At 49.0% G+C, this 72,089-nt stretch overlaps 1 protein-coding gene and 1 long non-coding RNA gene across 3 annotated transcripts; one reads left to right on the top strand and one right to left on the bottom strand.

Moving 5' to 3' along the window:
* Positions 1-34,845: 34,845 nt before the first annotated feature.
* On the top strand, positions 34,846-37,712 carry LOC149359609 (uncharacterized). Its single transcript, XM_089571754.1, has 2 exons — positions 34,846-35,277; positions 36,156-37,712. The coding sequence occupies exons 1-2, from the start codon at positions 35,266-35,268 to the stop codon at positions 37,350-37,352; spliced, it is 1,209 nt and encodes a 402-aa protein (XP_089427880.1). The 5' UTR covers positions 34,846-35,265; the 3' UTR covers positions 37,353-37,712.
* Positions 35,403-43,249, bottom strand: LOC149359608 (uncharacterized). Of its 2 annotated transcripts, none has more exons than XR_016288787.1 (3): positions 41,518-43,249; positions 36,684-37,262; positions 35,403-36,564 (listed from the first exon to the last, which is right to left on the bottom strand). It is a non-coding gene; the product is annotated as an uncharacterized LOC149359608 (long non-coding RNA). The 2 variants fall into 2 exon arrangements; XR_016288788.1 differs by lacking the exon at positions 41,518-43,249 and having other exon boundaries at positions 36,684-36,845; positions 36,957-41,500.
* Between the last annotated feature and the right edge of the window lie 28,840 nt (positions 43,250-72,089).

Raw genomic sequence — 72,089 nt, 5'->3', positions numbered from 1 at the left:
ACCTGGGGTTCTTCTCTAGATTAAGGGTGGCATGTTGATTAGTGAGAATGGGCATAATTACAGGCTCTCAACCAACTTGTCGAGTCCGCGCGCTTTCCTGCAGATGGGCTTAATTACTCTTTATTTATTTGAGGCAGTGTGTGCGTGTTTATTGTTCTTCAGCGTCCCGTCCTACCGTTTGTTGGGCAGCATATCTTGCGACAATCGCATGCGCTGTCAGCTGTCGGCGAGAGATTAGAGCCGCGCTCATCTGCCTGTCGATAGTACTCAGTTCTGTTACTGCTCTCGTACACGATTGATGTAACTAAAGTCGGATACAGCTCAAGGACGAAGCGGCTTTTCCCCGTCAAAGGATCTCCGTCAAGCCAATGGTGTCGGCTCATTCTCATGACCCTGCTGATGTGACAATGCAGGGAGTGCCACATGAAATGGGATAGTCCCGTCCCTGCATTGTCACGCTAGCAAGGTCATGAGAATCGGCCGACGCCATTGGCTTGAAGGGGGTCCTTTGAGCGGGAAAAGCTGTTTTGTTCTTGAGTATCCGACTACAGCTTCCTTGTGATGTTCAATATGTTCCGAATTTTTTCTTCATTTCTAGAACTCACATCCCACGTTGCTCTTGCTTATCTCAGCTGACAGAGAGAAAGGGGGGATTGATGAAACATGCCCGGTGACCGATCTCGCGACACCACAGTCAACCCTATGTATCGACCCGAGGAAGTGTGCTAGGCAAAACACTGGCGCCAGCTGTTTCGCGCATGCGCGAAAGCGAACCATGAATCAGGCTGGCTTCGAAACCCCGGAACAATCGGTAGACGGAGTGCAAATAAATAAAAGCGCATAAAAGGAGAGCGGCCGTGTTTGCCCAGTAATTGGCGCGTTTCTTGCTCCTCAGGGCTGCGCGCTCGCCGCCGCAACTATAAAGAACCCGCGAGGCAAGCAGTAATAATAATAACGCATCAGGCACAGAGCGCGGAATATGCAGGGGGGGGGGGGGGGGGGGGTGCGCCTTCCGTGCCTTCGGGACCGATTAAAATCTGGAACGGAGCAACGGCGGGCCCCGCGCTCTCCGCTGCTCGGGGACCGGCGCTGCGTCGGCAAGAGTGCGCGGAACGCTCTCGGGTTTCGTCGTGCCTCGGCCGGGGCTTATCGGAGGGTCCCATCGCGCGGAGCACACATTGCAGCAGGGGCTCCGGATGGTCTCCCTCGCATACTCGCACCGCGCAGTCCCTCCTCCTCTCTCCTCCACCTCTCTTCCCAATTGCTCGCTATTACCCGCGCTCGGCGGCGTCGACAGCGAGCTATTGCTTCGGACTTTGCTTCTTCCTTGACGGGCCGCCGCTGGTGACGGCATCCTCCCCCCTATGCGTTGTTGAGAAGATCGTCCTCGGATTCGCGCTGAGCGCGCGGTGATCAAACCTCGCAGGGCTGAGAGCGTGGCTCCGTCGGCACGCGGTTGTTTGCTTTGTAGACAACAAGGCTTCCAGAAGGGTGGCGATGGTGGCAGGAGGGGGGGTCACGAGAACAGGATGCACCGCTAGGGATGCTTCGATGTTGACCCGGCAAAGGATGTATTGTTTCTTGGCCGGCTACAACAGGCAACACGATGTGTTGAACTTGTTGGACAACGAGGTCGTCCATGGCAGAGTAACGGAATGGCGGATATTGTGTCGCTTGTTGGAAGGCTGACCTGGGGGTGTTCTCGATTTTTGGAGTAGTTGAACGCTGAAGAAGCAGAAATTCAGCCCTCAGCTTTTGCCCTATCTCACTGGCATAAATGACAGAGTAGTCGACTTGCTTATACCTATACCCGAATCAGACAACTTAAGAGACCCGGGAACGCCAAGCTCAATGACAGTGCTGCGGGGCGCGGTACTACGCAACAACAGGTTCCAGAGAAATTTCATTTACGCGTATATGCATACTGCGATATCGAGAGACAGATCTTAGACCTTAGGTCGATAAAAGTTTCATTTATTTTTCGTAATGCACATCATACGACTGCACTTTGCCAATGAAATACGTAATTTAGGTTGAATAAGCTACATTAAAATAAGGTGTACAGAGGAGAAAAAAAAACACCAAGAGAAATTAGGCACTCTGGGATGAAATTAGCTTACACCTCAGTGTAATGGTCACATTTCAATACAACGTAACCACCACATGTGAGGACGTATGTAATGGGGACCGGTGTTCCTATAACACGCGATTTTGGTCCGCCCAAGCTGCCTGCTCCCCTGGGCTTACCAATCCTCGGTCACACACACACACAAACGCCATTACCTATGCACTTACCGCTGCCTCCACCCTATTGTTCCCTACAGTCCTTTTAATGCGATAGCATTCGAGTTGTTGTCACACCAAAACCCCGATGATATCCGAGATGGAATTTCCTGATTGGTCGAGAGAGGTCACGTGACCATATTGTCATGTCCTCTATAAACATGGCCACGCTCTCATTGGACTGCTGTGACCTGGAGCGAAGGGCGATCTCAGCATTTTCCTTCCGTTGGCTCGAGCTGAATGTAGCGAGCAACTCGCGGCGAAAAGCTGCCCAGTTGGAGAAGGACGCCTCGTGGTTCTCGAACCACGTTTTCGCTGAGTCGAGCAGTGCAAAATACACATTCAACAGCTTCCGCTCGTCGTCCCACTGATTGAATGCGGCCACACGGTCAAAACTGGCCAACCAATCCTCTACATCCTCGAACCGGTCGCCGTGGAAGGATGGTGGCGACCGAGGTGCGAGTAGGACGAACGGCGTAGCACTGCCGGAGCACTGACCTGTCTGGCTGCTGCCAGTGGTGGATGTCATAGTTCGCACAGGCCTGGTCAGTGGCTCGAACTCGGGTTGCAGGCCTCGCAGGCGACGGCTCGCTTTGTGGACGGGTGTGGTGTCCGCGCGTTGGGGAGAAGCGTCACGGCTGTCGTCGGGGTCAGCGTACATGGGACGGTACCCCGCACCTCCACCAAATGTCACCAGGAAGCGGTAAAGCACAGCCGTATTCTCAGACGAGGCTTCGAACCGCCGAGCACAAGCTAGACGAAGACGACGCTCCGCCACGCGCTGGCAGCCAAGTTTTGGCCACCAGGTGGCGCCTGCAGAGTCAGCAGTGTGGCAATATGATCTCATCAGGACCTGCCCAGCGTGGCAGGTGACAACCTGGCAACCGGACTGTGAGCAACCTGCCTACCGGTTGCTCACAAATAATGGCTGATTGCGAGAGGCCGGTCGTGAAGAGCCCCTTGTGTCCCACAAGGCCCACCGGCGGCAGCACTTGACATCGTAGGGCCGTGGGGCATCCCTTAACCGCTGCACCACGGCGCCAGGAGTGGTATGAGAACACCTAGAGATATATGAAGTTAAAGTAGAGAATTGCCAATTCCGAATATATGGGCATTCACTCATTACGCTATCGAGTCATACATACCCTTAAGGCGGAGCTTAAATCTCCTCTCCAATTTTTTTCTTATTATTTCTTCGTCCCTCTATTATTCCCTTCGAGCGGCTGGCTGGGTACGTACCGAACAACGGTATGATTGTCAGAAAGAGCAACGTGCTTTTTTCGCAATAGGGCAGTCTCGTACGAACGTGTGGTTTCCTGTTTTTTTAACCTGAAGGGACGCGGATCTAAATTTTCCGATAAGGTGGATGAGAGCAAGTTTTCCCTCGCAGTCTCTCAGCGCGAGCACCGTTCCCATTTCTTACCGACTGTTCGATGTCACCGAGTGGACAATGGTAAGGCTCTTGGCGCACTCACACAACACAAGCTGCGAGTTCGTGTTCCAATCTCTTCACTTCTGACTGACGGGGTTATATCGGGCTGTCGTACGTAGTTGCGCCGCTGTGCCAAACAATGGACCATTTTGCGGTCATTCTAAGTGCCTTGCCGACGTGTTTGATCAGCACGACAACGTCTGGTTGGCGTGGCCCAGTTGAAAGAAAAAAAAACGCTTTTTTTTTCTTTCAATCGATAACAGCTGAGCGCTTTAGAAACTGGCCGCGCGGCCCATTGGCCCGAAACAACTACCACACCACTGCGGCGGCGAACGAAGTCGATGCAATCTCCGCTCGCCCCTGCACGACGCGACGGTGTTCTGCCGCCTTTCCATCGCTATGTATACGACCGAGACAGCGCTCACCGGTTACGAATCGTGCCCGCAATTTGCCTCGACCGTCCGCACGTCGTTTAGCGGCCCTGAATGTGTGTGTGTGTGCGCGCGATGCATATGCGATGCGCACCCCCGTACGTAGCGCCGAGCACCAGGGTGATTTCGACGACCAAGCTCACATATGAATGCGTGCTCGAGTGTATCATTGTAAGTATATACACTCCTGTCCGGGTGTTCGTCTGTGCTGCCGCGCGCGGCTTCGCAGCCGGGGTGGTCTCCTTAGCGTGTGCATGTGTATACGCTCGCGAAATGGCACTGCTATAGCCGCTCTCGAACACGGTCGTGGCGTCGATGGAAATGAAGATAGCGGTCGGTTAGGCGCTGAGATGCGCTGAAGAAGCGTGGCGCAGAGAACTGGATGTTTGATTTACGGGTGACCGGTGTCCAGTCTATGTGTTCTTCGCTGTGATAATCGGCAGGAAAAGTACCCCGCCGTATAACCTACGCGTGACCTGAAACGCGCGAGGTTTCAGAGCCTCTGGATTTCTTCTCATTTGCCGCTCTTCGCGTTTTATTAGCGCTTAATTGCGCGAGTCCTCAGCCTCACCGAAAAAAACGAGAGAACATTTGCATCGTTTGTGGGTATACTACACAGCCACCGTCGTAGCTCAGTTGGTATCGTTTGACACAAGAGCGGAGCGGCAGGTGGCCTCCAAAGAAGGTCTTCCAAGCAATGACATCGCCTTATTGTCATAATGCTGAGGCCATTCGTCTTGCCTCTGCTGGCGAACACTTATTAGCTGCCGTGGCAGATGCAAGTCGGTTATGTCATTGGGTGGAAGGCCCTCCTTTGAGGAGGGGGTATCTATTATTATTATTATAAAAATGGGGGGATGGGGGTAGGGAAACTGGGGGGGATGCCAGCTGCCAGTAACGGCGCCAGGAGACAAGGGGTGGCGGGCTCTTCGTTAATTCAGTCCCAGGCAAGGTAATTTTATTCGCAAACAAGCGACTCAAACGTCTTGGGGCGTTCAGTTATGGCTCTCTCTGATCCATAGAGGATCAGTGCCACGATGGTATCGACCAAAAATCTCACACCCCGCCGCCTGCATACCCTCCGCGCCACCCCAGTACGAATATCCTGGCTCCGTTCCTGCCATCTGTCAGTTCTCTCTCTTGAGTTGCATGAAACTGCAGAGCATCGTACGCGACTTGCACGGGGCATTAGTTTGGTCACCATTGGTGCCATGCTGAGTTCTGCTTTCTGTTAAACTTATCAACTGCGTAAATGGTTCAGCAGTAAAAAATTAGGGGATGATCAGACATCAGACGCGACAATTGTTCGACAGCAATTGGATTTACTCTTGATGACTACTTTGATGTCTTTACGCTAATGAAGCTTTTACTGTGAGCCGAGGCTTCACACACGCGACAGTGAAGGCGGGATGAGGTGGGTAGAGGATGCAAGGGCGAAACCCCCTAGCTGGCAGGTGGCTGGTAGGTGGAGATTCTGGAGGAAAGCTGGCTTTGCAACTCCGCCTTTGAATTGGAATGTCAACGCCAACGGCGTGGAACTTACGAAAGAGCTTAGTACGAGTAACGTTGTTCCCACTATAGGCCACCGCAGCGGAGGCAGCTGTGTATTTAGGGAATCTACCTCGTATGCGGAAGATGCTGAGTGGGAGTAGCTGGCTAGTAGATGGAAGGTGCATTATCACCGGCGGCTGCCCGGCAGTGGGCTGTGGGGACGTCACCGCCGACGCCACATTTTTGAGGAACGAGCTACAGCTAACGCTGTCAAACTCGACTGAACAGCTGGCCGCCTTCCATTGCTTCAAGAGAAAAACAATGACTGCTGAGGGGCAGCACCAGCGACCCTCGCTGTAATGATCCGTGGCCTCTCAACGACCGCGGTGGGGAGGGTGGTAGGAGAGAGTGAAGGACCGCGACGTAGGGAGCCCTTCTCACGGAGGCACATGTGGGCATGGTCGCACATTTTCGGTTCCTGAGACAAAAACCTCGAAAATGATCTAGCGGAAGGGGAGGGGGGGGGGGGGGGAGTGGAGAGTTAGAGAAAAGAAGAAGCCTTCCGGAGAGAACCCGAGTGCACCCGGCGGGAACCGCTGAGCTCGAAATGGTGGGCTGGGGGGGGGGACCAGTTGCAGGCTGCTGTCTTCGCCGGCGTCGCCGCCATCACGGCCGGGCGCCCCACCGACCTAATAGCAGGTTGGGGCTCCCGACGAGACTGCAGAAGAAACTACATGGAGCGAAATTTTGTATCTTTTCTTTGTTGTATCTTTGCACTCCTCTGAAGGCCCGTCGATGGGCCGACAGTATAAACAGTGAAACGAACAAACAATACACGCTGGATGCAAAGACAAGGAGGAACGCTCGCTCGCGAGCCTCGTTAAAGAGCAAAAACAAACAAAAACAAAGAACGGATTTTGAGAAGGAGCTTGCTTACTGCCCGCATTATTTCCCGGAGCACAGACGAGAATTCAGAAGAGCGCTATGCAATACCTGGGAAACGCAAAACAGCCAGAAAGAAAGTAAGAGGGATTCGAGACAGCCAACAATATACTGTATATGTTGTATATATACCCTCTTTAAGGTTGCAGCTGAGGGGTGATCGAGCTAGAGACGAAGCGTGTAGCTTGGGCGGTTTGCGAGACGAAGACGCGTATAATTACACGACATGAGAATGACAGAGCAGCACGCTGGTGAACACAAGGCACAGGTGACACGAGTGACAAACCTGAGCAATGTAAAAGAAAGGGCCGCTAAAAATAAACCACACACAAATAAAAAAAGGTTACTGCTGTCGGTCGTACTGAGTGCAGTTCTTCCCGAGTGGATGAGAATGTCGAAGAAAGCGAAACGACGACACGACGCTGAGTGTACAGCAAATAGGAGCAACAGAACCGCATTGCCAGCCCTCCTCTCCCGTTTCCCTCCTCTCTCACTCTCCCGTCTGCACCGCCCAATTTTGGGAGACCGACGCTGACCAAACTTTTCCTCCCACATTCTTGTTATCGCTGTCATTACGGCCATTACAGCCGGGCGACCTGTCCGTATCCCGAGGGCACAATTCTTCGCTTGCACTAGCAGCAGTTGATGCAGGGGAAGGCCCCCGAACATCCTCTCCCCGTCCAAGGCAGCTTTCGAGAGGAGCCGCAGTTTACAGGTTGGTTTGCTGCTCGCAGTTGAGCCTGCCCGCTAAGCTTCCTTACGACCCTGCTGCCGTTGCTGTATCTTTGCTTCGGCCGTCCCGTCCGTGTTTAGCCTTTTATGAGGTGTATGAGGAGGACCATTACACCGCCGAGCGAGCGCAAACTAGCTACGGAGGGCCTTTTCCTCCTTTACTCTCCCCCTCCGCACCCCGGCCGTCTCCCTTTGTCTTCGCGGCTTTCTTTTCCATCGTCCGTGTTTGCACTTCTTGTACTCTCCGTTCTCCGTAATGCCCTCGCGCTCTTTTTTTTTTTTACGAGCTTGTTCGCTGGCCGCTCGATTATGCATTGTCGACAGCCGGCACCGCGGTGGGCCTCAAGCTCGGGCGTCGTTACTTTCTTCCTGCATCTGTGATTGTTAAGTGTCTTTTTTTTTTTTTGCAGTCCCAGCGGTATATGAGGAAACGCATGTCGTTGTATGTCGCAGCCAAAAACTGCCGCTATCATGTGCTTGCCAATGAGGGGCCGTTAGCGAGGTTGGCCCGGGAGAAGCGCTAACGAGGAAGTACAGGGTCGATCAAAAGTTTCCAGGCCGCAGGGTTACTTTTGGTTTGGTTTATTGGTTTATTGGGGTTTAACGTACCAAAGCAACTCAGGATATATGAGGGACGCCGTAGTGAAGGGCTCCGGAAATTTCGACCACCTGGGGTTCTTTAACGTGAACTTACATCGTACAGTACACGGGCCTCTATAGAATATCGCCTTCATCGAAATTCGGCCGCCGTGGCCGGGATCGAACTTTTGAGCAGTATATTGAGGCAGTTACGACAACACCGAAGCTCGAAATATCTTTAGAGGGTAGAAGTATCGTTCTAACCTCTGGGAACCTTGATAACTTTATCTGCATCATAAGTGCCAGGTATAACGACGAAAAGCAGACCCGGTGGTCTGGAAACTTCTGACCAACGCTGTACCTTTGGTGATCATGCGAAGCATATGTTCTGATGGGCGTAATGGGGGTAGGCAGAGCTATCACTTTCTCTTCGCCCTACAATAAGAGAACGCAGTCAACCTCGCTATAACGAAACGGTTTATAGCGATATAATGGATATAACGAAGGACTGAGGATTCCCCTCGGAAGCTTGGTCAACATGGGCTATAACGAAGCTACGGCTATAACGAAGCAGTCCCCGGGGCCCCTTCAACTTCGTTATAACGAGATTCAACTGTAATTACTAGGTTATAAGGCGGTAAATAAACGAGTAAAGATGTGGTGTGTGGGGTTTAATGCCCCAGAGCTCCACGTGGGCCATGAGCTATGAGAGACACCGTTGTGGAGGTCTCCGGATTAATTTCGGACACCTGGGGTTTTTTAACATCCACTGACGTCGCACAGCACACGGACTTTTTTGCCTTTTTCCGCCGTTGAAAAGCGACCGCAGCGGCCGGGATTTGGCCCCGCATCCTTGGACTCAGCAGGTGAACGCCCCAGCCATTAAGCCACCTCGGCGGGACGGTGTGAAGATGCAAATAATAAATATGGGAGTAATTACTCGTCATATGCGAATAATCAAGAAAGTACAAGAGTAAATTGGGAGTAGGTATTTAATAAGGTAGTCAATATGGGTGTTTTAATTACTCCCTGAAAGAACGCGAAAGGTTTGTATTTTTGTTCTTTTTTTCTAGATTTTTGTTTTGTTTCTGGCAGGGCACTTTCAGCAAAACAGCGGACAGTAAAACTGGCGACGCGATGACCTGCTCGTCACTCCAGGCTTAAAAAATCGTTTTTCATTGGCTAAGGAAGCCACAAGTGGGCAGCACTATATCGGACAAACAAAAATTTACTGCCTCTCTCTCATTGGCCGCGTTAAATGCAAAAAGAGCGAGGTACGGAGAGCTCTTCCTTTTCCCACATCCTCCCGTAAAGTCATCAATGCGTATCGTTTCAAAACTACGGTGTGCCCAATGGACGCCGTGTTCTCTAACTGAAACTCAACCTGTGGTCGATAGACCGATAGTCGTTTCCAAAAAGAGGATGCGTACCGCAGAGCCAACTTGCAAATCGGGTGCTTGCTTTCCGTGCAAACTCGTTTCGAGGCTACGCGGCGTCTGATATCTCGCCGTACACGGACGCAATTTGGGCGCCAGGCAAAGACAGTCTATTAGGACGACGCGCTGAGTGGAAATTGGTCACGTGCGCGCAAGCGTGCTCGGGTGTGGGTCTCGCTTTTTCTCTATTCCTTTTCTTTTCTTTTTCGCTCTCTCCTCTTGGAGCTCCCAGAACGCGATAAGACGTCCCGAGGCCGCTTAGGCAATTAGTACTCTAGTGTCGATTACTTTCCTTCCTGACACCTACATGTCGTGCCGTCTTTTTCGTGTTTACTTGCATTTCGTTACAGCGCGAGTCCGGTGTGTCCCGAGCTGTTTGCGATCGGAGTCCACGATCGAAGCGGCCTGCGCTGTGCTGCGATATATACCTTGCTGATTAAATGCGTATTTCCTTCCAGTGTGGATGCAAGGGGAGAATGGCCTAAATCGATGTCAACGTCCGTATTTCTCTCTTTTTTTTTTGTTTGCTAATGAATTAGTATGGATTGTTTGGTAGTAAAAACCGCAGGAAGGGTGCTGAGGTTTGGATTTTTACGCACACGTATAGGTTTATCGTTTATGCGAGTTTAACTTCCCAAAACGACTCAGGCTATGAGGGACGCCGTAGTGAAGGGCTCCGGAAATTTCCATCACCTGGGGTTCTTTAATGTGCACTGACATCGCACAGTACACGGGCCTCTAGAATTTCGCCTCCACCGAAATTCGACCACCGCGGGCGGGATCGAACCCGCGTCTTTCGGGTCAGCAGCCGAGCGCCATAACCACTGAGCCACCGCGGCGGCCTTACGAACAGATATACGTTAGTCGGAGTCGAGTATACAGAACAGTGGTGGGATCAGTAATGCTGTAATTCTAAGGAAGATGCTGAGATGGATGTATGGAGTATCAAGTAAGAACGGAGTCCGGAACGACCACGTAGGAGGGACGGTCAAAGTGATAGATTTTGACAGAAAAACTAAGCAACGAAGGCGGCGATGGTTGGGTCACGTAATTATGATGCACGAGGAATGCATTATAAAGAAGGTGCTGAAACTTGAAGTTGGTGGTAAGAGGTCTAAAGGACGAAGCATGAAGAGCTGGGAAGTCGATGTGAAGGGATAGCTAAAGCTGAAAAAGCTAAAGAGGTAATGAATTAACGATAGGATGAAGTGTAGAAGGCTCAATAAAAACACCCGGTATAAAATTGGGAAAGGGCTGTTCCCCGCATTTTTGCTTTGGGACCTCCTGCTGAATATTATCTGTAAGAATGTGTGTATTCGTATATATTAATAAAGATTGATCGATGAAATTATTGACTTACTGACTGACTCACCGACTGATTGATTGATTGATTGGTTGATTGATTGATTGATTGATTGATTGATTCATTAATTAATTAATTAATTAATTAATTAATTAATTAATTAATTAATTAATTAATTAATTAATTAATTAATTAATTAATTCATTCATGGATGAGATGAACACGACGATAGGAAACGAAGAACATTTTTATTTGTTTTACGCCGATGCAGTGTAGAGCCGACAATACTCTAAACGTGAGAAAAAGGCTGTCAAATCAGCGGATCTTCAGAATGAGTAAGTAGGATTAACCACTGCCCTAATCATCGAAGGCGACTCCGAAGCGGAATTGCATTGACTCATTTTTCTCTGTTAACAAAGGATACTAATGAGCGCGATTCTCTCCATGTCCTTTTCAGTCGTCTTCGGGCCCTCCTCCGACAGCGCAGGACCGCTAGTTGCTTCAAGTAATTCTGCATTTTTCTACGTAAGCTACACACGCTCTAGACATTAAAAGCGTCGTGAGTGAGCGTGCTACCCGACTGCTGCAGGAACACAGGTATATGCGAAGTGATAGCGCGTATTCGAACAAGACGTCAGTGCCGCTGTACTCTTGTATGCTTTCCGAGTGAAAGGCCTCCAACGCGCGCCATCTGGCGAACGATCGGATCCGACGCCCTACGGTCCAACGCAATCAATGTTGAAAGGGTCGTAACGTTCCTTTCTCACCTATTCTTGACATCACGCGCCGAATGCATGTATTTCCCGCTCCCTTGCAGTTTATCATACACGGAGGCACATTCACCTTGTTCACTACATTGGACTTATTGGTCTACATCCTATGTATTTGGGAACACAACCTTTAGATTAGGTAGGCAGTTGCGTTCATATATGCTCATACATAGCACCATTTTGATACTGGCCACATGCACAGGCGCTCATGCAACATCACTTAGGTGGCCATGTGCGTACTTTTAGATTCAAAACCACCACCGCATCGTCATACAGCACCGCCTGAGCACTAATCTACGTGGTGTCGAGTGCAGGTACCACCTACTCCATACTGTACAACACCAAGACGTTAGCTCATGAGTAACAATATGGTGACCTAGTCAGTTCACATATTCAGACCAAACGAAAACACCCCAAGGACAAATATTAGCTCTCCTCGATGACAGAGAATGCCCTTCTAGCCTCTTGATACACTTATTCCCACTTCCGAAAACTACAGAGTATTTGCGTGGCTATCACCGAGGCTATCTATACCTGCTCGATCAACAACTTGCCAGCTGCGGACGTGCGTCTCTGCGGCGTAGTATGGATGCCACTCGCGCGCAGTCGACGCGAAAACGCCCCGCTTTTTTACAGCCGCGCAGCAGACAACAGCAGTCTCTCCCTTTGGACGAGGCGTCTGCAGTAGCGTTCTCGGCGGAATACGCGCGCTGGCTTCCTTTTTGCTTTTTGTAATTATTTTTGTGTCGCGGAGAGCTCGTAAAGATACAGGCCGCGCCACTGTGTGTGTGCAGCGGTAGTATATATGCACTCACATGCGCCCCCTTTCGGACGCTCGCTGTATAGCGGGACGCGCCGGCAATCGCGCGCCGTGACAGGGTCCCTCTGCAGTATTGCGTTTTTTTTTGCTTCTTCCTTGCTTTTTTTTTTTTGCCCGTCTACCCTTTCCGCCCTAGCGCAGCGGCGTGTATAAAAAGCACTTTTCGTTTCCTCGCTATATACCGACGTGTCGCGAACAGGCCGAACGGATACAACGTATCGCGCTCCAGACAGCGTGCATGCGACGTGTGTGTGTACAAGCGCGGTTCCTTTTCTTAAGAATTTTTTGAGTTTCTTTTGTTTAATTTTTGTTACTCGAGACATGTTCGTTCGAGGTTCTTCGAAGCGTGAAACGTTCGCTTCTATAGAGTGTGTGCGGCCTGAGTTCGGCGCCGTATAGTATACATATGTACAGAGGGACACGATGAAGTATTTGCACTTGTGTTCGTCGTTGCTGTAGGCTCGATCGATACTTTTCGCTTGACGAATACAGTTTTGGTCATTCTTTCTTTTTGTGTAGCTGTCGCTCGAGGATTGGATGGTGTTGGGCCCATTGTCGCCGACACCGATGTTCGCCGTCGTGGTTGCTTTGTCAAGCCGCCAAGCGGTGTTTCAAACGATCGTGAACGATTTTGATTTTTTGCTTTAGCTTGAACTGCTTTTTTTCCATTTGTGGGCATATAAATGCGCAAGAGTTATGATCGGTCGCCAGCGGAAAAATGTCGCGATCATGACCTTAGAAAAGCGGTGGAAACTGAGTACGTTCGAACACTTTGAGGCTTTTCAGTCAGCTTTCAGTCAGTTTTCAGTAGTCAGGCTGATGATGATGATGATGATGATGATGATGATGATGATGATGATGAATTTTTTGGACTCAAACAGAGTAGGCGTTGGAGCATAACGGGCCCGACTTAACCATCAGTGAGATAAAGTGGTTTGTGGATCGCTGACTTATGCCTCGATCGTGATAACGGGATCGATGACAAGGAACATTATAAAAAAAAAAGGAAGTCCAAAGACTTGAAAATCGAAGTACAGGGTCACGGCACAAGCCAGAGCACTGGGTGATATCCCCAAAAGATAACACCAACGCAAACGCAAGTTCAAAATATTACGATCTGAGAAAGTGGTGCTATCGAAGTAGGGTATCTTAGGTTTCAAGGAAGAATTCGATAAGCAACGGATACCAAATCCAGCATATCTTGCTGTCTTCCTAGTGACAATCGCTTTTTGTTGTTGTCTTCCTATTGTGCTTTTGGCGATAGAGTTGTCATGTTCTTAGTGGTTGTCTGCGCCAGGGGCAATTGGCACACTCCTACCATCGACGCCACACTCATTCTTTCGGGCCCTCACCACACTGCATGTTCATGGCCGGGATTTCAGTGATGTGCATGCTCAGGAAATCATTAGCGAAGCAGGTATGCAATGCCAGTTCTGTGTTAATGATAATTTACAACATTGGACTCTTCATCCTTCGGTTAAAATGGTTCTCGACACGGCAGCCCTTCTCCCATCAAGAGATCTGCGGCTTCGCCACTTATCATTACTTCACACCTCATGCAGCGAAAGTATCGTCAATTTCTGCTCTAATTTATCTTCGGTTACCTCAACGGCGAGGTGTATTGAGTTTTCTCTCCTGGAGTGCATCTCTCTCTCTCTTTTTTTTAGTAACTGACAAAATTGCAAGATATTAAACTTTAGCATCTCCTGATTTTCGAAACCAACGTCACTATTCGACGTAGTTCTCACGAGTAGAGAGCTATTTGCGCCATGGGTGCACTTATGTGCGCATGCCACTGTATAGGCGACCGAAGGTATAGCTGTGGACGACACCGACAGCACGCTGCACCTTACTGTCCGGACCTCTCACTATCGGACTTGTGGCTGTTCCACAAGATGAAGGAACATGCCCGAAGGCGATTGCGAAATAGTTCGATGCATCGATGATTCGATGCAAAAACATGGCAATTGATTAGCTTCTCTGTAATATAGAGGCAAGAATACACTGAACTCGCGCTATTGACCTGCTTCTTGCTGCGATATGCCGCTCGTTAGGCGGTGCAAGGCCTGACCAGTTTCGCATCCAAGCCGCAGCGAGCGGTGTTTTGGAATTAGATACTTCCTATCATAAGATATCTAATCCTGTTATCAGCACACTATAAAGAGAATACTCTCATTTAGACTATAAGGTACAGTTGGTTTCGGCAGCGCCTTCGGCAGCGAAGAACGCCAGGCAAGGGTTGCAGCTAGGATTTTCTTAGGTTGGCTTCACCGCAGGACAGTGGCGAAAATTTGCACAGAGAGACCGAAGGCCACCTTCAAACAAATTCCGCGTTCAATCAGTCACGTGGTTTCACGGCGCTAGCGTTGCCAGCAGGTGTCCAAGGCCGCGCAGCCCACCAAATCTCAGCGCGCGAAAAGTGTTTGAGAGCGCCATTAGGAGAAGCATCATTTGCAGGGGCGCGAAGCGCCGTACGATGTATCGTGTGTCCCCTTCAATGCGACTTCAATAAACGCGAACAGTATTGCTACACTTTTGCACTTGGCTTTCAAGTGGATGTTCTGACTCTTCGATGTAAACAACAATTCGATACATTCGGATTCGATACATCCATGCTTAAGAATTAACGCTCTCGGTGGATAAAGTGGACATTCAATGCGCTCATTTAAATGCAGCATCTTTGAATTCAATCACTTGGAAATGTTACACACCCTAGGAGCTGAAATTATTGAACCACCAACCCTCGCAGTTTCCCCGAATCACATACTTCTAAATTCAAAAGTTGCTAATTATCAGTACCTAAATGCTACACCTTCGTCACTGCTTGCTACAATTATGCACTTCGAATGATCTCATGGAAGTATCCTATGATAATTGATCATACAGGCAGACGTCCCAGTTAGCTATGATATAATTTCTATGATTTCTAACTATGATACGAACTATTTCTGCGAATGATGATGGTTCCCAATGGTCGCAGTATCGGTAGAATAATTAACTAGGCAATGTTTTATTTATTCATTTATTTATTTATTTATTTATTTATTTATTTATTTATTTATTTATTTATTTATTTATTTATTTATTTATTTATTTATTTATTTATTTATTTATTTATTTATTTCAGCATCAGACGAAACACAGAGCCTGATGCAGGGACAGAAGCTAAAGGCTAATGGTGCCTGACGAGGCCTCTGACCCTACACATCTCACAGCGGTTCAGATACATTACGCATCTTAGAAACAAAAGAATAAATTGTGCCTCCCAGCTGTAATCACAAAAGATTAAAAAAAAACGCAACATTTGGCACTTTTACATAAACGTATTGCATATACCGTTGCACACACAAACAACAAGTCACACATAATAGGACGTTACACAAATAACATGAATAAATCAGCACAAATAGCTGCTGTACAAAATCATACAAATCATATCGTTCACTCTCCTTGAATTTAAGTCATTTTAGTCATCTCGGTGTAGGCACCTTTTTACCCTGAGGCCACAAAACTTACAAATTAACCTTCTAAAGCCCTGTATCGGGAAATCGTACCATACCTTGTGCACACGGTTCACTCATTATTGCTTTGATCAGCTTGCGTAAAACGGTTGATGTCAACATGGACTCAGTACCCAGTGATTTTCGGACGGACGGACGAGAAAAGAAGCTTCCCCACTATGTATGATTAGGGGCAGTTGCCACCTGCTGCGTAATTGCAAAATCCCTTCTTCAAACCTCTGTGCCAATTATCTGTAGGACGCGGGTTCGATTCTGGCCGCTGCAGTCGAATTTCGATCGAGGCGAAATTCTAGAGGCCCGTGTACTGTGCGATGTCGGTGCACGTTCAAAAACCCCAGGTGGTAGAAATTTCCGGAGCCCTTCACTACGGCGTCCCTCAGCCTACCGCCATAAACCAACCCGAATATTTCGTCTAGCTAAATTATTCTTTCTTTCTTCACCCGTCTTCCATTCGCCTCTTGTTTCCACTTCTTGAAGAACCGACCTCACCCGAGCTGCTTTTGAACCGCAAAGCATCTCGGACTTCCGAGATAGTTGAGACAGAGCCTCCGCGCGGCCTTGCTACGTCAGTCAACAGGACACGCTTTCAACATACATAGATTTCTCTCGACGCGCACTTGGAATATCGCGGCGCACTATATGCTAACTTGAGCGTCCGCGTGTTTTCGTCATGGTCAGCCAGTTCCCATGCAAGTGCGCTGTAAACAGCCCGCACAGAGCCGAAGGCATGCCAGCCACGTAGCACGGCCGTCGATATGTCTGGTCGCTCCACCATCTGTGTACGCACCGGCGCCGGCGGGTGTCGAGTTCGCCCTTGGCTGTTCCGGTGTCTAATGTCCATCCGCCATCGTACGTGTCCGTCCGTCAAAACGGAAGAACTCGAGCACTGACCGCGCTGGCACGACGTGCGTGCGCAGTTAGGAGTCGCTCATCGTGCGTCATCCACCGCCGCCGTCAACGAGGTGTCATGCTACCGTAGTCGCCCTGTTTTATTATAGCTTTATTTTTATTTTCCCGCTCCCACCTGTCCGTTTGTTCGCTGCTCGATCGGGGCGATGCGCAGTTGAGTGGGCGGAAAATAGTGTCACACTATACTCTGGGCATGTACAACAATGATCGGCAGCTTGGCGCGTCACGCGCGCGCATCATCTTTTTTGTTCCTTGTTTGTTTTATTCGTTGCTCTCTTGCTGCCCATTCCACGCATCCATTCAAGGTCGGGACGACCCGGTGGGAAACATGCGCCGCATTGGTTCGGTGTCTTGTTTCCCCTTCTCGCGTACGTTTTCACCTGGAAGTCACGTGTACAAAGAGTGGATTCAGGTACGATGTTGTCCGTCACAGCAGACAGGCACTTCGGCAACTGATGTTGGCACGCTTATCAATCAATCAATCAATCAATCAATCAATCAATCAATCAATCAATCAATCAATCAATCAATCAATCAATCAATCAATCAATCAATCAATCAATCAATCAATCAATCAGGTGAGATCGTGCCGACGAAAACCCACCGTTGCTTGTGTTATGCACTACATTGATTGCTTACTATGTACTATAGGGGACAAAAGTGGTATACTCCACTTGGCGGGAGCTGGAGCAACGGAAAACTGCTGCATTTTGGCGAGCTAAAGCACAAAACATTGAAACGAGCCAAGCGACATGCCTGTTGATTATTAATAAAGGTCACGCATTGGCTGTCTCGATCTCAAATGCCGCCTGTAGATGGCGTTGCTACGCAGTTTTCCGTTGCTCCAGCTTCGGCCGCGTGGAGTGTACCACTTTTGCCTCCGATAGTACATTGTTTTTTAGTGATATGATGACAGTAAACTCGTACGGCCATCACGGTTCACTCAGGTCAACCATATGACCTATCTGTCGTGTTTTCATTTAAAAAATGCGCATGCAAGTTCGTTTATCACCAACTATAGCGGTGCTGTATTCTTCCGTTCTGCGAATGGTAGCCCCGGTGACACACATCACTGACGACTGAGATTAGGAAGGCACGATTTCTGTCCAACCGGTAAGTGTGGGGTCATCTGCAGTTGCCAGCCTGTTTAGACAAAGAGAAGTCGAGGGCTGGCCCTGGGGTCTCGGAACGCGCGGAGCCGCGGTCATATATTTCTCCGCGTATCTGCAACGCACCTGATAATGCAGCGCCTCCCCGCTACGCCTCCGCTGACAGCCGAGAAAAACTTAGCTTCGGGCGATGGACTCGCGAGTCTTCTAACGAGCTCGACTCACGAGGGGCCAGCCTCAGAATGTTAACGACTGGGCGTAGAGCGCGAGATAAAGGGAGGACACAGAAAGAGGCTCCACGGGTCGAATGATGGAGACCAGTGCACGGGACCCCCCGGTGCATACAACGCCATGGACTCTGCGCGACCAGGAAACTGCAGGTGCGCCTCGAGACAACAGAGAGAAAGGTTCGAGACGTTCTCAAAAGGACGACGCCTGCTGGCTTCCCAGTGGCTCGTCGTCGTCAGCGCCGTCTCTGGTTGTTTTCTCACGGCCGTCGCTGTGTGACATTTTCCAGAGGGGTCCAGCAGGAGGACGAAGTTTGTCTCCCCGAAGAGAAAATAAGAAAGATGACGCGTCTGGTGGCTTCAAGTGAGCAGCAGCGGTCGCAGAGGAAGGCCCCGTTGGCCCTGTGCAGAGCACTGGAGAGACGAATGGGCCACGCCACTGTGATGCTTCAAGCGCGCAGAGGGGGAGATTCCTATCTCCCCACTCCCTCGACAGCGGGGGAAGTGAAAGGACGGGGGCCTGCAGCGTAAACGGGACGTCCCGGGGGCCGTGGCCTGCTCGTCAGCGGACTCCCCGCCGAGATAGGAAAAGATGCCAAGGCAAGACCAGGGTGACCGTCTTTCCCGGACTGCCTCGCGAGACCTCTCCCTCCTGCCTGCCTTCTTCTCCCGGGCCACCTTTTTCTGTCGCTTTCCTGCTTTTCATTATTCTCTATTTTTACTTTTTCCTTTCCGCGGTTCCCTGCTCCTGTCTTCTTCGCGGGCGTTTCGTTGTTGTTTTGCTTGGGCGCTCTTCTCGCTTCAGTTCTTCACCCCGGCCACAGTGGAAGGGCGGGCAACCGAGAAAAATCGAACAGCACACACACAGAGGCGCGGCCACGCTAACCCAACAGGTCCCTTCGCTGACCCATGCGTCGCCGTCCGGGACACCGAAGTGCCACATTTTTCTCTTTTGAAGGGGCGTGGGTTTGCTGGCCGGAGCCGTCTCGGGCCGCCTCATCGTGTGCGCGGAACGCGCCTCTGATGGTGGCTTTTGTTTCAGGAGAAGATGTGTACCGAAGTGGCGACCGGTATTTCTCTTACATTCTAGGATTTCAGGCAGGCTTTTGCGCAGAACCACACCGAACGTCAGCATGAATGGACAAACTGAGTACGTGCAGCATGGCTCTGCTAACAAAGTATTCGTGTCAGATGTCTGCTGGATTGCTGTGGTTAGGTGACTACGCTCTTTCAAGTGTATAGCTTACTATTTTCAAGTATCGTTCTCCTTAGAAGGGATGACGCAAGTAACAGGGTGGCCAATGGTGGACATGAAATATTGAGACAGTGACTCTGATGGTGGGATCAGAAACGATAGGAGTATGCCTGCTACGGAGCGTTTCAGATATAACTTATAGGCTTGAAAAGTGTATACAGACTTTCGCTGAGGCTGGGTCGGGCTGGCTTCTACTGGTTGAGTTCTGTGGCGTGAAGAATGCTTGTGCGTCCGTTAGCTCCACCAACTAGCTAGAGAAGATTGAGAATAAAGAAAAGAAGGATGGATGGCTGGATACTGTGTATTATTTTTTTCCTTTTGTCCCAATGTTTCCGTTGCAATAAAAATTCCCCTCTCTTCGAGAAAACGTATACCCTATGTTCAAATTGTATTTTTATTGTGGCATTTAAGCGAGACAATAGTCAAGTAATAAGAGGTGTCGTGGGAACCTCCAGGAAGCTTCCAAACCATAAAATGCGGTACCTCTGAGCAACCTTGCACCGTGTACTGGCCGAGTAGCGGCGTCTCCCTGGCTCTCTCTTGCTGGTCGGCAGCGTTCGGGGGCCTGCGTGGACTCGATCCTTTCCACTTCCCTCAACTCCCCGTCTTCGCTCGAAAGTGAAGGGGGCGCTACGTCGCGGGGAAGAATAAGGTAGTACCGCGAGACACGCACGGCGGGAGGGGGTGGACAGTGACAGATTTACGTCTTGTGCAGCTGTCTAGGCTCTTTCCCATTCCATCCTGCCGAAGTACTTCCCCTTCTAGCCCTCTCAGTCTCTTCCCTACTCACGAACACCCGTTTTTCGTGAATTGCACAGGGGGAAAGAAGCCCTTCCTTGTTGTCCCTTCACAGCTTTTCTTCTTCACAACTTTGTATTTCCTTGTTGCCTTACCTCGCTCTGTGTTTTTTTTTCTTTTCACCTTTTCTTCTCGCCTTTCCTCCACAGGAGAGCTTTCTAGGAGGTAGGTCCAAATCTTCCGAACGCGCCAGAAAATGAGAAAGAGCGTCCCTGGCCCTTCGGGTGTTTTCACTTCCCCTTTCCAGTGGGCACCATTCATTCCTTGTTGAGACTCCGCTGCCGTCCCCTCACCTTTGGCCAGTTGTGGCGGACATTGTGTGACGGGGTGGACGAAAGGGTTTTGGGAGAGCAAATACAATGGCGAATATGTGGCGGCGCGAGAGCAAAGGTCCGAACACCCTCACTCGCGGAGCCCTGCCCCTGCGCTGCCCCCGGTCACCTCCTGTCCATCTCCCAATTTATTCCTCCCCTTCTATCACTATTTTTTCCTTTTTTCCCCTCATTTTCCCCTTCCCGTTACCGGCCACCGCCGCATGGGGGCAAAGGCGACTGCCTGCCTCGCGTGCAGTTCGAGCCAAATCTGCTTTTCGAGGCTTAGCAGCGCGCTTATTTACGCTCGTGCACCTCCGGAGCTATTGTGTTCTTTCGCACCATTTGGTGCGGGCCTTAGACTGTTTACAGTAGGACTCGGACTGTCCTTTTTTAACTTACTTTATCTTGCTTTCTTTCCCTGCTCACGGCTTCCGAAGCAGCAAAAGCAGCAGCTGCGCTCAAGTGACGCCCCTCCTGTGTTTGGACCCTCCGAAGTGTCCACTCTGGGTCAACAATGGAAGAGTAATGGCTTCCCCTGCGTGCCAAGAAAAGCGGAGCGTCCAGGACCAAAGCAAATAGAGACGTGAAGTGGTAATTTCGGAACAAATGAAAAGGGCGGGTGAGGCTCTCCACGCCGCGCCTGTTCTTGTGGGCGGGGCTCGGAATGCTGCTATAGCATGAGGCCCAGTTCGCCAATGCGCGCCAAAAGGCGCCATTTGTTGCGCAAGTATACTTAGGAGGGAAATGTGAGGCGTGAGTTTTGTTGAGGAAATTCTTACGATTTCGCCAGAATTCCCCCAACAGCGATTGAGCCCTGGGTCTCAAAAGTGTAACGATTGTGTTCCAGCTCTATGCCAGTTTGAGTCTCTAAAAAGCCCGACGCTACTTGATCGGGAGATACAGTGCAGCTGCTAGCGTCCATTCTGTCCAGTCGCAAGTCTGGGTGGTACGGATTGATTGATTGATTACAAACATCTTTATTTCTTCAATATTCTCAGAACATGTGGGTGGGCCGCCTAGTCCGGTAGTCCACTGGCTGCTGCTGCTGCGCTGGCCCTCCCCACCAGCCAGTGCTGACGGTCAGGATCATCGCTGAGCAGAATAGCCTCCCACTGCTCCTCCGAGGGGTTGGGAATGGGGTCAACTAAGGGATTATATTGGCATGCCCACACCATATGGTAGAGGTTAGCTACCGCTCCACAATGTGGACACTGCGGATGGTTTGTAGTCTCCTAAGGGTGTTTGTTCTCTTCTAACTTGTTGAGGGATTTGTGTGGTGTTGGGTACTCCTTTCTGGCTGTTCTGTATGGCGCAAGATTGTCAGCATACACTGCTAAACCTATTAGGTCGCGGCACCCTTCATGGTCATCAGGGGGAGACGCCCGGTATAGAAGAGCTCGGGAATGCCTGTGGGCGGCTTCGTTTCCTCCTGGTAGTTCCAGGTGACCGGGGAACCAGATGACTGAGACTTGGTTGGGTGGATGCTTAGTCAGCAATGACAACCCTGACTTGCGAATTAATCCGTTATTGAAGTTGCGACAGGCGTTCTGGGAATCTCGAAACAGAGATAGAAGCCATTTTGTTAGGAGCTTACGGTGTCGGTGGCTCTCCTTTCCTTCCTTCCGTCGGGAGCCGTCGGAGTCGCGAGGATTGTGAACAATGCCTGCGCGTCGCGCTGCGGATGCTGTACAAGGCCTTGGGGCCAAATGGGGAGTGATTCTTGAATAGCACCGTCACGATCGCAAAATGGTTGAAGACATTTTGCTGTTGAGAACCGACGAGCGCTCAAGTGAGGTAGTTATTAAAGCCGGCAGCGTCGTAAACGACCCGGCTGTCCAATTAAGGGATTTTTTAATTTTTTTTTACTATCAGCAGATACAGTAAAACCGACGCTGGGGCGCGTCGATGGGTTGTGCACTTATCGAACTGTATACTCGGCACCGTGCGCCCTGTACGTTCCCGGAGGTGCGGGGTCCACTGAGTCGGGCTCTGGCGAGCCCTGTGCCCCGCCCACTTGCATGTACCTGGTCAATGCACTGTTATAAGGGAGTAATTACTCATTGACATCCATCCAAGCGCAGCCTTACGGCTACTAAGATAAGCTATACAGCTTTCTCAGAAACTTCGCAGTTAAAGAAAAATTCGTCCTGGTCCAACCAGGACGAATTTTTCTTTAACTGCGAAGTTTCTGAGAAAGCTGTATATACCTTTCCTTAGTAGCCGTAAGGCTGCGCTTGGATGGATGTCAATGAGTAATTACTCCCTTATTACAAATCTACTCCACCTTGGGGGATTCCCCTAAAACATTTGACCAACATCGTTGCACTGTTACTGGCTGAAACTGGGCGAGAGCAGAAAAAGTAAAGTTCCTCCCAACTACCGAAGGTTTTAAAAGGAGCTGTTAACAAAGAAGTAGAGGGAGCGCCCAGTCTTGGTCTCGGCAGCTTTTAAATCACCTTTTCTTAAACTGCCTTGGACCTTGTCCCGTCCTTAATAAACCAGTTCTGTTTGTTAAGAATCAGGAGTGGCTGCCCCAACCAGCAACGTTTCGCCGAACGAGCGGACGAAGACTCAAAGTGCTCTTCGTACCGCTAACCGCCGTGTACGATCGCCGGCCAATGGGCCATCGTCATTCGTCGATCGCGATGAGCAACCTCCGAACAGACTAAAACCGGCCACCTGTAGAAAGTTAACTGAAGGATCGATATATATTATAACTATTTTTTTCGGAGAAACAAAACATTTTTACAATCTTGCTACACTGTCTTGCTTGTCCTCAGCTTTGACAAAACACCTTAGTGCTTGTCGGGCTTTTCAACTGGCTAGCTTTATCTATCATTGCAGAGGAAGCAACCAGGAAAACACGGCTTAATAAAGGATAAATGGACGAGTCACTGTTTAGTTACTTGGTGACAATCTCGTTATTGTTGAGAAGCTTCGCTGAGATATATACTACTTGCATAGTGCAAATCTCACTCACTCACCCGCTCACTCACCCGCTCACTCACTCACCCGCTCACTCACCCACTCACTCACCCACTCACTCGCTCACTCACTCACTACTCACTCACTACTCACTCACTCACACACGCGCGCGCGCGCGCGCGCGCGCACACACACACACACACACACACACACACACACACACACACACACACACACACACACACACACACACACACACACACACACACACACACACACACACACACACACACACACACACACACACACACACACACACACACACACACACACACACACACACACACACACACACACACACACACACACACCTAGCTACGCCGTCGTCTTTGCGCTAGTGCTAACCGATTTGTGGGACATCGTGCTATGCTTCGAAAGTTTAAATCTCACCTCACTGAGTAGGCGCTGCCAACGCTGAATTCACGCATGTCACTTTACCTCAGAGTCGAAGCACTAAAAGCATATGTTATATGAATGGAGTTGTTCGTTGCGAAAGTTGAGGATGGCAATTTGCCTAAAGAAAAGAGCCGGAATGCTGGCTGTTTTTGAGTAGCATGATTTTATTTTTCTTGTTTTTTTTATTTGTCATAACTCGCGTTGTCGTCGCGTAATGATTTCAGGGTGGCGGGGGAGGGGAAGGAGGAAAAACTTTATCAAAGTGAAGGGGAGTTGTGCGAGCTTATGAATGGGGCCCTCAATCCGGGGCTCCACTGGCTTGAGCAGCCCTGCTGACCTGTTGCGTGAGGGCCCCTCGGTCCTCTGTGTTAGACTACAAAAGAAACAAAAGTTGAGATCTCAAGCAGGTAAAGTCAAGCAATTATTTTAAAAAATGCAAAGCGCATAATGATGGAAGTCATTTCAGCGAAACAAAATAGTTCTGATAGATCAGCTTTGATATCGTTGCACGGAACGACTAACTTTCAAAGGCAGTTCTCTGGAAACTTATTCCATTTACTAATGGAAGGGGAGATAGAGATCCTAAATTTTGAAAATTGCAAAATTGTAAGACACTATTGCTGAAATATTGAAGGTATTGAGCCATTCTTCTGATATGTTGCAAAATCTTTCTTTTAAGGTGTTTCCATCCATCGCATCGAACAGTTACGACTGACATAACACCAATGGGGATCGCTTTTTACGAAAGCAGAAACGTTAGTAGAAAAATAACACAAGACTGCCGTCGGGTGATCTGCGCATGTATTGAATGTTATAGTGAAATCTTACATTATATGAAAAAATTGCGTTCGTAAACGGTTTCCCACTCAAAATTGCTTTTGTCCAGCATTGTTGGATATAGGCTTCTTCAATAATGGAAGCTTGGGTGATTTATCTGATAGCAACATGAAATGTAGGTCGAGAAACAAAGGGAAAATGTTGGAGTGAATAAGCATTCATGATTGGAATAAATGCGTCATGCGTTCCCTCTTTTTTCTTCTGCCTGTCTCTGCTACACTACGATTCATTTTCAATACTTTTTTTCTATTTCGTTTGCCTTTTTTTTTGTATAGTGATCGGTTAAGTGCTTTAGTGCTGTCCAGACCAACCATTTCCGAGTATCTAGCTAAGAGCAACTGTCGTAGAAGGCAATCAGAGAAACACTGCAGTTTCAATGAAACCCGCAAGCTGTTTGCTGCGATTGTAGGATTATTAATACACGACGTGGTAAGCCGAAAACCTCACGCCGAGCCGGTAGCATTACGTGGTACCTCCACAAAACTACATCGAACTTTGACACGCATCGTAACACTCCACAACTGAACAGTTACTCCTTGTGGTCGGTGTGGAGCAAGTACTCCGGCCAGACCCCATCGTCTGCTTGCTCGCTGATAGATTCATCGCACGCGGGCCTGGCGCTGTCACTATTAAGTGGATCTCTAAGAGCGAAATAGTACTTTGCATGCACTAAACATAAAGGGCGCCAGCAAAAAAGCAGAGCACATTACTAGGCCACATGTACAGTCTTTGTCAAAAGTAACCAGGCTCCATGGTTTGCTTCTCATTCGTATACCAGAGCCCTCAATGCTTCCCTGAAGATCGAAAAGTTCTTTGAACCTGAGGAGAGGGGTTCTCCTTACCATACAGAGATTTAGAGCTTGAGGGCTGCCACAATAGCTTTAATACACGACTGCGAAGAAAAACGCGCAGCCTGGTTACTTTTGACAAAGACTGTACAAACGCTTTGGCGCCACTGTATGAGCAGACTCCACTGCAGTCAGGGGGAGACACAGCACCGCGTTCACGAAGCCAACAAGGACCGCGATGCCCTGCGAAAGCACTGTCCCTTTCGACCTGCAGACAGTTCTTCCATCTGGCCGGCGATCAAGAATCTCCACTGCGGGGTACCGACAGACAGCAGGCGTTCACTGGCGGAGTTTCATTACCACAACGCCGTTGTTCTCGCCATCAAGCGGAGGGCTCTTCATTGCCCTGGAACGCTGCAGAGAAGATGACGGCCGCAGCAACTGTCCGCAGGGCGCGCCATTGGTAACAGCAGCGGTGGGCCTGCAGAAGAGGCGGCGATTCGGCCGCCGCGCCATGCGAAAGCTGTTGCGTTGGGCCATGGTAGGGCCTTTCGCGTGCGTATAGTAGACCGGCCGGCCTGCTTAGACCGCGACTATAGACTACGACCGAGGGCAGGTGGCCGCCGTGTCCCGCTCGACAGCCGACGCCACGGCGACAGCGCTGATTAATTTACGAGGTTAATTAAACGTCCGCTTCCACCCTCTCTCACCGACACCACCCTCCTCCCCCGCACAGATGCGCGCCGCTTGGCAACGCGCGCTACGCTGGGGTCGCCCCTGCGTGGAACTGCGCCGTCGAGAGTTCAGCGCTCTCGGGCCGGTATTTGTCTGAGCTCTTTGTCGAGTATACCTTCGAATGCAGAGAAGCGAAAGATGATGAAATTCGCAGCCGCTCGAACGTTTGATTTCTCATTCCTAGGGTAGAAAAACTTTCGTAGTCATCGACGACGTCAATCAAATCGAATGTCTTATCAAAACCTTCGCGCAAGTTACTCAGCAGCTGGGAATGATACCTTCGTTTCGCAGCAGTCAATCTGCTTCTTCTAACGCTTAATATACAATGGAGTCTCTTACAATCGCCGTTCCAGCTGCAAACAAAAGTCAATGCCTGCCGTTTCTGAACCCGTAAATTATTTGGAGGAAGGCCATATTGCGTTGGCTGTCTTTCAGTGACACTGCTGAACAAAAACAGATCAATCGCCCCCGGTGTCAGGGACCGTTGAATATAAAACGATGCCCTCTATCATTTTACTTTCTTTTCTGACGTTGCCTGGAGGTGGCGCTTTTACGCTGTAATTCAAAAGTACGACAATGGGAAATTACAATGGAGTTTTTCCTCTAGTCTATTGAGAGACAGTTGGGTTCGAAACCGAAAAGGCTTGTTGAGAAATTTTTAGCGGCTTCCCTAACGAATGCTGCATGTCAGTTAGGTGTAAAAAATCCCAACTATTCCTAAAAAAGAAGGTAGAGGGCCTCCAGCACAGATGTGCCACCAGGGATGCGTACCAGTCGCTACAATGTTTTGCACAGCTATGCCTCATCAGATATCGAGGTCGACCCTTTACGTTCAGGTCGAGCAGATCCTTTGGTTACGGTTTATGGTTTATCGGATTTAACGTCCCAAAGCGACCCAGGCTATGGGGGACGCCGTAGTGAAGGGCTTCGGAAATTTCGACCACCTGGGGTTCTTTAACACGCCGCGACCGGGATCGAACCCGCGTCTTTTGCCTTTGGCTAGGAAACAATGAAAAGTTGCCCTATATTGGCATAACGAATATTTTCTCTTCTAGTTTTGAAATGTTATTTTGCTATTTTTTGCCGAATTTCAAAAACTGCGCGGACTCATAGCCATTGGCTATTTTGGGGTTCAGAACACGAAAGTGCATGCAGAGCACGTCATGTCAGATCATTTAAAATAAAACTGCGAAGTAATATACGATTGTATGAGGCAGAGTGACGCATAACTATTTGCGTGCAGAAATTGCACATCGCTATCGCGAGTCGCTTCTGTCACTGGTAATAAAATAAGTTATCTTGCACACTTGCGGACTCTTTCCAATGTCTGCGGGGCTTCGCCAAACGAATTTTTAGGTTGACACTGCATGAGTGTTTCAATCAAATAAGTACAGATGTGATTTAAAAAAAAAACAATGCTTGGGACATTTTCGCTTCTCTACTACGCTGATTTTTCTTTCCTTTTTATACTTCTTGAGGGCTCTGCCCGACAGCGAAATTGTTTGCCAGTAGTACTCGTACAACCTGTGAATAAAGTTGGCTGAGTAATAGGGGGCAAAATCGGATGTGAAGATGGGTGTGAATGACGAAGCGAATTCATTTTCGAATTTCTGCTGATAGACTAATGTTGCCGGTTCGACTGGCTGAACCGGGGGAGAATGTCGGTTTTACACTGGCTAAGCAACGTTTAACGCAAGAACCTTATCAAGTGAGGCTAGCTTAGCAGTGCTATTGGAGGAATTAGCCGGTATTAAATGGGATGTCATAGGGCTTAGTGAGGTTAGGAGGACAGATGAGGCGTATACAGTATTAAAGGGCGGGCATGTACTGTGCTATCGTGGATTAGTAGATAGGCGAGAACTAGGTGTGGGATTCCTCATTAATCAGGATATAGCTGGCAACAACGAGGAGTTTTACAGTATTAACGAGAGAGTGGCAGCTATCGTAATTAGGCTTAATAAGAGGTACAAGCTGAAGGTGGTGCAGGCCTACGCGCCTACATCAAGCCATGATGACCAGATAGTTGAAAGCTTCTATGAGGATGTGGAATCGGCAATGACCAAAGTAAAATCACAGTACACTGTACTGATGGGCGACTTTAATGCAAAAATAGGTAAAAAGCAGGCTGGAGACAAGGCGGTAGGTGACTATGGCATAGGTTCTAGGAACAGTAGGGGAGAGTTATTAGTAGAGTTCGCAGATAGAAATAATTTACGGATTATGAATACCTTCTTCCGCAAACGAGCAAACAGGAAGTGGACTTGGAAGAGCCCCAATGGTGAGACTAAAAATGAAATAGATTTCATATTGTGCGCACACCCTGGCATCGTAGAGGATGTGGAGGTCCTCGGTAAGATCCGTTGTAGCGACCACAGAATGGTAAGGTCTCGTGTTAGCTTAGATTTGAAGAGGGAACAGAGGAAACTGGTGAAGCGAAAGGCTATTAACGAGTTAGCATTAAGAGGGAAGGTAGAGGAATTCAGAATGTCGCTGCAAAACAGATATTCCGCTTTAACTGATGAAGACGACCGCAGTGTTGAAACAATGAATGATAATCTTACAGCTATCGTTACAGAGTGCGCCGCAGAAGTAGGTGGTAGGATGGTTCGACAGGATACCAGCAAGCTATCTCAGGAGACCAAAGATCTGATTAAGAAACGCCAAAGCATGAGGACGTCTAACTCCACAGACAGGATAGAACTAGCAGAGCTATCGAAGTTAATAAATAAGCGCAAGGTAGCCGACATAAGAAAGTTTAACATGGAGAAAATTGAGCATGCTCTAAGGAACGGCGGTAGCCTAAAATCAGTGAGGAGAAAACTGGGCATAGGTAAAAACCAGATGTATGCGCTAAAAGACAAACAGGGCAATGTCATCAGCAATATGGATAAGATAGTTGAATTAGCCGAAGAGTTCTACACAAATCTATACAGTAGCGAATGTAATCATCAAGTTACTGAGGGAGGCAGTCAAGCACAGCAATGGGACATCCTGCCAGTAACGAAGGAGGAAGTAAAGAAAGCCTTAGGAGCAATGCAAAGAGGGAAAGCAGCTGGTGAGGATCAGGTAACAGCAGATTTGTTGAAGGACGGAGGAGAGATTGTGCTACAAAAACTAGCCACCCTCTATACGCAATGCCTTGTGACCTCGAGAGTACCAGAAGCTTGGAAGAACGCTAACATTATCTTAATTCATAAGAAAGGAGATGTGAAGGACTTGAAGAATTACAGACCAATCAGCTTATTGTCCGTTGCCTACAAGGTATTTACTAAGGTAATCGCTAATAGAGTCAGGACAACCTTGGACTTTAGTCAACCAAATGATCAGGCAGGTTTTCGTAAAGGATACTCGACAATAGACCACATTCACACTATCAATCAGGTGATAGAGAAATGCGCAGAATATAACCAACCCTTATATATAGCCTTCATTGATTACGAGAAAGCATTTGACTCGGTGGAAACCTCAGCTGTCATGCAGGCATTGCGGAATCAGGGTGTAGAAGAGTGTTATGTGAAAATATTGGAAGATATTTATAACGACTGCACAGCTACTATAGTTCTCCATAAAGTCAGCAATAAAATTCCAATACGGAAAGGGGTCAGGCAGGGAGACACGATCTCGCCAATGCTCTTCACTGCCTGCTTACAGGAGGTATTCCGGGGACTGGAATGGGAACAGTTGGGGATAAGAGTTAATGGAGAATACCTGAGTAATTTGCGATTCGCTGATGACATTGCCTTGCTAAGCCACTCAGGACAAGAACTGCAAAGCATGATCAATCAGTTAGACAGGCAGAGCAGAACGGTGGGGCTAAGAATTAACATGCAGAAAACCAAAGTAATGTTCAACAGCCTGGCAAGGGAACAGCAGTTCGCAATTGGTAGCGAGGTGCTGGAAGTAGTAAGAGAATATGTCTACTTAGGGCAGGTAGTGACCGCAGATCCGGATCATGAGAGGGAAATAACTAGAAGAATACGAATGGGGTGGAGCGCATGTGGTAGGTTCTCTCAGATCATGAATGGTAGCTTACCAATATCCCTGAAGAGAAAAGTATACAACAGCTGTATCCTACCGGTACTCACCTATGGGGCAGAAACGTGGAGGCTAACAAAGAGGGTTCAGCTTAAGTTAAGAACAACGCAGCGAGCTATGGAAAGGAAAATGATAGGTGTAACGTTAAGAGATCGGAAGAGGGCGGAGTGGGTGAGGGAACAAACGCGGGTTAATGACATCTTAGTTGAAATCAAGAGGAAGAAATGGGCTTGGGCAGGGCATGTAATGCGAAGGCAAGATAACCGCTGGTCCTTAAGGGTAACGGAGTGGATTCCAAGAGAAAGCAAACGTAGCAGGGGACGGCCGAAAGTTAGGTGGGCGGATGAGATTAAGAAGTTTGCAGGGATACAGTGGCGGCAACTGACAAAGGACAGGGTTAATTGGAGAGACATGGGAGAGGCCTTTGCCCTGCAGTGGGTGTAGTCAGGCTGATGATGAAGCAATGAAGAGCATCGTTCAACGTAAGGTGGTGGTGGTGAAAACTTTTATTTGGTGAAAGAGAGTTTGGGAGCCACAGAGTGGCCCCGCTACATGGTCGACCTTGCTGCCGCCCACGCCAATTCGAGAATCATCATTACGGGCTCCCGAAAAGCATGTGATCATTACTTGGCAGGGGAGATCTCCCCCTTAGCTGCTTGTATTCTAAGACGGACTGCCACTGATCCAACACCGAAAAGAATCATTTGGGCTCCTGGCCACCAGGTCTTAAGAGGTAATGAGGCCGCTGACGCGGCTGCCCGAGCGCTTACTCACCGGGCTCCTCATCCCAGCTCTTCTGGCTCGGAGTCTAACCAGCCGCTGCTGCGGTTCAGGGTAATAATAACGCATTATAGCGACAACCACCGCCTTTTCCCGGCCCCTGCAAAGGGGCTGAGTAAGACGGAGGAGCGAACTTCAAGGCGCCTGCAGACAGGTACTCTACTCTGTCCTGCAATCTTAAAGCATTACGATCCTAACATGGATGGGCGATGCCCGCACTGTGGGGAGACCTGTGATATCTTCCACATGGTGTGGGCATGCACTCAAAATCCCCACCTCCCCCGTTCCCATACCCCTTTCAGAGAGGCATGGGAGACTGCCCTCCTCAACTGCTCCTCGCTCGAGTCCCAAAGGGCTCTGGTGAAATGGGCTAGAGACGGGGCCTTGTTACGCGGTGTCCAACGTCGGGCGAACAACGGACAAAGGCTGATGATTAGAGGACAATGGCCGAACATCGGCCCTCTGCTGGCCGAACGTCGGCTTGTCGTCGGCAGCTAAAGAAACGTTGGATCGAGTAGCGCTCCTGTAAAATGTTTTGTCAAAAGATCTGCGTTGGTGGAAGTTTTTCTAGCATTTTGTCGGTGGCGGTGCAAGCGCTGGTGCGCTGGTTGTGAAGACAGTGAGCACCGCTTAAATTACTCAACAGGGTCTCTAAAGCTTCAACTCCAAACATCCTCAGTCCAGACGTCTAACTCCGAGGTCTTCTCGGGTAAGAGGATATCGAAAGGCAAAAGACCAGCCATGAACCAAGTGCCAGGAAAGAGAACGCGCAAAACGGTCCGAAGAACACTCTCTACCCTTTGTCTTCCCCCCACAAAACCGCCTTTCATTTGTTCTCCAACCATCTCATCCTCTCCCAGTACTTGTCCCTTTCTACCCAGCATTGTTGCCCCAAGAAAGTGCGCTGACCACCACCGAACAGCAGCCGCGAAGCAAGAAAACAAGGAAGCCATTATTCCGTTCAACTCCAAGAGAAACCAGCTTGGCAGCCATTACGGTTGTTAATCTCGGTCTTTTCTCCTCTTCACGTCTCAGTCTGCCCTACTGCGTCCCGTGAGATGAACGCACATGCCCGCACTTAACGACGTCATGGATTCACACAGAAGCACGCAGCCCGTTGTTTGCCGCCTACGCCTGCGACGGGCAGAGAGACGGGAGAGAGAGGAGGCACAGGAGGAGGAGGAGGAGGGGCGAGTTCTCCCCGAGAGTGCGCGCGGGGCACGTTGAGCATCGTGACGACGACGCTGACGACGCGAGAGACAGACGCGTGTGCCCCTGACACTGAAAACGTGTCACGGTGGTTGCAGAGGCCAAGGAAGCGAGACGTGCGTGGCGCGACCCGCATGCCGAGCAGAGTGCGCCCACGGGCCTCCATTGTCGTACCGTGTGTGTGTGTGCGTTCCGGTGAAAACACCGCGCCACGGCCTTGTGTCGACGGGGTCGCTCTCCATTAGACGCGCGCGGCGCGCACAAAATGAAGAGTGTGTGTGTCGCCGCCACTGCCCCTGGAAGAGGCGGCCACGCGGAGGATGCGAAGGCGGCTCACGTTTGCGGCTGCGTGGACACGCTGTGCGAACAGCGCGTTAGTGGCGTTAACGAGGTGCGCGATGCCTTGTTGCGTAGACAAAGCACTGGAAGCTGCGTGTTTTGTCCGCTTGTCAGTTTTCTTTCGTCCGGTGTTTTGTGAGATGCCTCTACCTCGGCAGGTCGCCGCGCACGCTCGACAGGTCTCATTCTGCGCAGTCTTTCTCAGGAAGAAAAGTCCACCTATAGGAGAGCGCACATTGTCGATACGAAAACATCATTCACAAGCGTGGGAGAAAGTAAAAGCAAAAAACAACGGAAATTGCATTTGCTGAAGATAGGGACAAAGAAAAGGTGGATGCCGCTTAATCAGACCCCGACACTGAAAACTGTCTTCAAGCAAGCAGGTATTAATACAGAAGAAAAGCTCACCAATTTTATAACGACCCGAACAAAAGCTCACCGCAGCGAAACAAAGTAGCGTGTTTACAGAACCATTAACTGTTAACGCCTCTATTTAAAACTGAACGTAACCCTAAACCTATAATTTAACCTAACCGCCTAATACCATCCAAACTCACATTAAGCCGTAGTACAGTGGAATCTCGTTATCTGTTTATAACGAAATAATGGATGTAACGGAGCAACGGCAATTCCCCTTCAAAGCTCGGTCAATACGGGCTATAACGAAGCTACGGCTATAACAAAGTAATCACCGGGCCCCTTCAGTTTCGTGTAACGAAGTTAAACTCTGGTTAAACTGTCATGAGCTTGCACAGCTGTTTATTAATTATGAAAACATCTAGTTAAAACATGCCTTAGCCTTCAGCCTAACCTAACCATACAATGACAAACTGTCATAAACTCACGTCATAGAGTTTATATGGAGGCGAAATTCTAGAGGCGCGTGTACTGTGCGGTGTCTGTGCACGTCGGTCGAAATTTCCGGAGCCCTTCACTACGGCGTCCCTCATAGCCTTAGTCGCTTTGGGACGTTAAACCCAATAAACCAAACCAAGATATAACCCTCGATCAGGTGAGCTCTTCATCGGGGTAGGGAATCAGCGGCACGCAGTTGGACGAGTCAGCTAAACATTGGCGAGCTACAACAATAATACAACATGTCATTCAAGCATTGAAGACATAAGATTTAGCACAACACAGCGATATTCGATGCCACAGGTGATGAAATACCTCCCTTGCTGACAAAGGTGATGAGATATGACGGGTCCAGTGCTCATTCTTGGTAATTAACAATATTAAAATAGCGACAAAAGCCTACACATCTTGTAATTTTTTTCTCATTACGCCCAAGATAGTAGAGGATCGGGCCAAGATTAAAGGAAAATTTACACGGTACAGTTTGACTTATACGTCTGAGAATTTTGTACATAAAATTTGGCAGAGGAATGGGCAGGGGCTAAGAATCTAGAAGTGTCGGGATTTCAAAAGCGTGCGGCAGTGTACGCCTGACGAACACAGCTCGGGACAAGTAGGCCAGTGTTTGTGCGCCTGCGCTGCCGAAAATGTCGTTCTCTTTATACTGTTCGTCGGCGGTTACATAAAAGAGCTGGTATCCAACCAGCAATGGTGAAGCTATGTACACAGCAACTCATCTGCTGCTACCACAGTTTGGTCATACTATACTCAGTGGTTTCTCTAACAAGGTTCACTAAACGTTAGCAATGTATGTGAGATATTAGCGAAGCTCTGATTTCATATTTTTTTATGTGACAGATGTCAGTTATACAAATTTTCTCTTTTGGCCAGTAGTAAATTAAGCGAGGTGCAACTTTAGCCACCGAATGAGGCTAAAGTCTAGTACTTCTATGTTTTCAATAAATACACATGCCTTTCACTCCTCGTGCCAGCCTAGGAGCGCCAAGTAGGCCAAATAAGCCCGTAGCTTCATGTAGCGGTGTATCATAAAGCCGAGCTCGCAGACATTCACAGACACACGCATGTGTTGCAGATATGATATATCCCATGGCGTGTCGCCCGTATGGGAGACACTGTACCATCAAATGTACATTCGCAGCAAAACTTCACCCCGCGCCTCTGTCCTCCCTTTCATTTACATTATTCTTCGTCTTATCCGTCTTAACTTCCCTCTTCGCAGCCTTGTCCGTAATAACAAACATATTTCTTCACTTCACGCCATTTCATAACTCACGCCCACCTCTTGGCCGCAAAGCACCGGCTCTCGGCACACATCGACGAGGCGTGAGGGCATAAAAGCGCCGGCGTTCCCATTGTTGTCCTCGCAGGACATCGCTGTTGGGAGTCATGACGTACTCGGGCTCATCTTTTGTAAGTGCGTATAGGTAAATGTGTGCTGCCGGCACGCGCTTAATATGCGTATCCGCTCTCGTATAGATTACACGTGCTGCTTCCTCGCGTTCGGTGGCCGGCGTCACGTTGCCCCAAACGTGAGTGGCGCCGAGCGAACGGTATCTGGTCCAAAGAAGCCCCTGGCACTCCCCGCGGGGACAACGTGCGCGCGAAGAATCCGACCACGCGCCCGTGTCAGCCGCACACGCCGTCGGTGCGGGGCCGACGAGCGAGCGCCGGATTGTCACGGCATGCGCTGTTTTTGTCCACCCCCTCCCTCGGTCACGTTGGGCATCCACGGCTTCTGAGCTGGGATAAAAGCCGCTCCGACGCTGCCGCAAGTCGTCAGTGTGTGAGCACCGGTGGAGACGGGGTCTTCAGCAATCCTCTGGAGTTTTACGTACGGCGGCAACGACACCGACGCGACTAGCTAGCTTCTCAACGTTGCCCCTGGATTTGGATACTCAGTGCATTCGCGACTGGCAGGAACTCGTCGACAGACATGAGCCCACTGGTAAGTGTATATACGCTGGTAGAGACATTGGTCTTGTTCTGCTGGCGACCACGTCTTTGGTGCACTGCCATGGCTCGTATGCGATATAGAGGGCACAGTACCAGCGTTTTCAAGCGCCAGCCGATGCAATATACAGTGCCTAGAAAGGGCGGTAGTCTGTTCTCAAGGGAAGTTACCGATGGGTGCTGGCCCAATAATGTTAGCTATTCCATACAATGGTCAGTGAAGTCTAATTCATGTCCAGACAGTCTCATTCTTGTCCAGACACCTTCCATGGTCGCTTTTGTTGAAGCTGCTGTATGTCAGCTATTGTTGCAGTCAATTCATAGCAAGCCCTTTAATATCTAAAACGGCTACAGACAGGCTACACGCAAAACTCGTAGCAGAATTTCCGACATCAATCTTTTCCGAGAGTGTCCAAAGCCCAGCATTAGAACACAAGCTTCACCCTAGACTTCCACCAAACGCTAAGCATGAAGAGACACAACACCACTGATGACCCAGTTTATGTACTGTGCTAACATACGTGCATCCACACCTAAAAGTCTTCGGGACACAAGGATCGCTTTTGAGCTATGTAGTGGAGCACTTACAGCACCTCTAAATTGGATTCTCCTCACCTTACAGAGATATTTGGAGCTTCAGAAGTGCTATTCATGCTCTATATTACACGGCTGAAAAGCATACCATGTAGGCTAAGGACTTTTCATCAAGTCTGCACATGTTCTTAGGGAGCTTTTACTCCTTTCCTAAGCTGTCATGTACACCACCGATATGTGCGTGCCGTGTACACATGTTTCAGCGCCCTGCATTCAAGACTATCCTTTGCGTACCTTGAACGCAGATACTGATATCGTCGCGTGACTCTTCTCTCGCAGACTCGCGCCCACTCAGCCTCTTTCCTCTTGGTCGTACTGGTGGCTGCCAGCGCGGAGAGAAGTTTCGACTACGACGTGGATGATCTGGAGCAAGTGGAGTCGCTCATCTGGGACACGAGCGATGCTCCCCACATGGGTCCTACAAGGCCGCCCCAGCAAGCCGCACCCATCGAAAACCTTATCGGAAACGACCCCAACCTGCACCGGCAGATCTCCGAAATCGTGCGCCAGATCATCGCCGAGTACTCCCACCGGAACCAGCTTCCGGCCGGAATCTGGGTCGGCGGAAAGCCCATGGGGCCCGGTCTCCAGCAGATGGCCTTCCCGCACCAGAATCCGTGCTTCCCACCGATTGGCCTGCAGATTCCCATTATCCCCTGGAAGATGGACGCTATAGCTCCCGGTGGTCCTATGAACGGCAATAACAACAACATGAACAACATGAACAACAACTTAAACAACAATAACAATAACAACAACAACAATAACAACGACAAGCCAGGCCCGCTGCCACCGCTGCCACCTTACCAGAAGCCAGCATGGAGGCCCGCCGTCCCAGTCTTCCCGATTCCGTCCCAGCCGCAGCAGGCCCACAACCAAGGGCCTCTGAAGACCCCGCAGTCCCAGTCTCCCGTGAAGACTTCGTTCAGCGTGTCCACGTCTCACCCAGTGCCGCTTCCCAAGAGGGACCTGCACACTCCTCTCGTTCCATGGAGGTCCGCTGCTCCCGCTCCAGGAGAGCAGCAGTCCACCGGACCGCAGACTATCCCGCCTCCAATTCGGCCCCCCAAGCTGGCTCACCTCCGCTTCGCTCAGCCCCCGAGGCCCGTCGGACGGGCACACGGAACCCGCAGGGGACAGCACATGCCGCAGAAGTCCGGTGTGTCGTCGCTGCCCAAGAACCTGCCAGCCGACGACGTGTACTACGCCAGCCAGAGCAGTAAGCTGGCCAGGAAGGTGCCCAAGGAGGGGATGTTCCACCTGAAGCGCAAGCCGGTCGGCGAGTCCATCACCCTAGTCGGGCAGCACAAGGGCGGAGGGTGGTACAAGCTTCCCGTGGACAAGGACGCCCCAGACATGGGACGCCGCAACTACCAGGTGGTGGAGCTGCACAAAGAGGAGGACCTCAGGAAGGACGGCCAGGGTCTGGGCGCGGGCGAGGAGAGCATCCATTACATCCACATCCAGGAGAGCTAACCTGTGACGATCTGACGCTGTTGATCAGCGAAACGACGTTGCGTTTTACGTATCTGTTTCTCGCATGCACACCGCTCGACCTGCCTTCGCTCTGCGCACTCGCAATATGCTGGACATTGTACACTATGGTTCACATCTCATTTCTTCGCTGTAAATACAAAACTCACATTCGTTTTGTCTTTGGGTGTCTGGAACATGCACATAGACTGACGCTGTTAATAAACGACTGGAAAACTGGAAGAACGTGTGTTGCGGTGTATGGGACAGCTGCTTACAAGCGAGGCATCAGCTTCGAGTCTCGGCGTACAGTATTGTTGTTGCTCAAAAAACACTGCCATGCAAAAAGCGAGTTGCTTTGAGAACCATCGCGGGAATAGCCACAGTTCTTTGTTGTCTGAAACTCAGGGTGCTTTACCTTATAAGTTATACTTACACATTTACGTTCCATGTTTGTCTTTGCTTTTAAGCTGGCGTAGAGCTAGCACTCCAGTTTACACGAGCAGATGTGCTGTGACAAACTGCGATTGTATACGCCAGCACAGGAAGGAGGCTTGGCGCGATAAAACGAAGCAGTGCACACCAGATGACCGTCGACGAAAGATTGTTGCAAAAGGGAGGCCGACGCGAGGGCAGCCGTGCACACAGGGCACGGAGAGATAAAGAAAAGAGCGGGCCGGTCCCCCCAAAACTGCAAGAACACACCGCAGCCGCAGGTTTCCACTTCGACGAGCTGACACACGCCACAACATCAAAGAACTTGCGCTCCTAGCTCGCGTGGGGCCCGGCCGCGTATCGTCCGAAACCCGAAACCCGGAGTCTTGCGCGGGACAGGCGAAGGGCGGCTCACAGCGAAGAAGGGGACGCTTTGGTGCGCTCACACATTCGCACAGAGCCTTGGGAGGATGAACGAAGGAAAGAGAGGGAAAGAGAAAAAAAGCACTGAGAAAAGCGAGAGCGACTGCTTTCTAGCTTACTTTACTTTCTTGATGAGCCGGCAGCGACTTCTTTGCGGCGCCCTGTACGCAACGTCTCGAGGATGCGCGGAAGATCAGATTTCTGTTCTTGGTTCCGGTCGGGGTCTTCTTCAACATGTCTCGGGCTTTCGCGGAAGCGGACGTTGCTTTCTTTCTGTGCCGCCTCTTCACACAACAGTTCTCACTGTGTGTTGTGTGTTTCATCGCTTTCTATTTGGTTTTGTTGTAGCACCGGGGGTTCGTGAAATATTTCTTCTAGGCCACCTGCACTTGGCAAGTGGCGTCGGCGATTTGAGTTAAGAGGCGACTTTAGCTGAAGCCAGCCTTTGAAGTAAAATAACTTTGTAGTACGGCAAAGAAGCCAGGAAAACGGATATGGTGAGAAGCGAGCTAATGGATGTGGCAAAACTCGCGATGGGGTAGGCTTGTGGCTAGACAGCTTTTAGAACATCTTCGGCTGTGCTTTCTATGGTTGCCGCCGAAAGAAGCTTTCTTAGATAAAAAAGCGGCAACGATAAAAAAAAAAAAGAAGAAACAATTACTTCTGCCGGCGATGTAACCTTGCACCAGCATGGAGTGTACGCAACGCATACACTCGGTTTGGCTGTGCAGTCACGAAAACCACTAGTCTGTTGACAAATGATTTCCGTGTAGGGCTGTACGGATATATGTTCCAGGAATTATCGCAAAAGCTTTCTGTATCCTCGTTTACATGTCAGCGCCTCTCTCCGTTTCTTACAGATTAATATTTGTCTGCCCTGACAAAACTTGATCTCTAGGTGCTAGGCTCAAGATAGAGAGAGAAATAACATTCATTATCAGGTTATGACTGTATACACTCTAGGGCTCCTCGACGGGGACTTCCGCTTCTCATTTCTAATAAACGGGTATCCACTCACTCTACATAAAAAAACTAGCCTGGCCAGTAGGCTCAACAAACTTTTTATTTCGTAGGTGGTTTTAGCCACAGGTTAAGTAACGTTGTTTTGAATGCGTAAGTATACGCATTCACAACGCCGAATCGGTTATGATGGCAGACTCAAAACGTTATACGTCCGCCTACTTGTCCGCGCTATGCATCAAATCTACGCCCCGTGTTCGGGCCTCCAATGTCCCTCATTCAAAGACGTACTGTCGCTCGCAGTATGACTTGCAACACGCATCAGGTTGTACGAGCTGATGTCATAAAGCAATGTGACTCGGGCGCTGCTGCAAAGCTCTGGATATATAGCTGCAGCGCATTCATTTTATATTAAATGAAAACCAGGAGAAGGTGGCCGCCGCAGCGTTGCAGGTCATTCTGATCGCGATTGTACGTGAGTAGTGCAGGTTTCCCTGTCTGCCGCATCCAACCAAAACGTAGTTTGCGTTTGTCTAGGATCCTACGAACGCAAGAGCTCCGTGAGCTCTGGCGACAAAACGAGATTGTATTGACAAGCCTCAGCAAAATAAGAAAACGATCCTCGACAAGTCCACCCTCCCCTTTCTTTCGGCACCACTGGCAACGCGTAGTTCGAGTTGCATGGTCCCGAGTCACGCAGCGCGTTTCCGCTCGCAGGCGCCCAGATCGCCATTTTCTCTGGCAAATTAGGCGCGTACGTTCGTGTGTGTGTTTACGTGCTTAACGGGAGGCACGAAGTTGCCACAACGGCGTAAACGGCAGGAAATGATTCTGCGAAGACGCGCATGTCTGTCTGCACTCTGCTTGGTAGCCTGCGAATGGGCGTAGCGCCACGCTTTCGCCTGGTGTGCTCCGTAAGTACGCATCTCCCTCACCCACTGCCCTTTCCACAAAACGCGAACCGCGCACGGCTGCCCTTGTGTCGCCAGGTTAATCGTCCGCTTCGCCAAACAACATTTCGCCACACGCTTCCTGCGATGACGCCCTTCTCCCTGGTTTGGCCTGCTGTCGCGAGATGGCAGGTGCGTGCGTTTTGGGAAAGCGCGGGAAAGACGTGGCTCCTTTTGTCTTGACGGATTGCCTACAGCGTCTGGCATGAACAGCTGCTGTGGTGGGCGATTATGCAGGGTTGCGATGCGATGCGTGTGGGCGTTTCAGCGGTGAAAAAAAAAAATACAGGGGGGGGGGGGGGGGGGGGGGGGTAGTTGTTTAGCACAATGGCTTGCAACAACTGGAAAGGAAAGGTTGAAATGAGAAGAAAGATGTGGTCATGTTTTTGTCCGTACGTCTGTTTTTCTCGGCTGCCGTTAACAGTCATAAAACTACGAAAGTAAGCGACTTCCCTCCTGTCTGTGTCAGGTCATGATGGGCAGCTTGAATTCTGTTTTAGAAAAACTAAACATCTGTGGAGGAGCTGAAGGCTCAATAACTGTCGGACTGAAAGGCCTGTCTATTCTCTGCCTCGCAGGTTGCTACTGAAATGGAAGCTCCAGCTTGTTCTAGCAAAGCAGGGTGAAAATGGTAGCGGCTAGATCGTGTCCGTCATTTCGACTCGACAGCACAACTGCTGGCCATCCATGCGCCGTTCTAACCCAGGAACAGTCCTGTTTATTTCTTGACTCCTGCTGCATAGTTTCACCTCAGTGAAAACTGTGCGATGAAGTACAAGTAAGTACCTAATAAGGGAGTAATTATTCATTGGCGTCCACCCAAGCGCAGCCATACGGCTACAAAAGAAAGCTATACAGCTTTAATTACTCCCTTATTACAAATCTACTCCACCTTGGGGGTTCCCCTAAACATTTGGTCAAGAAAGTACCTGTATACTTTCTGCATTGTTCTAGGATTTATACCTTTAAGGTTATGTTTTTTTTTTATCAGCACCCACACCTTGAGTCTGAATCACACAGGTACGCACTAAATCACGTCCTGCACTTTTCTATCACACGCTTGCATTCCCTTTCTTGAATTACTGGTTTCACCCGTGCCGCGTTTGTTACCGATAACTCTCTACGCCGATCTCACCGAGCATTTTAACCAGGAAGAGCTCCTAGCCGCTTCGCTGTCGCTCTAATCCGCGCACCTGCATTCTCTCCCGAGGCCGCCGCTACCAGGTAACAACGGACTGTCGCATAAACACGTCGCACGCCAACAAAGCTAAGCTGTTCCTGCCAGCTCTCGACTTAATCCCCGAGGGCGAAACTCAAACACGGGCGGACACACACACTCGGACACACCTGTCGCGCCACGCAGGCTGCGGGGCGAGCCTCCGTGGGCGCGTTGCACGCACCGTTGCTAACGAGACGCGGCGGCCGTCGAGGTTGGCGGGAGAGAAGCCCCAACATCGGCGCCAGCAGCTCGGGTCAGCCGGCGGAAAATGGCCTTTCGCCTCGCCCGTCCACGCTCCTCGCGCCACGGCGGCGGCTGAAAGCACGTTCTCGACGACGAGACTATGCGTGAAGGAGCGAGAAGAAATAAGGGAAGGGGGGAGGGAGGCCGCGGCGGTGATACAGAAAGGGCCGAGCCGCCGCCGAATCCTGCACGATGAAAGCCTACCGGAGCGGATGATTTATAAGCGCGCCGCGGAAACCGGTGCGGGGTGGAGCAGGCTCGCGAGCGCGCGCGCGAGAGCGTGTATGTGTACACTGCGTGTAAACGCGCATACGCTTGCGCGCGCTCGGCGCCGGGCTCCGCGGGAGAGGGGGGGGGGGGGGGTGGCCTCCGGGCCGGACGTTTCGCTTTTCCGCGCGCTGGCTACGGATTGTGGGTTTGTTGCTCACGTGTATGGTTTCCTTCCAAATACGTAGTCAGTGGTTGCCAACGCGGGCGTAATTAATTATGGTTGATAGTGGCATGCACAGCCTTGGAGAAGTCTTCAGGACATATGGCTTGGATTGGGGCCGTATGCTGGAGCACTTACGGCAGCCCTAAGGAGAGAACGAAGAAATGACGAGAATGTCTCACGCCTTAAGATATTCATATTTCAGAGGTACCTTCGAACTGCTCCACAAAACTACTGAAAAATGAGCCAACTGAGGACTTTTGACCAAGACTGTACGTCGAATTATGACATGCTCACTTGACAGAGCGACTTGCCATCAGCATCATCAGACGGATTATGTATGAAGCACTATAGAGGTTTCTCCCTAAGCAGTCCAACGATCCCTATACTCAGGCAGCCACACAGCCGCCCCTTCCGAGATTTCTTACTTCCTCTCTGCATGGACTTCCAGCTGACACCAGCTAAGTTTATTTTTTCCTCGAAATCCGCTTTGCTACGATAACGCCGTCGATTATCTGCTGACCACATCACATTTATTTGCCCAACTGTTTTTTCTTGTCGATTTCCGCCGGGATGATCATTAACCCGTGTTGTTTAATCCACGTTTCTCTCTGTCTCCAGTGCTGTCCACGGCGCCAGTAGCCTGCGCCGCTCTTCAGGAGCTGTCCACCAGCCGAAGCGGGTCATCCAGGTCCGAGCTGGTCAGCACGGCTTCCCAATGGGCGGGGCTGGGGATGGGAGGGATTTGTGGCAACTTAGTGGCATTCCCAAGTGATGGGTACCTGTACAAAGATGAGTATGCGTTGCTAGTGGTAATACTCCGTTTGCCTTTTCTTGTCTTTTCCTTAACTCCGTGTTCCTCAGAAAATGACATTTTCAGTTCATGTTCCAGGGTCCCCGCTCTTTTCCGTGAGCCCTCCCTCAGGGGAAACTCTCTTACCATAACAGAATACGAGTTCTCTCTTTTACGTGCACACCGTGTACAGACACTCCGCAAACTCATACTCCGAAACTACGTATCTCGCTGAAATTCCAGCACCTTCCCTTCGGGCTGGAGCGACAAAAATGGCCCGACGCACTCGCGTGGGCCACCGTGTGGAACGCCGGTCGCGGACGTCGGCACAGCGCTGCGGCGGCTGCCCCGCAGACTGCTTCTTCCCCCCTGTTTGCACAGTCCCCGGAACAGGTTCTTCTTCCGATAGTATGCGTGTCGGCGGCGCGCCGAAATGCGCAGCGCAACGCCGCCGAGTAATCGTTCCCCTCGCTCTTGTGGACACGCGAGTCGTGCCCGCATAATTGTATCAAACTGTGGCGAGGGAAAACACAGGGAGAGAAGCAAGGCTAGGGGCAATGGGGAAGAGGGAAAGAGGAAACGGCGGATGGATTAGTCGCGGTTCGCCGCTCCTCCTAACAAACGACGACGCGATGGGGGGATTTTTTGCGCTTACAAAGCGTCGGTGGTAACTTTCTTTCACGGTTTGCGGATCGTGTGGTTGTACCGAGCTAGCGAGTGAGCGCTTGTGGCGCGACCATGTCGGATTACGAAGAGGAAAAGTTTCTACGTCAATACGCGGCGTATATACCTCAACTTTTTACTCAGATAGTGCGTTTTTGGCCTGAACCAAAATGTCGTAAAGTGAAAGAGGAGAACCTTGTAGTCTTTGTACAAGCTTATGAGATGTGCAATAGCACAAGAGCATGACTCGATAGTGTTGATGTGTGCAGGATTTCTTACGAAGGTCGGGGAGGTGGGGCACGGTGGGGGCTCGATCATTGACACATATGCTAGTAAGTTTAAAGGGTCAGTCTACTCACCGAGATGAGTGTATAAATAATGGCATATTCTGGTAGTTAGCACCCTACAACGTCAATAACGAGGGAACTGCTCCCGGTTTAGGCAGGAATTTATATTTTATTTTGGCGTTAGAAGTCGCGCAAAAATGCGCGGTGGCGAAACCAAACGTTCATTTTGCTGCAGCAGGTGGTAGTCTTTTTTTTGTAGAAGCATAAGTGAAGATACTACCTACCGTTAGTATGCGCCAGTGTCACAGAAACGTACGTTTGTTTAGTTCACTGTAGTTTTGTTCTAGTAAACCGTAGAAAGCGTATACCGCTCGCTTTTTCTGTAAATCACATGAAAATTTATAGTTATACGTACGCTAAACGCAGGCGCATTCCCACTTTTAGTTCAGCTTATGCTAGCAGAGACGCAAAAATAAACTCAGCCTATAGTCGCGCCATCTGGTTGTCAGGACGGGAACCATTACTATCAACAAACCGACTCTCCTCTTAAGCCTAGAAGCGGCAGAATCGTCACTCTGAATAAAAAATAAAGCAAAGTTATCACTTGTATGTTTTCTTATAGGCGAGGTGAGACGAAGCGAAAGACCGATGCCCCATTTATGGCCAGTGAACGCACTGAAAAAGGCAGCAACAACGAGAATTCAGTCCGAAGCGAGACGTCCGGCTTCGAAGGACGCCGCCATGTTTGTCGCCGCGCGGCGGAAATCGTCGGGATCGTCGCTACTCTCGTCATTACTTCGGCTGTCGTGACCACGTTTATTCGGAGTTGACAACTGTGGAAGAATATCTTACACCGTGGAGTTGAGTCATATCGGTCAAAGTTTTGTTCGCTCATCCTTGACAATATTCTCTTTTCAACTTCGCTCAGATTCTGCAAGCTTGACATACTGCCTGTTAAATACCATGAACTGCGCTAGGCACTATAACCGCGACGCCGCTTCGTCTTTGATTGGATTGATTGCCTCACCCTCTCATGGTCATGGTGCTCACGTTTCTGTATTTTATTAATGACAGAATACGGCTTCTCATAATTGCCACATATGTAACCAATGTCCTTTCAGTGCCGATTTCTTTTAATCATCTCAGCACTTGAAAATTGCAACTTATAAATTTCCATGACATTTGTATTTTCATGGTTGTCAGATGAGACTACCATCTCCTACAGATGTGTTCCCACATCAATGAATTCTATTTTAAAATGTTCTACCGCACTTCTTGGCGCCACACCTGGCTAAACGGTAATTTGGGTAAAGAGCTATCGGTTGCGGCAAAGAAAATATGGCCGATAAAATTCAGTAGACTGACCCTTTAATAACAAGGAAAGTCTGTATCTTTATTGAAGAGCACTTTCGAACAGATATTTGTGCTTGTGACTGCAGTGATGAGAAAGTTGCGGCGCAAAGGAAATCTTTATCTATACGACGCCGGGTAGGCTGCTCCGCAAGCATCGTTTAAACCCAAAACTGAAGCTTACCTACTGCGTTTCTACCCCGTGGTCGGCACAGAAGAGGGCAGGGCACCAGGACCGAGGCCAAGGTCAGCCTTTCATTGAAATCTCTCTCAGCCTCGTGTAGCACATAGTCCCTTATTTAATTTATGCACGTTTCATGTCGAAATTGGGGCTTTATTTTCTCTTTCATCAAATCATTAATACCAAGGTCGGCACTAACATTAACCAGTGTCTGCAGCAAGCTTCCTGCATCCTGACCCAACGTGACAATCCAATAAAGCTTCGCGAGTATACTCTTACAAAAGAAATTCTCACGAGCCGCGACCAAGTACCTGGCTCGCGCTTCAGCTGACCTTTGGTGGGACGCTTCAGTGGCAACGTGTTCATGCTGTATTATCGCGATTCTTATAAAAGATAGTACAATCCTTCATGTGTGGCTCTGTGTTCCCGCTTGGGGCTTTTTTGATTATTTACATCTGAGCCCACTGTGTCTCTTTCCCATCCCGACTGGCTGACCGAAATCGATACTGAGGACGATTCCCAGCTGTCACACTAATTTCTCGGTGTCTCCATCGATTAATGCCAGTTTCCCTGCATCAGCAGGAAATACAGCAACAAAAAGGCCTGTATGGTTGTTTTACCAATCAAGCCCTTGATTCGAGTTAATTGGGCACTGCTTAATGACGTCTTTCTGTTTATTTTTTTGTGTGTTTCGGACCTTTTACTACCCTCCTAGCGCCTTGTTTTCCTGTATTTTCCCTGTTTTCAGAACTGTTGCATAGCGTCTTATTTCACCCTCCGCAACCTCTTTGTACAGTCTTTGCCAAAAGTAACCAGGCTGCACGGTTTGCTTCTCGGTCGTATATTAAACCTGTTATGCTAGCCCTCTAGCTCTAAATCTCTGTATGGTAAAGAGAACCCCTGTTTTCACCTCCAAAGAACTTTTTGATCTTCAGGGAAGCCATGAGGGCTCTGTTATACGAATGAGAAGCAAACCATGCAGCCTGGTTACTTTTGACAAAGACTGTACGTTTCCTTTATTTCCCTTTCTGGGAAAGACAGATCCTGTCTATCTTCCGGCTACATGTTGCCAGTCCTCTTTTTTCTTTTTTCTCTTTCTTGCATCTTCCTCCGTGTCTTCAAACAAAATAAATAAGGGTCGGGCCATCACTCTGTCCCCTCGCACTGCCCGCGTAACAAGAAGTGAATTAAAACGGTCAGCGGTGATATGTGGTCGAACTTCGATGGTCGGAGGCCACGCAACCCAGAAGGAAACGGGCACAGAGAAGAGTGCCGCCAGTAAATCACCCCGAGACGCGTGGAACGACGCAAGGGCGGTCCGGAGGAGCGGCTCCGCGCTATAACGGCGGAAACTCCCGCGGCGTGATGGATCTCGGGGCAGCGGTCAGGGCCGGGAAGGAGACAGGTTTGCTGGTCGGTAGCTGCGGGCACGAACACAGAGGGTCCCTGTAGGCGCGTTTGCGCAGTTTGCGTGTATATACAGGTGCGCGATGTTGTTCGCTTCCCGCACTCTTAGTGGCACCTCCTATTCCGTGCACCTGTGCTCAAGACGATGGAGGCCTAGGTCGTCCTCTTCTGTATACACTCGACAGAGGGCTGCAAGTCACAGTTCCGGGATGATGGAGTGCGTTCAGTTATATTCTAAGTCACTAACTTGGGCATAGAGGAAATGAAGAAATTTCTGTGCCTTTTCCCCGAACAAAGGGGAAATGAAGGCGGCTTGGGTAAACGTCCACTCGAAGCAGTGTATTTGATCAAGTGGACAGGCAGTCAACTATCTGGACCCCTCACTGAAGTTCGTGCTTAGATAACGCAGTGTTATGGCCTTTCCAGGGCGGCCTTATGGCCTGCTCTTGCGGTTTGTGATGGTCCTATTTGCAATGTGTATATCTTGAACATTTTGTCGAAAAGAAAATGGAGGGGGGTGGAGGGATTCTTTGTTTGGGCGGAAAGAGCTAGGTGCGGTAGACTCCCTCCCCTCCAACCCTCTCTGAATTCACCCTTCGGTCTTTCCGCGCTCTATTATAGCCACTTCTGTTTTCGCTGAAGCTGGAAGGTTCTGCCGAGCTTTGTTTAAGCCCGAAAAAGTAATCTGACATTTATGCTGCCTCGAGATGCCAGTCCCATTGGAATGTATACACAACATTCTACTGACCATAGCGGAACGCGAGAAATTCCTTCTCCAAGCATCTTTCGGGACAGGAAATACGCAGTCTACTCAACGGAAGACCTGTGAAAGTCACGCAGCGATGGAACCTCCTCCTCTCTTCCTCTCCTCCGGTTGGACTGAGCCGCTGTTCTGCCGGAGGTCGCGCACCACTGCGCGCGATGCAATTCGCGCGACGGTAAATGTGCATCCGTCGCGCTCCACCCGCTCAGCACTCAGCTTATCTCCTGACGCCTTCGGGCTTCCTTATTCACGGAGCCATCCATGCATTGAATAAGCCGGTCCCGCCCATCCTCTGCAGAGAAGACGCGGAGGGCGGAATTGTAAAGCGATGTTTTGAGCGCAAAAAAGTTGGTATTGCTGGTGCGACGAAGACGACGACGTCTTCGCTCGTTTGACATGCGCTGCTGCTGCTGCGACCACCGCTGTATGCGTGTGGTTACGCTTGTAGAGACATCTTTAGGCGCGTTCCCCGCGTGTTTCGTGCGTCAGTACAGCGTTGCCTCGTATGCCTGCGCGATTTCGCAAGGTGTTGGGAGCGAAGCTACACGGAGACGTGCGCGTGCCGATAAGGTCGCTCGCGTGAGAAGAGGAATAACTTAGTTCCCGCCTTTGCGCTGTCTGAACGAAGCCGTGGTCGGAGTGTCGTTTTGGAGAGGAGCCAAGCGGTAGCACAGGCAGAATTTTTGCACCTACAGCTGTGTCAGGTAGTTTTATAGAGGTTTGCGACATAGAATTAGTGATCGTGACGCGTGGCAGAAAATCCAGTGACGCCACCCCTCCGCTATCACGTGATTTCCTACTGAACAATGAGAATAAATACTTTTCATACCCAGCTACATATGCCTGTCTATAACACGCACCCTCCTAAAGGGTACGAGTATGGATGTCCCATCCACACAGTGGGATGGTATAGTTACAGTTGCACGCTTTTAACGTGTTAGCGTTAAGGGTCCCCTTCAGGGGGTCCTCTTCAGGCGGCAGGTGGCCCGCCTGCCACCTTGGTCACGTGTGCTGCTTAAAGTCAGGGAGGTTTCGGCGAGTCTCGGATCCCGTACGAGTATTGGCAACGGACCTAGACCCCCCACCCAGGCTAGGTTGTAGGGACTGTATGAATTTGAAGCAGGCAACCATTTTTTTTCAGTTTTTCTTGTCACTCGTGGTCGAAACAACTTCATCTCTATCGTTTCGAAAATTTCGCCCTGTTTTTAGTAAGGTTTATTAACAAGTTTTCTAAAACCTGAGACGAAGAAAAATAAAAGGTCAGCAGCGCTACACAAAGATTGGAAGAAAAACGGAATCCCGTGACCTCACAACACGAGTCAGTCCATAGCTGGCCACTCAGCTCCAAGGCTGCCCAGTGACAATAGGAAACGCGCATCCCTCTTCTGTGCAGTATTACGCCTTCTTGCCCTTTAAATATACTCGTTTACACAAATGGACCACCAGGTATCTGCTCTTCCCATTACATGAACGAACCAAGTAGATTTTCTCTTCTTGATTTTAGCTGGGATGCCCTTAACTCATGTTCACGCAGGGTGGATTAGGTATACCTAATCCACCCTGCTTAATTCCTGTACCTATTTACGTCCTCCCTATCACATTAGTTTCCATTCGCTACACCTTCCTCAATTTAAATTTAACCATTTTTGTTGGCTTCAAATTTTTGGCACTATTGGAGAGAACTGATCGAGAGGATCTTCTTCATACGTTTTATTGTCACCCATGGTCCAGACGCGAAATAGTAACGCCGCTAAGAAGATATTCCCGTTTAAGTGACAGCCAGTCTTTAACACGCATCCCCACCGTCACCTCAGCAATAAATGGCTTATTCTTCCCTCACCCAATAGTCATATATAGAATTCCCTGCTTGAAAACATTGTCACATGCACAGATGGAACAAAATTCCCCGATAAACTGAAAAGCCAGATTAGGGAACATGGCATCCCCCTGAACGAACTGCAACTCTTGCATTCTTTTCTGCTTAGCATTGATTTATTTTTCATTTATTGCTTCTTTTCTGTTATTTCGCTTAGATCTATTTCTGCATTTTGCTGTAATTTTTTATCCTTTTCCTCGTGCTTGGTTTTCTTTATATTTTCTGTTTTATTTTTTTCTAAGCATGTTCAAGAAACTTTAAACCTGTGAATGTGCCTCCCCTTACGAAGTGCGTTCGGGCTCTTAAGAAGAAAATAAACGAAATGAAATGAAATTAATTTAAATATAACTGTTCCATACTTTCCTCTTCAATAGTATTCATAAGGTGCTGTTCCCGGAATGCCTGTAAAGTGCTCTGCAATAGGTTAATGCCAAATGCTAATAGGGAGAAGAGGGAGAATGGTGGTCACTTTGGAACTGGTCTACAGCGTCAGGAATGACGCCTTGCAATGTGCACTGAAAAAAAAAATAATAGAAACCTTATGGAAAGCTGACAAGCGCGATTACTTTGCAGCTAGGCCACCCTGTAGAAGAGGTGTCTGCACACGTTGCTACGGGTAAATTTGGAGGAAAAAAACACAACGCAAAAGAAACGACGGGCGAGTGTAAGGCAGATACAGGAAACACATTCATTGATTCATAGCACTGTTTTTTGTCTTAAATAAATTACAACAAGCTCGCCCAATGTCCATTCTACGGAATGGGTGTCGGGAACATCGGGGCAGTGGTCTATCTAGCACTTCTCAACAACATAAACGCTCGTGATTCCCAGCGTACTTCAGATAACCCTATAGGGGTGCATATGCGAACCTAAGCGTATTACCTCCCTCTGAGCCCCTGAGGGGCTGCTCGTGGCCAACGCCTACATCGCGGAGGTTAACCGCCTTCATTCCAACTCATCAGGAAGTCTGCTGCGTACAGAGCCAGGAGCTTTCTGACTCTGAACCACAAACAGAGTCTGCAGCTTCCAAGGGGCTTGCATTGCACGTAGGTGCTTACTTCGTCATCCGCTTGCTGGGAGGTATATGCGCTGACGCGAAGCGCACACGTCCTGAATCGGCTCTCAGCGGATCGTGATCTTTCAGAGCGACGTCCGACGCCGGCTGTCAGAGATGTGTTCCTTCGTCGAGCCGCCCACCAGCGCGCACCTACAGGGGGCCTGCACTAAAGGGGCCCGGCGGCGGAAAACGTTTCTCGCAACAAAAGCCCGGTCACGGAGGAGCGGTACCGCTGCTACACGGAGGTTGCGGTAGCTAGCACTGCGTCCCGACGCGAACGTGCCCAGCTGTGGTCCGAAACGTGCGGTCACGGATGGCAGTTGCAGAAATAGAATCCGATGAGTAGCAGAAGTGAAACACCCGTTGGCAGCACGGGTAACAAGAAGACGGAAGAAGGAGAAAGGAGGGAGAGGGAGGGGGAGGGGGGGGGGTACGTGTTCGCAGAGTGCAGGCCGCTATACCTTGTACCCGCTCATCAAGTTCAGTCATTTAAACAGCAACAAAACTTCTGGTGTTCTTGTTCTTGCGTTGTCCTCCTCAGTTGTTGAAGGCAGACGGATTCGGGTACAAGCGTCCGTGAAGGTTTGGTACAAGGATGCTGAATGTATTGTTTTCTGCTAGGGTGCACTTAGAAATGGCGCAACTGCTAACTGAAGCTGCCCATTTCAGCTTCTGGTTAGGTACTTGTTTAATTAATTTTCTTCAGCACGAGTCCACAAGGGTGCGTTACTGTCGGGGCGCTTCTTACACTCTAAACATTAATACCCTTTTGGGGAGTAAAAGGGAGTAAGCTGTCCTCTGGCGCACTCCATTGTATAAAAAGGTATGGTTTTATTCCCCTTTTACTTCTTTCTGTTTTAGAGTGCAGGGTACGCAAAGAACGCTTTTCTTACGAGTGCGTAAGCGTTACTAACGCAAAGGAACAGTTTCTTACACTTTCTCTCACACGGAGACCGCACACACACATATGAAAACTGAGACTGAAAGACTGTCTCCACATTCATCTTATTTAGCGCGAAAGGTCAACAGGCTAAATAAGAAGTCTAGATGAATGTGAAGTTAGCACACCAACTAGCCAAACAGTTAACTCGTCTAAAGACTAATCCATTGTGGGAGTTGGTGAGCAGTATACATTAAGGCAAAGGCATTAAGGCATGGAGTAAGACTAAGTGGTGCATTCGCTCCCATTTTATCCTGTTTTGGCTCAGAGTGAACCTCGGTGGGCCACTGCAAGCTATACTGCTTACGTAGCTATTTTACGTGCCGTGCTGATCTCACGATAACGTTGCGCATTATTGCACGTTATTACACAAGGCTTTCTTTGGTTGTTTGAAGCGTAGAGTTCTGCTGCACAGCAGCACGCATGTCACACGACCTCTCAAAAGCAAAGGGGTTGCTAGGCTCCTGCTTAGGATTCTCAGTGAAGTCGATATTGTAAGTTAGTGGTGACACTGGACATCATTACTGAAAGGAGCCGTAGGTGGGACGGGAGGCCACAGGCTACAACTGCAACGCAGGCTACAAACTTTACTTTTGCCTGACCAACTGCAATTATGTTCGCATGGTCATCTACTTCTTTTGGTGCGTTTACACGAATATGTGATTTCGACTTGGTTGGCTATTGCCACACTGAACAGAGCTGCTTGCTACACGCGGCACTTCGGCAAAGCAACTGACTGCTTTGCACTGCAAGAGAACCTCCCAATGCTTAACTACCTCCTGTTTCTCAACTAGTTGTGCAGTACAACACTTGTGGAGAGCTCTTTTCTATTCCGTATGCAGATCACTCCTCGTGTACTCGAGAGAACGATGCATGTACACGAGCGTAATATGAGAGGGACGTCCCGGGTGGTCGGTCCGATGGGTTAACGAACTTCGTGTGTCTAGTGTACGTTCCAAGTCGCGTACGCCATGCTGGGTGTACTTGTACACGCCATGTAGAAACAGTACATATGCCCGGGCCGATGCGGCTAGTGAAGGTCACGCCAGTCGCAGGGCCCCTTTTTTGCGTGTATGCGACGTCTTGCAAGGGGAAGCTAGACGTCCAAGGATGACAGAGCGGCAATCCTTGCAAAGGCTTGTACCTGCCACGGCAGTCAAGGCATCGCGGGGGCTCCTTCTCTGAAACACAACAAGCAGAGAGAGAGAGAGAAAGAAAGGGACGAGCAGAGCTCGGATGGCCGACGTTTCTGGTGGTCGGCGTGTTTGCTTTGTGTTTGAGAAAACCATGTCCTCTCTGACAATTACAAGCACTTGGCTATGCCGACCGTTTCCTCGTGTGCATATATTTGCTTATTGTGGTTCTGTCACGGAAAGGACAGCTCTGAAGGAACAGTCTGAGTGCCCAGCCTGAGCGGAGCATTTGCATTATGCGCATTAGCGATGAACTGCGGTTGTAACTTGTAAGTAGCAAATGAGCACTACTGGCTGATGCTCAACGGTGGACAGTTTGGGCACGATAGTTTTTACTCACACCTGGCTCAGTGGGTGTTTTAATAGCGTCTAATCTTCGGATTAAACGTGAAGAGGGTCGCACTGAAAACAAACTTCGGATTTTGCATGAAGTTGTTGTTGTTTTCGTGCGGCCAGCTACGAGAGCGAGAGTGCTTTCGATTGTGCTTGGAACTAGAGCACTGCACGGGCCTGAATTTGAGGCCCGAGCCCGGCCCGGGCCCGCGACCTGAAGCCCGAGCCCGGCCCAGGCCCGCGGCTTGAACCCCGGCCCGGCCCGGGCCCGCTACATTATCGCTTTAGTGAGCCCGGCCCGGTCCGCGAATCCCGGAGGGAAGCCCAGCCCGGGCCAGGCCCGTTTCACAGTAACTGAGCAAGTAGACTGCTACTACACCGATAAGGAACTGGCCGACAAAGGTTTGGTTTGGTTTTTTGGGGTTTAACGTCCCAAAGCAACTGAGGCCATGAGAGACGCCGTAGTGAAGGGCTCCGGAAATTTCGACCACCTGGGGTTCTTTAACGTGCACTGACATCGCACAGCACACGGGCCTCTAGAATTTCGCCTTCAAGAAATTCAGCCGCCGCGGCCGGGATCGAACCCGCGTCTTTCGGGTTAGCAGCCGAGCGCCGTAACCGCTGAGCCACCGCGGCGGGGTGCCGACAAAGGTTCTGAAACCGCAGTTTGGCTTAAACAAAGTTGGTTCTTTTTAACCCAGAAGGAAGTGATGAAGAATAGTTCTCGCCAGGCCCGTCTTTCGGAGACTGATCTCGTGTAGTTGGGCAAAGATAAACTCGGCAGTTCCGAGAGCCAAATAAAAAGGGCTGCATACACGCGTACTAGTCTACTCTGCGTTCCCCCATGATTGTAATCAGTTACATTCTGCCGCCTGCGAAGTATAAATATTAAAGCTGCCTAGCAAGCAGTAGGATGACATTTTTTTTACTGAACGCGATCTCACAGGTTGAGCTCGTAGCCGAACTGGTCACCTTTCAGCAGAAACGAAAAGCTAAAAGGCTTTAGTATTTCATGGTATGTGCTTGAAGACCATAAGCGTACTAAACTAATATGTTCTTCCCTAATGCATTTCTAATAGTGTATAGGTATGTTTTGGGAACGCGAATGATCAATGGCCAATTAAGGCCGGTTGAAATTTACTCTTACTGCACCGCGGCGTGGAAATAAGGAAATAAATAAGTGAATGAATAAAGCTTAGTTTTTTTCTCAGCGCGTACTATGACTCATAGCTCAAACGTGTCGCTGCTTCAATGCCGCAGTTCTGCACTTCACTCTGCAATATTGAATGAAAAGTCGGACACCAGCCGTTTCTGTACGGACCGAAGCCTGGCTCGGGCCCGCAGCTTTAAGCCCGAGCCCGGCCCGGGCCCGCAACTTCAGGCCCAGGCCCGGCCCAGGCCCGGCAAAATAAATCATGTCCGGGCCGGGCCGGGCCCGGGCTTTCGGGCTGGCCCGAGCCCGTGCAGTGCACTACTTGGAACCTCAAGCACTCTTGAGGGGCCGGCATCGAGTCAAGCAGGATCGAGCTCGATTGCGCTTGAAAGTGGCCGTGTGACAACCGTCGATCTGCATTGAGTTCGATGAGCATTGACTCAATGAGGATCGGAAGTGCCCGTGTGACAGGGGTATAAGGCACCTGGTGCGCAGTCGGGCAATGTTGGCAACATAAATTGAAGGGAACTCCAGGTCTGCTACTTAGCCATAGGTGACACTGCGACGCTTTGCACATCGCCTCTCCTTTTCTACACATCCTTCCTGCCGTAGAATATGCGTTGTTGAAATATATTGAATTTACTCACTCGCTCCTGTGAGTCATATTACACTTCCAAGTGCGAATGAGCGGACATGGCATCGCTCCTGTAGTTTCGAAAGTATCTCGTCAAGAAAAATAATAATAATCAACGAAGCATTTTTACATCCTCCATATACGGTGCGCACCACGAGGGACACCGTATAATGGAGAATACTTCGGACTAAATTTCTTCACCCGTTATTATTTGATGCTCACCAATTCCTCGACACACTGCAACTACGCGACCGGGATCGATTTCTCATTCTGAGCAACACAACTCCACACAGCAGCCACTGAGCCACCGCAGATGTTTTTAACTAAAATGAAAGTAACAGTTCGTGAGCTCGTACGCTGTCTCCCTCGTTCGAATTTCCAATGAGGACAAGTACCGCGACAAGCGTGCTCAGAGAGCGTGTGGCCCCGTCTCGAGCAGTGTCGCTATAGGTAAGTCCCCCCCACCTTTTCCCTTCGGCGTTGTCACGGCGCTCGTGTGTGTGGTGCTCCGTGCATGAGATTTCAGCTTTCCCTGCTCCGACTACAGCAGCAGCCGTATAAACCCAGCGTGAGTCGCTCGTGTGTTAGCTGACAGCGCGACGACTCGCGACCGACAAACGCGGGCGCTTGATGCGACGGGGCCGCATTTGGGTCAGTCACGTTCCTCCAAATCTCGTTCGAGAGTGTCCACTGAGCGGCGGGACAGCGACAAGACAAAACGGAGACGCGCGTCAGTGTGTGCACTTTTAGCTTACACAGTGTTGCGCTTTCTTTTCCTGTACCTGTCTCACTTTTCCCTTTTCCTGCCCCCTCTGCTGCTCCTTATGCATGTATGGCTGTTTGCGTCTGCAGCTGGACGGACCAGCTATTCTTTGGTGTAAGGTGCGCGATGCAGCCACGCTTCAGAGAAATTCACTTTTCAGAGAAATCGGTCATTAAACGAATGTCAGGTGCGTAGTCTACGATGCAAGGATTGATTTGTACTACGTCCACGAATGCACACAGAGCGCATTAGTGCAGACGCCAACCTCACAGCTGCGCGGTGCCTGATTTGATTCTTCTTGCCGAGTTCAGCACGCTTTCGTTTGCATCGCCGAAGGGTTTTTGTGACGTTCGCACTTGGGAAATGTCTTCGCTGAAGCCTGGCAGATTCACGGGGAAAAAGAAAAAACGATTAATTCGGTATCCTTTTGGCGAGAATGCGAATGAATTTAACGGTACTTTCAGTGGTTGCGCATACATCATGCATGGACAGTTCTCGCTGCGCACTAATCTCTAATAATTAAGCGGGGATTTAACTTTTAATTTTAGGCCGTTAAAGATGCGCACCCAGGTGTTCTTTATGAAGTCGTTAACCGTAGGAAGAAAGAGGATATACCGCAGCTTCCTTAAACTTTGGTGCGATCTTAACTTGCTTTATTGTGCGCTGCAAACGAAGACTTGAGGTCAAGGACCTAGAGTTTTTAGGCATAGAAATTCCAGAGCAGCCGAACTCTCGCTAGGCAACATAGCAACTTGTCGGGCGCGCTGGCGGTGTCTCGGCCGAGCGCTAAATTTTGACTCGCCACGCCAGCGGGCACTGTTATCAGAGGGACGACCACAACATGCCTTGGTGAAACGAGCATACCAAATTTTCCGTGCTACTTTGAGATCGCGGAAAGCACATTTATATTAGTAACATTCTTGAAAAAAAAAACATAATTTCTGATTATTTTTGAAATTGTTTGAAACTCTGTAACCAAACTTTTCTTGCGCCTCCAGTTGTTTAAATGTTGGAGTGACCTATTGCTGGAGTGACATGACTAATTAGTTGCATTATTCTATTCCGCCATAATATATTAAATTAGCTACCATAATCTATAACTCATGTAGGCCTTCAAAACGTGCCCTGCGCCGTAGCCAGATATCGAATTCTCCAAATATGTACTAACCATAACTTGGATATACTTCTCGGTACTCAGTGTACGTCGTTTATTTTCACATTTAAAAATTATTGGCATTCTGCAATGTGAGTGTTGTGCAGTCCTTACGGCCTTTTCATGTATCTGGGCTGAAGCGTTAACCACATGGGCGCCCAACGTAGCTTAAAACACTTTCATCCCCGGGCTAGTTCAGATTACTTGTGGTGGCCGATATTTACTTCGTTCAGTCAGGCTGTCCCTTTACTTTTTTCTTTAAACTTAGCAGCTGCTAGGACGCCAAGAAACAGCAAAATCAGCAGCATATTTCACTATTCCCTACTAGATCAAGGCGATATACAGGATGCTGACAATAAGAGAACTGACCAGAACATTAATTAACTCTTCTTCTTCGGGTTGGCAGAAGCCGCACCAATGAATATACATAAAAGTCTGCTTTGGGCAAAACATCTGTTTCTTGCATATTTTTTTTTATTTGCGGACGCAGAATGCAAAGGACGTTGAAAACACGCGTAGAGTTTACGCGTCCATCTCTGCATGTAACAGATCATTACTCCGCTACTGAGCTGGCCGCATTGTGGTGACGGGGCGCAGGTGTACGGTAGCAACTTCCTATTTTCGTTGCAGTCACATTCAATATGTGACGGCGTATGCTCAATGCCACCGAATTTATTACATCTTGAGCTAGAGTCCGGCAGTGGACGCATACAGCTCTTCTTTTTGTGCTCAGTGACGGCATATACCAAATAGCAGTTTGCGCAAGGATGAGCATATGTCTTGCAAATTGCCGCACCCGCCAAAAGTCATGCAGAATGCATTTCTTGCGAGCACTTCCGGCTCGACGCATAGCTGCACAAACAACCCCGGTGACACAGCGCGCCAAGCAGCTACAGCCTGCACCAAACGTCCGGGGAGGTCCATGACGGGCTCGCGCTCTGAGGATAATGTATGTGTACAACACATTACCCTGTGGAGGCAGCAATTAGCCGCGCCAATTAAAGGAAGCCGGCTTGATTACACAGACTTGGCGCCGCACACGCACCGAGTTTGGTCCCGCTCAATGCTGACGATGCCAGCAAGCGGGCGAGCGTCGCGCGGTTGGTTTTATTAAAGGAAAAAGTCGAATCGCCTTGAGGACGACAGCCAGAATACTGGAAATGAATCGGCTGAAGGCACTGATTACAGGCTGCGTTACATGCTAGCCTTCGCATGGTTGCAGCTGGTCAACACGCGTGTCGCGTATGCTCATGTGACGAATGCGTTGGCCGGGGGCTGGCGTGCTTGCTTATTAGCATCTATCAGCTAATTAGGACCAATTAACTTTGAAACAGAAGCCGCTTTTGTTTGCCCAACTCTTCGAGATATTACTGCTACTTAAGATTGGTGGCGAGGGTGCTCCTTCTAGTGTCGTTTCTGCGGGGTATTATGGCGGCGAGCTTTTAAAATTCGCCGCAGCACCGTGATGGAGTCAAGGATAAGCGCTCGGCAAGCCATTGTTGAGGAATCTTATAAATGGCTTCTAGGTGAGCGATGTTCTCTAGTTTTTTTTTTTTTTTTACCGCACTGTTAAGACTGCTGCACATAAAAAAAAGGAAAGGTCGCAGCCTTCACATGCCCAAACGATTCCCAAATCTTCTGTAAGTCTTTCACTAGACTGTTCATACATGATGCACATAAAAAAAAGAACCAGATGTCCGCATGCCCAAACGATTCTGAAACCTTCTGTACCTCTTTTACTAAAAGCTCTTAATACTGGGGCGCATCAAACAAACAAAAGCAACAGCCTTCCACATGCCCAAACGATTCCCAAATCTTCTGTATACCTCTTTTAACAGACTGGTGATACCGCTCGACACCAAAAACACACACAAAAATAAACGACCAGCCTTCCGTATGCCAAAACGATCTCTAAATCTTTGTCCTGTCACGATGTCTTATGTCTGGCTATTCTGGACTATATCTTTAGCGCATAATTACGATAACGACGCTTCAGTTAGCGAGCCAATTATTCGAACGGGGAGCATAAATTAGTTTTTTTTTTGCTAAATTATCCCTTACGCAATAACGTAACAATACTCATAACTCTCAGTCGATGATGTGCCTATCTACAGTCTCACAGAAATCAAGTATCAATGAATCAGGCTCGTAAAGTGCGTTATAGCTGTTCATTTATCCTTTCCTTTCGCAAAATTGGTCACTTCTAGTGCACAGAAACATTACTCTAATTCTTAAATACCCGCTCGTAGAGTTTGTTATAACCTGCAACACACACACACACACACACACACACACACACACACACACACACACACACACACACACACACACACACACACACACACACACACACACACACACACACACACACACACACACACACACACACACACACACACACACACGCACGCACGCACGCGCACACACACGCACGCACGCACACATACATGCGGTTGCATGGATTCATTCGGGGAATGTGGTGCTACCATCCACGTCTGGGCACGGTGCCGCATGTGTTTTACATGAGCCACGTTATAAGAGTGGTCACGCTGTCGCACTGGTGGGAACAGTGTACAATAGTTCTTGCATTACCTGGCTTGCTGCCTACATCATACGATACGATGTACGAAGTTCAAGGGTACATAGCGCGCTCAACAAACCTTTCTTTCTTGCGCAGCTGCTTCGGGCTATTGCGCCAGCTAGGGGGCGGGTACTCTAAACAGAAAGGAATAAAAAATGAGCACGCTGTCCTCTATAGCGTACTCTTTCTTGTAAAATGGAGTGTGTTAGAAGACTGCTTACTCCGTATTTACTCCCCTATAGGTGTATTTGCGTTTACAGTGTAGGCCCCAGTCTGATAATGGGCGTTCTAAATTATGTTAAGCTTCGTGCGAGCACAAAAAAAAAGATTTACAATTTATCGTCATTGCTGCTTAAACACCTGAATTACTGCTTAGCAGGCTTGGAAGCTTGCTTGTTTCCTTGGGTTGCGTTGATTGACTTTGGATATTGTCTTAGTTTAGCTTGACTTCTTGTTTACTTATTTGACTTATGCCCGCAGGGGCATCTGCTACAGGCAGATGTTGGTGAGTTGCGACACCACGGGTTCCCGAGCATCCGCAGGGACATCTCCGCAGGGAGATAATGGTGCACAGTGCGTCACCAGTGCGTCACTCCCTTAGTGTTAGGAATTCAAGGGAGTTGTGTCGATGCGTAGGCTGCTGTGATTTGTCCCTGATGCCTTTAAATTAACACCATTCATTAACTAGCAGTATGCTTTTATTATTGCATCACAGAACCATTCACATCTACCCCGCAGGGGACTCTGATTCATGCAGACGATGGTGAGTTGCGACACCACGGGTACCTGAGCATCCGCAGGGACATCCCCGCAGGGGGATGATGGTGAGCAGTGCGTCACCACGGACCCGAGCACCCGCGCTTAGCCGTGCGTGGCTCAGCCGTGTCCGGGGAAAAGGGGATCCTAGTGGTTGAGCCGATGCTGAGCGTTTGGACCTTTCAGGATCCTCGGCGGAGGCAACACACCCCTTTGGCCCCAGCTTCCTGTAGACGGCACCTCCGGCCTGACCCGACCGGAGGAAATCGGCAGTCGCCTTTTCGTATCCTCTTCTACATCTTTCACTTTCCTATCTTCTTTCTCACAACTTTCTTTTCTCCTCCTTTCTTAACCTTAAGGGTTAACCTTGTGTGGTGCAGCTACCTTGAGTTGCCCCATATTTGGTTATAGTCGTGGTGCACAGATTACGTGGGCAGGACTTGCTTGCAAGTTCCTGTCCCGACCTCTCGTTGGGCTCCATGGTGGGTGGCTGGCACCACAGCCTAGCAACACATGTTTTTCATGGCTCCTTCTTTCCCATCAAATGATCTCCCTCACAAAAGAGGGCGGAACGAGGCAACTGCACAGTTTTTGCAGAAACCAAAATCATTTCGAAAGTTCCATGTACTGCATAGTGAAGAAACAGAAAAAACCGCAAGAATCATGTCCCCTTTCTTAGTATCAAAATGTCTAAACGATGCCTTGGGTCCTGGCTACAAACTGTCTAAAATGCCTAACGGTGACCTGCTCACTGAACTCAGAGACATTGCCCAATACTCGTAACTTTCCAGCCTAATGTCCATCGGGGAAATCCCTCTATCAATTACAGCCCACCGATCTCTAAACCGTCCGTGGTGTTATTTCCGAATAAGATTACATTCACGTTACTGAGGAGGAGATGCTTGAAGGTCTCAGAGAGCAGAATGTAATAAATGTACAGTCTATGTCAAAAGTAACCAGGCTACATGGTTCGCTTCCAGCTCGTACAGTGGAGCCCTTACAGCTTCGCTGAAGCTGAAATGGCGGTTAAAGGTAAGGACTGAGGGTCTTCTTACCTTCCAACACCTTTTGATCTTTAGGAAAGCCACAAGGGCTCCTCTATACAAGCTACAAGCAAACCATGCAGCCTGGTTGCTTTTGACAAAGACGGTACATCGTATTAAAATAAGGAAAGACGATAAAGAAATACCTACAAAACACCTGGTACTGACTTTTAACTCGAGCACACTCCCAGAATCCATAGAAGCACGCTACCTCAAAATAAACATCCGTCGCTACATGCCAAACCCTCGAAGGTGTTTCAACTGTCAAAAGTATGGTCATGGATCACAGAGCTGCCATGGCCACACAACTTACGCTTCATGCTCCTCAAATGATCATGCTTCCCATAACTGTGAAGGAGCAGCACTTCGCTGCGCAAACTGCGAAGGTGATCACCACGCCTATTCAAGGTCATGCCTCTCATGGAAAAACGACAAAGACATTATTACAATGAAAACAAAACAAAATATCACATTTAGGGAATCCCGAAGACTCTTCTACGCAAAGAACAGTTTCAGCTTTTCCGCAAAAACAAACTTTGCTGATGTAGTGCGCAGGATCGATGCACTACATAGCACTATGGCATCTGCCCAGGCCACTTCCAGCGAGCCTATGTCAGGGACATCCACGCCCCAGGCAGGGACAGCGAACGCTGCTGTGCCATCTCCAAAGAAAGGAGCGCCGGCCCACGGTCGGCAACCCGCAGGACTTCCTCCTGCCGGGGGAGGTCTGACTCCAACACATCTGCGACTTATCCGCGGTCCTCCAGCACCTCTAGTGAGGTGATGGATGTAACTGCCAGTCTGCCCGATTTGCAGCGGTGTTCCAGCTCTCTTGAGCGAAGAAGAGACAGGACCCCGATAACGGGTCCAGAAAAGAGGTAAACCCCTTCAATCCCCACCCAAAGATAAACATGACTTCCGTAGTTCAATGGAACTCTAGAGGACTGCTTAGGAATTACAATGACATAACACATATCTAGGGTCATTGTTGCCTATAGCTTTATGTCTTCAGGAAACCAACCTCGGTCCACAACATGTGAATATCCTGAGACATTATAAAACATTCCGACGCGATCGCGAGCATGCAAACAGACTCTCAGGAGGCGTCGCAATTGTCATTCAAACCGGCGCCCGTGCTAAAGAAATAAAACTTAACACAAAACTTGAAGCTGTTGCGGTTAGCGTTGTCAGCTACAAAACCGTAACTCTATGCATTGTATATCTTCCCCCACACATTACATTAACATTAACAAGATTTAGAAGGCCTGATCAATGAACTGCCGGAGCTCTATCTGGTAGTTGGCGATTTTAACGCTCACTCCCCGTTTTGGAGAAGCGAACGCTGTGACGTTAGAGGGCAAATAATCGAAAATTTTATCCTCTCGAATAATGTCTCTCTTTTAAATACAGGAAAATCCACATATTGGTGCTCAAGCTCCGCAAAAATGAGCTTCTTCGATCTACCTTTCCAACGATATCCGTTTGTAACGATTTAAATGGGATGTTTTAAATGACCCACTGGGAAGTGATCACCTGCCTACTGTGATCAGTCTATCATCATCTACTCCAATATTACCCACAAGCCCACGGAGCTGGAAGCTTCACTTCACCGGCTGGTCACTTTTTAGAACAAATGCCCCTCTGGAAAAGGAATTTTCTGAAGACCTCACCACTGACAAAATTAATTACGGGATTACTAGATGCATAATATCGGCCGTAACACTAGCCATCCCACAAACTACAGGACTCGCGCAGAAGAAACACAAAGTGTGGTGGACACAGGAATGCACATTGGCAAAAAAAAAACAGCAAAACAAATCTTGGGGCGCTCTCCGCCGATATCCCACTGCAGATAATTTGCTTACCGTTAAAGGTGCACTGAAGAGGATTCTGAACATGTCTTTTTGCCGCGGGAACTCGATCCACACGTTCCTAGCATTCTTAGAAGCAGTGACTTATTGCCCTGTGTGGCCGATTTCCCCAATTAAAACGAATTAACGTCCGGCTCCCGCCTTTTTTTTTAGATTCTGCCTCGTACGGTGGGCGGAGTCGACCAACGCGTGGAGCGCCTTTCACCCAGTCCCGTGGAGGCTTTGCTTTCGCTTTATTTTTTTTTTAGGTTTCCATGAATAAATAGTTTCATTCGCAGATAATATAGCCGCAAAATAAGCCGGCAGAAATAAACATACACGCGGACTATTTGCTACTACGGACTACTACGTATTACTCCGCCGATGGCAGAGCGGCAAGCCGCCACGGGACTGGGTGAAAGGCGCTCCACGCGTTGGTCGACTCCGCCTACCGTACGAGGCAGAATTAAAAAAAAAAGGCGTGAGCCGGACGTTAATTCGATTTAATTGGGGAAATCGGCCACACAGGGAAGTAATTCGCAGTTTCTAAGAAAGCTGGGAGCGTGTAGATCGAGTTCCCGCGGCAAAAAGACAAGTTCAGATCCCTCTTCAGTGCACCTTTAAGAGTGCCAAGGCCAGAGCGCGGTACGTTCGCAGAAATGCAGATAAAACCTCCTGGCAGAAATATTTATCCTCAATAAACAGTTCAATACTATCAATGAAAATGTGGGGAAAAAAGGTTCGTAAATTCACTAGTGACGATACCCCTTCACAATTCCACTGTTGACAACACTCTGTACACAAACATCTTTAGAAGAACAGGCGAATATATTGGACCAGCCTTTTGGTGAAGCTTCAAGTTCATCCAACTAAACAAACATTGTTCTAGAAGCACGAAGCATTAGCAGAAAAACAAAAAATTCCATCCAGAGCAGGCATATATGAGGAATACAACCAGCCTGTCACACTGCAGTAATTAAATAGGGTATTATCTTCCAGAAGAAACGACAGCACCAGGACAAAACATGGTACAACCTTCCCGCAGTATGTGACTTCACAATGACACATTTAGACAAAAAGCGAACCCAAACTAACACATGCATACTACAGGAGTTGTTCGCACTGCAAGAAAAATATGACACCTACACAGAATTTTACAATGATGGCTCAGAAACAGAAAGTCACGTTGGAAATGCATTAATTCAAAGAAAAAAAGAAAAAAAAAAGAGTACGACTACCAGAACGCACATCGGTTTGTACTGCCGAGTGCTATGCCATCTTCGTAGCTGTAGAACAAGTAGTAAGTGAGAACATCAAAAACAGCATTATTTACACCGATTCCCGGAATATGCTCAAAGCACTGCACTCCAGAAATGCTGCTGAACCCATAATGGGAAACATCATACATAACCTAGTTAAAATCACAAACCAAAAATATAACATTGTATTCTGCTGGGTTCCTAGTCATGTTGGAGTTGTGGGTAACGTGAAAGCAGATGCATGTGCTGCACAAGCCCGGAATCGACAAATAAAACAAGTGAACATACCGCACAGAGACTGTTTGAAGTTAATGTACAAAAAGCTCAGAAATAAGTGGCAGGCTGCATGGGAAGAGGAGGTAAACATTCTGTAAAGCCCATTTTAGGAGAATGGCAATCATGTAGACATCAAGAACGTTGTACCGAAGTTATCTTATGTCGACTGCGCATCTGACGCACACCCCTTACACACAACTTCGTGCTGACGAAACAAGACAAACCTCTCTGTGAAATGTGTGGTGCTGAACTCACAGTGAACCATATTTTAATTTCATGCACGAAACTAGAAATTAGAAAAAAGTGATTTAGAAAATTCTACAATGAATACATCCCATTACACCCCATGTTGCTTTTAGGTGATCAAGCACTTACTCATTTTTCAAGTATTTTCAGGTTTCTGAAACAAGCCAGTATTTTAAACAAACTTTAAGTATCTCCTTTAGCACAAGACATTCTAACCCTGTGTTTGGCGCATCATAGCCTTTGTGGCTTTTGCGCCATTAAGCACCAAAATAACTAACTTATTTACTTATTGACTTGCTGATCCAAAGTCTGGCCAAGCGACAAACTTTCAGATCATTCTTATTACGCAAGGTAACATCAATGTCCTTAACACGTTGGCCATGTCCATTCTCAGCATCACCGGAGCGCTCACGGTTAATAATTCAACTGGGCAGTAATAATGGACGAACACAACGCAGCACAGTCACGCTTCTTGCGCCAGAGGTTTCTTATCGGCTCGACATACGGAGGCGTGCTGGAATGAAAGAAAAAAAAAAAAAGGCGTTCCCACGCAGCGACTGCGCGATGACATCCCATCTGTGACGCGTTAAAGAAAGAAAGAAAGAACGCCACAGCGAAGCAAGGATCGCGGGAGAAACGGAATCCTTTCTGTATCCGCACTCATGCGACGACACAAAGTCTAGCTGCGCGCATCTGCTGCTGTGTTTGTGCTTATGTATAATATGCATGCGTGGGTGCGGTCTTGTTAGCGCACCAGCGTCTCCAGCTCCCCGTCTCCGCTCTCACGCTCGCATACCATTAAAGTCAACGCGGCGTGCAAGAGGAAATGGGCCGCCAACAAACACTCCTGGAAAAAGACGCCTTTCTCCGAATCGCTCGCTCATGGCGAGCATTAAAATCGCGTGCGAGGCATGGTTGCACGGGATGTCCTCCATGCGAGACTCTAGAGTTTATCTACCGTATTTACTCGATTGTAATGCGCTCCCGTTGGTTCAGAAAACTGAGCTTCGCAACGAGATCAGCATTGCAATCGCGAAAACAAAACATGAACCAGCTTGGAACAGCTCCAGTGTCATTGATATCGAAAGATGGCGGATAAGCTGTTTTGGATTGGCGTTAACATGAAGTGGCTAGCTTATAACACATGGTATGGGCATGCCAGAACAATACAGATTTTTCGAGAATAAATAACCCAACAACTGTCTCACTATTCACTTGGCATTTGTCGTTAGAGACGTTGAGGTCAACTATCGCTATGCAGCAGAGTTGCGATCTGGGTCATATTGGACAACTTCGTCATTGTTCAAGAGCGGAGAATGGCTGTAACGTCTGCGGAGGCTCGTCGCTATGGTGGCAGAGAAGACGACGACACGTTGTGGTGCGTAGAGGGCCCGAAGAGGACACACGCGAATGCACAAATGACCATCGCTTCAGGATTTCGAACATATTTACCTTTTTCGTTTTCGCGAGCATAAAAACCGGTGCGCGCCTTAGAATCGGGTAATTATGGTACATGCAGTGTGCCTCGCATCACCGTAAAGGAAGGGGTCGACCGGGCTCCACGTGTATTTGCATAACCCGGGGAGTGCGCGCAGCACTACTTCACCGAGTGAACGGAAAAGGATGGGAACGCTTTTATATTCCTTTTCTAGGCTCGGAAGAGGATGGGAACGGTCCGGGGACATATCGCGTGCGCCTCGGCAGTCGCGATGAGTCACGCAGGCGTGAACAAGATATTTTGGCTGGGCAAGTGGCCACCTCAGTCTCATTTGCGGACTGTTGCCTGCGAAAGTGATTTTAGAGAGCAAAGGAAGTCCTCCAATGACCGACTTTGTTTATCCTTTCTATATATCTTTTAGAGCGAGAGCTCTGCTCCTCTGGGTACAACATCCGATTTCGATGTGTGAATGAGGCAATGACCTTAAGTGCCTCACAAGGTCAAACCGAACTTAACTGAGTGGTGGTATGGCCCAAGGTATTGTAGTATGAGCACGAGATTATGACTATGACCATTGGGTACCTGACCTTGACCTTGGACATTGACCTTGGCATTTGATTTGAGACTGTGTGCACCACATCTACAATGACCTTCAATGACTCGCAAGGTGAAACCGAACTTAACTGAGTGGTGGCATGGCCCAAGGTATTGTAGTATGAGCACGAGATTATGACTATGACCATTGGGTACCTGACCTTGACCTTGGACATTGACCTTGGCATTTGATTTGAGACTGTGTGCACCACATCTACAATGACCTTCAATGACTCGCAAGGTGAAACCGAACTTAACTGAGTGGTGGCATGGCCCAAGGTATTGTAGTATGAGCACGAGATTATGACTATGACCATTGGGTACCTGACCTTGACCTTGGACATTGACCTTGGCATTTGATTTGAGACTGTGTGCACCACATCTACAATGACCTTCAATGACTCGCAAGGTGAAACCGAACTTAACTGAGTGGTGGCATGGCCCAAGGTATTGTAGTATGAGCACGAGATTATGACTATGACCATTGGGTACCTGACCTTGACCTTGGACATTGACCTTGGCATTTGATTTGAGACTGTGTGCACCACATCTACAATGACCTTCAATGACTCGCAAGGTGAAACCGAACTTAACTGAGTGGTGGCATGGCCCAAGGTATTGTAGTGGCATGGCCCAAGGTATTGTAGTATAAGCACGAGGTCATATGACTATGACAATTGGGCACCTATCCTTAACTCTTGACTTCGGACATTGACCTTGACATTGACCAGTAATCCGTAGTAGCAAATAGTCCGCGCGTATTTTATTTCTGCGGGCTTATTTTGAGGCTATATTATCTGCGAATGAAACTATGTATTCACGGAAACCTGAAAAACAAAATAAAGCGAAATCAAAGCCTCCACGGAGCTGGCTGAAAGGCACTCCACACGTTGGTCGACTCCGCCCACCGCAGGCGGAGAATTAAAATAAAAGACGGGAGCCGGACGTTAATTCGATTTAATTAGGGAAATCGGCCACACAGGGCAATAAGTCGAAGTTTCTAAGAATGCTCAGAACGTGTAGATCGAGTTACAGCGGTAAAAATACGAGTTCAGATTCCTCTTCAGTGCACCTTTAAGGACATGATGCGATAGCGTTAATGAGTTAAGCAGGGAACACATGTCCGGCAACGCGTCCGGCGCGCCGCTCCGGTCGCCGCTTCCGAACTGCCGCACCACAGCAAGCAGGGACACACAAGGAGCGGTGAGCATCGCTGCGCCGCTCAACCCAAGCTCCGCCCACAACCGGCGTCGCACTTCGCCGCCGCGCAGCGGTGCCTGAGCGCTGCTTGGCTTGGTGTACAAATATTGCAAGAAAAGACGGCATCGCCTTGTTATCAGAAAGACTGCATGCTATACTCGAGCGGCGACAAAGCATGCCTGCTTATGTTGCGAGCTTTCGGCAACGGCACCGCTCGCGGGCGCTCCGGGCGACGAGCTCTGCTGCTGCCTGTCTGCCGTGGTCGTGGCTAGGCCTATAGCCTGCTCCGCATCGAAGCGGCAGGGGCCGGCGCTTCGGAAGTCGCCTGCGCTATAATTCAAGGCCTATTCTTCACTCCGCTTTGCTGTCAACAGCATCATCACACAATAAAATAATAGTATGGTCAGTTTCCGTGGCGCCTTCAGCAGCGGCTAGCGGGCGCCAGTCGAGCCGGACCCCAGCGTCGGGCCAGCTAGCGGCAGCTGCGAGGCGGTTCTCGCAACTAATTCGCTCGTACCACAGTTGTTACTTTTACCAGCAACTCGGTATTGGCCAATGAACCAGAAAAATGATATAATTTTCTCATTTCCCTATCCCAGGGTTTATTATTTACGTCAAGAACACTCATTAGCTCGTTTTTATGACGCCAGCAGACGCGATCCAGGCTGGTCGACCGGCAGGCTCGGCTTACTTCACGTTCGCACAAGAAAATACAGAACAGCCATGCTACCAGAAAGGATGCTTCCTAGATTCGAGCAACGACAGCATGCCTGTGCTAGAGTGGAGCTTTCGGCAACGACATCGCCTGCGGCAACGCCGGGCGACGAACTGCGCGCTAGTCCCCGACTGCCCTAGTCGTCGCTAGGCCTAGTGGTTTCGTATCGACGCCGCAGCCGCGGGCTCTTCGGGACTGGCCAGCGCTCAAAAAAGGTGCTACACTCGGCACCCCTTGTTCGTTCTCCCAAATCCGGGACTGTTTGAACGAAGACATGGTGTTCGGTGAAAACAGCGCTGTCAAACTAACACGTACAATTGAGCAGCCGACACACCGCTCACCACGGTACCTGTGACGTCGCGAACTCGACGTCATCGTGACGTTGGCGCTCTGCGCGCTCGCATTGGCTGCCGCTGCCCGCCGGAGCGGCGTGCCCGACATTCGCCGGACGCGGTGCACCGGACATATCTACGCGGTTTGACGCGTCCGGCGGTCGCCGGCTGGCCGGAGCGGCGCCGCCGGACGCGGCGAGCCGGACCGGATTCGGAGCGCCCGCCTGACATGTGTCCCCGCCTTTAATGTCCATATATGCGGATTTAATCATTCTCTACATACGTAGATCGCTGGAAGACCCCATACCATTCCTGGCGCAGTGATGTAGCTGTTAAGCGATGGCAGATGCTGCCACCTGGGGGGGTTTGTGAGACCCAGGTTGCTCTTCTCAAGCAAACCGCATCTCCAGACATACAGTGTCGAATCGGAGACGGGGTGTCATAGTGCTAGCGCACTAGAAAAATTTACTCCCTTGTACTCCTAGAGACCTCCTTCAACAGGGGAGTAACTAAAATACTCCATATACATGGAAGCAGACAAGGAAAGGGGAATGAGGGGCTCGTTATAAATATGAGAGAAGCCAACAGCCACAGAAACCAAGGGGCACAGGGTTTTTTTAATTTTTATTTGTTTATTTTGCGGTGTGGAGGTCGTGGGTTCGGATCCCGCCGGCGGCATGTGGTTGTTTTTTCTTCTGCTTTTCTAATCAATTAGCTTTAAGCGATAACATATTCAGTAATATTATAAATTGATCGACACCACAAAATAAACAAATAAAAATTAAAAATCCCCTGTGCCCCTTGGTTTCTGTGGCTGTTGGCTTCTCCATATACATGGTGTAATTTTACCCCCTTATGGTGTGCGTTAGAGAACAAGCCATTACTCCCTTGTACTCCTAGAGACCTCCCTTGAAAACGGGGGTAACTAATATACTCCAAGTACATGATGTAATTAAAACCTCCTTATGGGTGTTCGCTAGAGGACAAGCCATTTGCACTTCTATTTAGATTTTTTTTTTGCTAACGGTATACAGTAATGGGCAAAAGTTAGCGGGATGCGAATTTGCGGGGGAAAAAAATATTTTGCGGTTCCTCACTAGCCAGGCAGAATGTATTTTTCTAACAGAAGCAGCACGCATGTCTCCTCATGCTTCTATTCATTTCAATGATTTGCTGTTAAAAAAATTATTTTGCGGTTCCTCACTAGCCAGGCAGAATGTATTCTTCTAACAGAAGCAGCACGCATGTCTTCTCATGCTTCTATTCATTTCAATGATTTGCTGTTTCTGACCGGCCCGCAATAATTTTTTTCCCCAGGTCTGCATCCCGCAATCATTTGTCCATAACTATACATTGTGTCAGAGCTGCCCTGTACGGTACTACATCACGTCGAATAGCTCACAAAGCGAATGACATAGAAGCGCCTGTTCTGCGGTTGTATAGTATATATGTGGTCATACATGCGGCGACCTCTATTCAGAGGGCCACTCGTAAAAGCGACTTTTTTTTTTTCTCTCCCGTTGCTTTCTAGCAAGAACATGGCAACCCTTTTGAGACCGCGTCTTGTAACGGTGTTTCTTTCGAGCACCCCTTCTAAACACGGGACTACAGGGGCCTGCAATTAGGAAACCATCGTTGCACCAAAACCGGAACAAATCACAAAGAGCGCGTAAGACAGCGCAGCTAGATATACCCGGTGTTTTAGTTCCTTCTTCCTTCCTGACTGTCCTTTGACAGCTCCCGCCAGAAGAGCAGCTTTCGGGCGGCCGTATGCGGAGCTACCGAGTGAGAGTGCGCAGTCACCTGCGCGGTTGGCATTCATGCACCAGCAGCCGTAGACGCCGCAGCCACGACAGAAGCGGAACGGCTTTCAGAAACGGCACGACCGCATTTACGGCAGCAGGTATACATATACGCGTGCAAGCAGGCAGCCTCGGGAGCTGCGGCGCACGACAGGCGCCTATTCAGGTTGCGTTGTAAATTTTGCTTCCATAGAAACGGGCCCTTCAGAAAGTTCACAACGACGAACCCCTACTCCCGCCCTTGGTTCCTCTGCTGTCAGACGGAGCTGTTCCGTGGAGAAAAACAGAAGCGGCACCCCGGAGCATTCTTACTTGAACGCGCGTAAACGGTATATGCATATGTGGTCTGCGCGTGAACGATCGGCGCCGGATAGCCGCAGGCAGTGCCGAACATTAAAATAACGTTATAAAATTGTTATGTATGGTGCAGTAACGTTACACGTTACATTTCGTCGTTATTTTAATGTTGAAAACTAAGAAATAACGTTTATTTTGTGCCTACATTAGTTTAATATATAAAAAACGTTTCGCTAATGCTTTCTTCTAAATGTTGTCATAATGTTAAATTTTTTTAAAAATATTGTTATATGTTGCATAGTAAACGTTACCTTAACGTTCGTGCTAAACAGTTTTTTCGTACTCTGTTTTACTTGTTATTGTAATGTTTCATTCATATCTATAAAACAACACTGAAAATATATTTCAAACATTGTGTCCTAGAACTTCTACCAGTGCTGTTACAGAAAAGATTGCCTTTAATTAACAGTTATTTGCAATAAATCTATTGATTGTGCCTACCATAGATCGCAGGCACAGCCCCATTATTGTGTTAGAAAACTTTTCTTATCGCCCATTCATAACCATCACTCATGTAACTGACTCATATCCTCACGGATATGAGTCAGTTACATGTATTCGTTGCGGCGTAGTGCAGAATGGAAGAATGCAACACTGCAGAATACAAACATCAAATTTTATTAGTGAACAGGAGGGGGGAATCAACGTGGCGGGGAATGTTTGTGACGTCGATAATGCAGTGCTGCCCGTAGAAACCATCTAAACTGAAGCCACGGAAACGGCAGAAATTAGAATTGATTTGCGCTGGAATGAAGTGTCGCATGACTTGCAAAGTTGGTGGAAGTAATCAGGAACAGGAGGAAAATCAGCATTATAAGTTTCATTAGAATGTGGTAAAGAGCTTTCCCTTTCTTTCTCACACTCTTCTAAAGTTGTAAAATATTTTCATTAATCATTTCTATTAAGTATAACACTGAAATTGTCCTTAGTTGGCCGTGATTGCGTTACTTTAAAATTATTTCTGCAAGCTTTGTTTCTATTCGGAACTACTGCTAAAGTTAGACTTGCGAGTGAAGGGCTTGTCAAGCAACTAAAAAGCAACTGTTGCTCAAGAAATCAAAAACAAAATAGTTCCAAAATATGAC

The sequence above is a fragment of the Amblyomma mixtum genome, chromosome 2, assembly GCF_055824585.1.
Source record: "Amblyomma mixtum isolate Tamu chromosome 2, ASM5582458v1, whole genome shotgun sequence".
In the NCBI taxonomy this organism is placed as follows: Eukaryota; Metazoa; Arthropoda; class Arachnida; order Ixodida; family Ixodidae; genus Amblyomma; species Amblyomma mixtum.
The sequence above is the reverse complement of the archived record's forward strand: the minus strand, read 5'-3'. Positions and strand labels throughout refer to the sequence as shown.